We start from the raw sequence: 70,503 nt of genomic DNA, 5'->3' as shown, positions 1-70,503 counted from the left end.
CCCTCAGAAGTATGTGGACCTTGCTGATGTCTTCGAAGAGACAGGAGCTGATCAGCTTCCCCCTCACCGGCCCTACGACTGTGCCATTGATTTGGTACCTGGGGCACCACTCCCGGTGGGGCGTCTGTACCCAATGTCGGAGCCGGAGTTGGCAGCTCTGCGAGACTTCCTGGACAAGAACCTGAAACGCGGATTCATCCGACCCTCAACCTCTCCCCTATCTGCTCCAGTGCTCTTCGTGAAGAAGAAAAGTGGGGAGCTCCGGCTGTGCAATGACTACCGGGCCCTGAACAAGATCACCATCCGCGACCGGTACCCTCTACCACTGATCCCTGAACTCTTGGATCGCCTAAAGGGGGCCCAAATCTACACCAAGCTGGACCTCCGTGGAGCGTACAATTTGGTGCGCATACGGCCCGGAGACGAATGGAAGACCGCGTTTGGGACCCGATACGGGCAGTACGAGCACCTGGTAATGCCCTTCGGACTGACCAATGCCCCCGCTGTCTTCCAGAGGTTCATGAATGACATATTCCGGGACCTGCTCGACCGCTTCGCGATCATATACCTGGATGACATCCTAATTTACTCCCGCAATCCTGCCCAGCACGCCGAGCACGTCCGCCAGGTCCTGCAGCGCCTACGAGCCCATGGTCTCTACGCCAAGCTGGAGAAGTGCGACTTCGACCTGCGCTCCGTTGAGTTCCTTGGGCACATCGTGTCACCGCAGGGGATCCTCATGGACCCGAAAAAAGTAGAAGCGGTCCTGACCTGGCAGGCTCCTCAGAATCGCAAAGACCTGCAGCGGTTCCTCGGTTTTGCCAACTACTATCGGCAATTCATCCCGGCCTACGCATCCCTGACCACACCCCTGACTCAACTACTCCGCCCCAAAGAACCCTTCCACTGGTCCCCAGAGGCCGATAACGCCTTCTCCACCCTGAAGACTCGCTTTGCCACCGGGCCACTCCTGAGATACCCCGACCCCCAGCTTCCCTTTACGGTGGAAGCTGATGCCTCCAACGTGGCCCTGGGAGCAGTGCCGTCCCAGCGCGAGGAGCCGTCCCAGCCACTACAGCCCTGCGCCTATTACTCGCGGCAGCTCACTGCTGCAGAGAGGAACTATACCATCTGGGAGAGGGAGTTGCTCGCGATCAAGGCGGCGTTTGAGGTTTGGCGACATTACCTCGAAGGGGCTCGCCACCCTGTTCAAGTGCTCACCGATCACCGGAACTTGGAACACCTCCAGACCACCCGCCGTCTCAACCAGCGCCAGATCCGGTGGTCCCTATTCTTCTCTCGCTTCGACTTCCGGATCTCCTACATCCCCCATACCCAGAACCGGAAAGCAGACGCGCTCTCCCGGAAACCGGAATACGCCCCTGCCTCAACTGAGACCGCGCCCGCTGCTCCAATCCTGCCGCCCTCAGTATTTGCAGCCACCTCCACTTCACCAGCACTCGTGGAGGACATTCGGGCTAGCCAGGCCAATGATCCCTGGGTCCAGCAACACCTCCAGGCTCTCCAAGATGACCCAACAGGGGAGTTCACGACTCGAGGCGGCCTCTTGCTACACCGCGAACGCCTCTATGTGCCGCCCGGGCCCTTGCGGGCAGAAGTGCTACGCCTGACCCACGACTCGTTACCCGCCGGGCACTTTGGACAGCATAAGACCACCCACTTGCTGACAAAGGAATTCTGGTGGCCACGAGTTCGCGCTGATGTTGCCCGCTATGTCAGCTCCTGTGACGTCTGCCGACGGGCCAAAGACATCCCAGCCAAACCCTCAGGGTTGCTGCAGCCCTTGCCCACATCTTCAGGACCCTGGGATACCATCTCGATGGACTTCATCACGGAACTTCCACGCTCCAAGGGTCAGACTTGTATCTGGGTGGTCGTCGACCTATTTACCAAGATGGCCCACTTTGTTCCGTGCCCGAAACTCCCCACAGCTCAGGAGACGGCCCAGCTTTACCTGCAACACATCTTTCGTCTGCATGGACTCCCAGCCCATCTGATCTCCGATCGGGGCCCTCAGTTCTCCTCTCGGTTCTGGCAAGCCCTCCATTCCAGCCTGGGTACTCGAGTGCACCTGTCCTCGGCCTACCACCCACAGACAGATGGCCAGACAGAGCGCACCAATGCCACGCTAGAGCAATATCTCCGCTGTTACACCTGTTACCAGCAGGATGACTGGACCACTCTATTGCCCCTAGCGGAGTTTGCATACAACAACGCGGTCCATTCATCCACCCAAATGACCCCGTTTGCTGCAACCTATGGGTACCACCCTCGGTTCTTCCCAGCGATCCTACCACCCACGAATGTCCCCGCCGTCGATGCCTACCTGCAAGAACTCCGTGCCAGCCAAGACTTGCTCCGAGAGCAGCTACAGCAAGCCAAGGAGGCATATAAACGGGCTGCGGACCGAAAGAGGCAAGAAGGCCCTCCAGTGCAGCCGGGGGATCAGGTGTGGCTCTCAACTCGCTACCTGCGCCGGCCTGGTCGGTCTCACAAGCTGGATGCACGGTTCATTGGACCCTACCCCGTCGTTGAACAAATAAACCCCGTCGCCTTCAGGCTCCAGTTGCCACCCCACCTCCGCATTCACCCCGTGTTTCATCGCTCCCTCCTTGTTCCGGCTGCACCCCCTGACCCAGCTCGGACTCCTTCCCCACCGCCGCCACCACCAGTGTTGGTGGATGACGAGGAAGAATATGAGGTGCGCCAGATCCTGGACTCCCGGTACCATCGTGGAGGCCTCCAGTACCTGGTGGACTGGGAGGGATACGGCCCAGAAGACCGGTCTTGGGAGCCCGAGGACAATCTTCATGCCCCGGACTTGGTGCACCAGTTCCACAACGACCACCCCGACCTTCCAGGTCCCTCGACGGAGGGGGGCCCTGGGGGGGGGGATAGTGTCATGGGTGCTGGGGACCCTTCAGAGGAAGTTGAGTCTGATGAGGAAACTGTGCCCCTGCCACCTGCACCAGTGCCCCTGCCTCCTGCTGGAGAAGATCCCAGCCCCCCTGCCTCGCCCTCTCGGGTGGCTCGTGTGCGTGACCGCCTCCGGCAGGACCTCAGGGATCGAAGGAGGGCAGCACGCTCACAAGCAAGACGCTCCCTGAGCCCTGAGTTCTGAGAGGATTCTGGCCCTTCTAAGAGCAAGGATGCTTGAGTGGTAACAGGATCCTGGCTGCCTCCCTGAGCCAGCAATTAGCCCAAACGGGCAACAGCCAGCAGAGGGCTATATAGCTGTGGGCTTTGGGAGGAAGCTTTGTGGAAGCAACTAGTCATCTCCCTGACATTCTAGCATCCACTCCGGCTTGACTTTGGTTCCTGACTCCCTGACTTTGGCTTTGGACTTCTGGACTCCCTGACCTCGGCTTCTGGACCTCAGACCTGCGATACTTCTACAGTGATTCGGATTTGGCGCCTCGGACCCTCCTGCTTACTGGCTACAGACCTCGGACTGCCTCTGGACTTTGCCTGACCCGGCCCCAGCCGTGACAAAGAGCAGCTTACCATCACCTATATCTTCTCCCCTCACAACAGACACCCTGTGAGGTAGGTGGGGCTGTGAGAGCTCTCCCAGAAGCTGCCCTTTCAAGGATAGCTCTGTGAGAGCTACGACCAACCCAAGGCCATTCCAGCAGCTGCAAGGGGAGGAGTGGCGAATCAAACCCAGGTCTCCCAGATAAGACTCCACGCATTTAACCACGACACCAAACTGGCTCTCAAGAAGACTCCAGATTTATACCCTCCCTTCTCTCTGAATCAGAGACTCAAGAGCAGCTTACAATCTCCTATATCTTCTCCCCTCACCACAGACACCCTGTGAGGTAGGTGGGGCTGCGAGAGCTCTCCCAAAAGCTGCCCTTACAAGGACAGCTCTGTGAGAGCTACGGCTGACCCAAGGCCATTCCAGCAGCTGCAAGGGGAGGAGTGGGGGAATCGAACCCGGTTCTCCCAGATAAGAGTCCACGCACTTCACCCCGACACCAAACTGGCTCTCCATAATCAAAGAACTCCATAATCAAAGAACTTACCAGCTGCCTTCTTTTTATCCATCCCTTTCCCAACACAGTTCAACGCAGCCGTGACGACTGTGGGCTCTGAGAAGCCCAGGACGCGCTTGACCGTCTTCTCCACCCATGGCTTCAGCTCATCCAGCTCCCGCTTGGAAAGAGCCATCCTCAGAGAAACCTGAAAAGAAAACGCTTGTCGTGAAAACGAAGCCCTCATTGACTGCCTAGATCACAAGCCTAGTTTAAAAAGTAAAATAGCAAGATCCAGCCTCTTAGGTTTTGTTTCCTATAATATATCCCACCCTATACATCCACAATCAAGAGCCCCACGGTGCACAGTGGTAAAGATGCAGTCCTGCAGTCGGAACCCTCCGCTCACGACCTGAGTTCGATCCCGGCGGAAGCTGGGTTCAGGTAGCCGGCTCCAGGTTGACTCAGCCTTCCATCCTTCCGAGGTCGGTCAAATGAGGACACAGCTTGCTGGGGGGGAAGTGTAAAAGACTGGGGAAGGCAATGGCAAACCACCCCGTACAAAAGTCTGCCGTGTAAACGTTGTGAAAGCAACGTCACCCCAGAGTCAAAAACGAGTGGCGCTTGCACAGGGGACTACCTTGACCTTTTTTTATATACATCCACAAAACGGGCACACGGTTCAAGAACGCTCTTTCTCCCAAATCAGACTAAGCAATGCATTCTTCTCTCCCCGGGGCCCAGTTCCACGGCCTATGCCTGCCTCTAGCAAACAGCCAAGACGAGCACCAGAAGGAAATGCTCCCCTGTTGCTCTAGCACTGCAAGCACTACAGGAAAGGATGTAGCCTGCAAACGAGAGGGAGTGTGGCTGTACGCTGGAGCCAGGGATCATTCTGCCGAAAAAAACAGGTGGTGGAGCTCATCCAGGGATTGGTATGCAGCCGCACCGACTATTCAATGGACAAGGAGGTGGAACTCTCAGAAGGAGGAGGAGGAACTCTCGGAAAGGTTCAGGAGCTGCGCCCCTGTGAGCTCCCACTGAATCCGAGGTCTGATCGGAGCACTCATCCAGGGAGCAGGGGGTCCTGGGTTCGAGCTCCGGCAACTCCACTTGAAAGATCAAGTAAACCTTGATGGAGATCTTTTTCGGCTAGGCTCTGCCAACTAGAGTCGACAAGCCTAGAACGGCCGAACATATGACTCTGGGCAGCTTCCTCCAGCTCCCCTGGGAGCCAGAACAGCATCTATCTGACAAAAAATCGGCATCTGAGGGCCTACTCCACGGCAAATAACGGCCAAAGAAATCAGAGCTTTTATTAATTAATTAACTTTTTAAGCCCCAGCTCACCCAGAGAGTCCCACGGCAATTTACAACGTTAAAACCAATGAGGTAAAAACAGCATAAAACCAACCAACAAATATAATATAAATTTAAAAAATGACAGCCATTATAAAGTACTAACGTGCGGCTATCACCATATCGCCACTAAAAAAAGCCCAAGTGTGTCTCAAAGGGTCAACCAAAACAATTTGGCCTTGCATGTCCTGCGGAAAAGAAACAAGTCTGGCAGGACGCGGCTGTCATCCAAGAGAGTATTCCACAGGGTAGGGGCCACAACTGAGAAGACCTGACCCTTAGTGACAGCTCAGCGAGCCATCCTGGCGCCAGGCACCTGCAAGAGGCCTCTAGAGCAAGAGTGGCCAAACTGTGGCTCTTTCACACATATTGCGTGGCTCTCGAGGCCTCCGCCACCGAATCACTTCTCCAAGCCAAGCCAGCTAGAGAGAACGCATTGAAAGTTGCTTTCTTTTCACCCTTCCCTCTCCCATCTTTTTTCAGCTCTCAAACATCTGACATTCATGTTCTGTGGCTCTCAAACGTCCATGTCCCGTGGCTCTCAAACATCTGATGTTTATTCTATGCGGCTCTTACATTAAGCAAGTTTGGCCACCCCTGCTCTAGAGGAGGACTGAAGGGGCTGTAAGGGGAGAAGTGGACCTAGCATTATAGAATCGTAGCATTGGAAGGGGCCTCCAGGGTCATCTAGTCCAACCCCCTGCACAACGCAGGTAACTCACAAATACCTCCCCCTAAATTCACAGGATCCGCATTGCTGTCAGATGGCCCTCTAGCCTCTGTTGAAAAACCTCCAAGGAAGGAGAGCGCACCACCTCCCAAGGAAGCCTGTTCCACTGAGGAACCGCTCTTAACAGTCATAGAATCCTAGAGTTGGAAGGGACCTCCAGGGTCATCTAGTCCAACCCCCTGCATGATGCAGGAAGCTCACAAACCCCTCCCCCTAAATTCACAGGATCTTCATTGCTGTCAGATGGCCATCTAGTCTCTGCTGGAAAACCTCCAAGGAAGGAGAGCCCACCACCTCCCGAGGAGGAAGCCTGTTCCACTGAGAAACCGCTCTTAACAGTCATAGAATCATAGAATTGGAAGAGACCTCCAGGGCCATCTAGTCCAGCCCCCTGCACAATGCAGGAAACCCACAAAGCCCACAAAGCCCCCTGCACAATGCAGGAAACCCCCTAAATTCACAGGATCTTCATTGCTGTCAGATGGCCATCTAGCCTCTGTTTAAAAACCTCCAAGGAAGGAGAGCGCACCACCTCCCAAGGAAGCCTGTTCCACTGAGGAACCGCTCTTAACAGTCATAGAATCCTAGAGTTGGAAAGGACCTCCAGGGTCATCTAGTCCAACCCCCTGCACGATGCAGGAAGCTCACAAACCCCTCCCCCTAAATTCACAGGATCTTCATTGCTGTCAGATGGCCCTCTAGCCTCTGTTGAAAAACCTCCAAGGAAGGAGAGCCCACCACCTCCCGAGGAGGAAGCCTGTTCCACTGAGGAACCGCTCTTAACAGTCATAGAATCATAGAATTGGAAGAGACCTCCAGGGCCATCTAGTCCAGCCCCCTGCACAATGCAGGGAACTCATAAACACCTCCCCCTAAATTCACAGGATCCGCATTGCTGTCAGATAGCCATCTAGCCTCTGTTGAAAAACCTCCAAGGAAGGAGAGCCCACCACCTCCCAAGGAGGAAGCCTGTTCCACTGAGGAACCGCTCTTAACAGTCATAGAATCCTAGAGCTGGAAGGGACCTCCAGGGCCATCTAGTCCAACCCCCTGCACAATGCAGGGAACTCACAAACACCTCCCCCTAAATTCACAGGATCCGCATTGCTGTCAGATAGCCATCTAGCCTCTGTTGAAAAACCTCCAAGGAAGGAGAGCCCACCACCTCCCAAGGAGGAAGCCTGTTCCACTGAGGAACCGCTCTTAACAGTCATAGAATCCTAGAGCTGGAAGGGACCTCCAGGGCCATCTAGTCCAACCCCCTGCACAATGCAGGGAACTCACAAACACCTCCCCCTAAATTCACAGGATCCGCATTGCTGTCAGATAGCCATCTAGCCTCTGTTGAAAAACCTCCAAGGAAGGAGAGCCCACCACCTCCCAAGGAGGAAGCCTGTTCCACTGAGGAACCGTTTTTAACAGTCATAGAATCCTAGAGTTGGAAGGGACCTCCAGGGTCATCTAGTCCAACCCCCTGCACAATGCAGGGAACTCACAAACACCTCCTCCTAAATTCACAGGACCCTCATTGCTGTAAGATGGCCATCTAGCCTCTGTTGAAAAACCTCCAAGGAAGGAGAGCCCACCACCTCCCAAGGAGGAAGCCTGTTCCACTGAGGAACCGCTCTTAACAGTCATAGAATCCTAGAGCTGGAAGGGACCTCCAGGGTCATCTAGTCCAACCCCCGGCATGATGCAGGAAGCTCACAAACCCCTCCCCCTAAATTCACAGGATCCTCACTGCTGTCAGGTGGCCTTCTAGCCTCTGTTGAAAAACCTCCAAGGAAGGAGAGCCCACCACCGAGGAGGAAGCCTGTTCCACTGAGGAACCGCTCTTAACAGTCATAGAATCATAGAATTGGAAGAGACCTCCAGGGCCATCTAGTCCAGCCCCCTGCACAATGCAGGGAACTCATAAACACCTCCCCCTAAATTCACAGGATCCGCATTGCTGTCGGATAGCCATCTAGCCTCTGTTGAAAAACCTCCAAGGAAGGAGAGCCCACCACCTCCCAAGGAGGAAGCCTGTTCCACTGAGGAACCGCTCTTAACAGTCATAGAATCCTAGAGCTGGAAGGGACCTCCAGGGCCATCTAGTCCAACCCCCTGCACAATGCAGGGAACTCACAAACACCTCCCCCTAAATTCACAGGATCCGCATTGCTGTCAGATAGCCATCTAGCCTCTGTTGAAAAACCTCCAAGGAAGGAGAGCCCACCACTTCCCAAGGAGGAAGCCTGTTCCACTGAGGAACCGCTCTTAACAGTCATAGAATCCTAGAGCTGGAAGGGACCTCCAGGGCCATCTAGTCCAACCCCCTGCACGATGCAGGGAACTCACAAACACCTCCCCCTAAATTCACAGGATCCGCATTGCTGTCAGATAGCCATCTAGCCTCTGTTGAAAAACCTCCAAGGAAGGAGAGCCCACCACCTCCCAAGGAGGAAGCCTGTTCCACTGAGGAACCGTTTTTAACAGTCATAGAATCCTAGAGTTGGAAGGGACCTCCAGGGTCATCTAGTCCAACCCCCTGCACAATGCAGGGAACTCACAAACACCTCCTCCTAAATTCACAGGACCCTCATTGCTGTCAGATGGCCATCTAGCCTCTGCTGAAAAACCTCCAAGGAAGGAGAGCCCACCACCTCATGGCTTCTCTTATGTCCTTATGTTCCACTGAGGAACCGCGCTGTCAGGAAGTTCTTTCTAATGTTGAGCCAGAAATTCCTTTGATGTCATTTCAATATGTTGGTTCTGGTCCGACCTTCTGAGGTCACAGAAAACAATTCCATACCCTCCTCTACAGGACAGCCCTTCCAAGTACTTGAAGGTGGTGATCCTATCACCACTAAGCTGCCTCCTCTCCAGGCTAAAGATGCCCAGCTCCTTCAACCTTCCTTCATAGGACTTGGTCTCCAGACCCCTCACCATCACTGTATGCATTACTGTTTATCTAACGCAGAGGTGGCCAAACTGCAGCTCAGAAGCCACGCATGGCTCTTTCACACATATCTTGAGGCCCCCACCACCCCATTGGCCAACTTGGAGAAGGCTTTTGTGCCTTTAAATCACTCCTCCAAGTCAAGCTAGCTGGCAGCTAGGAGAATGCATTTAAAGTTAAAATTGCTTTCTTTCCACCTTCATCCATCTATTTTCCTTCCTTCCTGTCTTGTGGCTCTCAAACATCTGACATTTATTCCAGGTGGTTCTTATGTTAAGCAAGTTTGGCCACCCCTGATCTAATGTATAGCAGAGTTATTCCTATAACACAGGAAACATACAGCAACATAAAATACATAACCAAGTTGATACAATGGGTATGCAGACTAAACTGGGCGATCCCCCTAAATGGTAATATCTAAATTTTCAATCCACTCAATGACAGCTGGGGTATGAGGGTCCCAGGCTGTTAAGGCCTTAAAAAGAACATCAGCCCTACAAGGGAAAGACAGAGAACATAAGAATATAAGAACATAAGAGAAGCCCTGTTGGATCAGGCCAATGGCCCCTCCAGTCCAACACTCTGTGTCACCCAGTGGCTTTCAAGATGAGAATGGGAGGCAGCGTGACAAGCAGGGTTTGCCAGTCCCCAGGTGGGAACAGGAACACAGACACCATGTGAGGTAGGCAGGGCTGAGAGAGCTCTCCCAGCAGCTGCCCTTTCAAGGACAACTCCTGCCAGAGCTATGGCTGACCCAAGGCCATTCAAGTGGAGGAGTGGGGAATCAAACCCAGTTCTTCCAGATAAGAGTCCTCACACTAAACAACTACACCAAACTGGCTCTCGGGAGACACTGGGGGGTGGGGTCAGAAGGAAGGGTGTGACAAGCATAAGTGAACTCCAAAGGGAATTCTGGCCATCACATTTAGAGGGATGGCACACCTTTTAAATGCCTTCCTTCCACTGGAAATAATGAAGGATAGGGGCACCTTCTTTGGGGGCTCACAGAACTGGATCCCCTGGTCCAATCCTTTTGAAACTTGGCAGGTGTATTTGCTAGAGGCATCGGATGCTATGCTCCAAATGTGGTGCCTCTACCTCAAAAAACACCTTCCTCCCCAGAGCCCCAGCAGTTAAATTCTCCATTGTACCCTATGGGAACCGGTCTCCCTAGGGAAGAATGGAGTGCCCAGCAGACATTTCCCTGCCCCTGAAGCGGGAGGTGGGGGGGGCTCCAAACCGGGGTACCCTCTGCCCCCACCTGGGCCGTCTTTGTCTGCAGAACAGCTGGAGTTCAGTTATGCTTGTCACACCCTTGCTTCTGGCGCCACCCCCCCCCAATGTCTCCCAAGAGCCAGTGCGGTGCAGTGGTTTAGTGTGCGGTCTCTTATCTGGGAGAACCGAGTCTGATTCCTCGGTCCTCCACTTGCACCTGCTGGAATGGCCTTGGTTCAGCCATAGCTCTCTTATCTGGGAGAACTGGGTTTGATCCCCCACTCCTCCACTTGCACCTGCTGGAATGGCCTTGGGTCAGCCAGAGCTCTCTTATCTGGGAGAACCGGGTTTGATTCCCCACTCCTCCACTTGCACCTGCTGGAATGGCCTTGGGTCAGCCAGAGCTCTCTTATCTGGGAGAACCGGGCTTGATTCCCCACTCCTCCACTTGCAGCTGCTGGAATGGCCTTGGGTCAGCCAGAGCTCTCTTATCTGGGAGAACCGGGCTTGATTCCCCACTCCTCCACTTGCACCTGCTGGAATGGCCTTGGGTCAGCCAGAGCTCTCTTATCTGGGAGAACCGGGCTTGATTCCCCACTCCTCCACTTGCAGCTGCTGGAATGGCCTTGGGTCAGCCAGAGCTCTCTTATCTGGGAGAACCGGGCTTGATTCCCCACTCCTCCACTTGCAGCTGCTGGAATGGCCTTGGGTCAGCCAGAGCTCTCTTCTCTGGGAGAACCGGGCTTGATTCCCCACTCCTCCACTTGCAGCTGCTGGAATGGCCTAGGGTCAGCCAGAGCTCTCTTGTCTGGGAGAACCAGGTTTGATTCCCCCACTCCTCCTCTTGCACCTGCTGGAATGGCCTTGGGTCAGCCAGAGCTCTCTTATCTGGGAGAACCGGGCTTGATTCCCCACTCCTCCACTTGCAGCTGCTGGAATGGCCTTGGGTCAGCCAGAGCTCTCTTATCTGGGAGAACCGGGCTTGATTCCCCACTCCTCCACTTGCAGCTGCTGGAATGGCCTTGGGTCAGCCAGAGCTCTCTTCTCTGGGAGAACCGGGTTAGATTCCCCACTCCTCCACCTGCAGCTGCTGGAAGGGCCTTGGGTCAGCCAGAGCTCTCTTCTCTGGGAGAACCGGGCTTGATTCCCCACTCCTCCACTTGCAGCTGCTGGAATGGCCTAGGGTCAGCCAGAGCTCTCTTGTCTGGGAGAACCAGGTTTGATTCCCCCACTCCTCCTCTTGCACCTGCTGGAATGGCCTAGGGTCAGCCAGAGCTCTCTTGTCTGGGAGAACCAGGTTTGATTCCCCACTCCTCCACTTGCAGCTGCTGGAATGGCCTTGGGTCAGCCAGAGCTCTCTTATCTGGGAGAACCGGGTTAGATTCCCCACTCCTCCACCTGCAGCTGCTGGAAGGGCCTTGGGTCAGCCAGAGCTCTCTTCTCTGGGAGAACCGGGCTTGATTCCCCACTCCTCCACTTGCAGCTGCTGGAATGGCCTTGGGTCAGCCAGAGCTCTCTTCTCTGGGAGAACCGGGCTTGATTCCCCACTCCTCCACTTGCACCTGCTTGGGTCAGCCATAGCTCTCGCAGGAGTTGTCCTTGAAAGGGCAGCTTCTGTCAGAGCTCTCTCAGCCGCACCCCCCTCGCAGGGCTTCTGCGTCCCTGTTCCCCGCAAGCCACGCCGCCTCCCAGTCCCATCTTGAGAGCCAAGGCGGGCTCCTCCTCCCAGCGTGGGCGCTGAGGCGGCAGGCAGAGCCTCCCCGCCCAGGGGCAGCCTACCGCGGAGCAAGAGGGCCCTGCCCACCCCCCGCCCCCCGCGGCCGCCCGCTTCGCCTCACCTCCGCCCGCCCAGCGAGGAAAGGCCGCGCCACAGACTCTCCCTGACGGAGACGGAACGTCGTCGGAGAGCGGGGCGGAAGCGGAAGTGAGGGGAAGGCAAACCGGAAGTGGAAGCAGACGCCTCAGTTAAGCCGGAAGTGGAAGCAGGCACCACAGAGCCGAACTTCCCTAGAGCGGAGGTCGTGGAGCCCGGATGTTCTGGCCGCCATTTTCGCTTCCTCGGAGGGAGGGGGGAGTGATGGGAGGAACCAGAGGGAGCGGCGTTTCTCTCTCCCCCGCCCCCCGAGTGACGTAAGAGGCCTCGGTGTTTCCGTGTGGAGGCGACACTGGCCTGCCTCGCAGGGGCGTTGTGAAGCGGGAAACGTTGCCAACCTCCAGGTGGGGCCTGGAGATCTTCCGGAGTTAACTGCGGATTTCCAGGCTACAAAGGCAGGGTGGCCAAGGGTGGCTCTCCAGATGTTTTTTGCCTACAGCTCCCATCAGCCCCAGTTAGGGTTGCCAAGTCCAATTCAAGAAATATCTGGGGACTTTGGGGGTGGAGCCAGGAGACTTTGGGGGTGGAGCCAGGAGACATTAGGGGTGGAGCCAAGATCAAGGCTGTGACAAGCATCATTGAACGCCAAAGGGAGTTCTGGCCATCACGTTTAAAGGGACCGCAGACCCTTTCAATGCCTTCCTTCCATAGGAAATAATGAAGGATAGGGGCACCTTCTTTGGGGGCTCATAGAATTGGACCCCCTGGTCCAATCTTTTTGAAACTTGGGGGATATTTTGGGGAAAGGCACTAGATGCTGTATTGAAATTTTGGTGCCTCTACCTCAAAAAACAGCCCCCCCCCAGAGCCCCAAATATCCGTGGATCAATTCTCCATGATTTTCTATGGGAATAAATCTCTATAGGGATAACAGAGTTCCCAGCAGACATTTCCCTCCCCTCCCCCACTTTCTGACGACCCTGAAGCGGGGGAAGGGCCTCCAAACTGGGGGATCCCCTGCCCCCACCTGGGGATTGGCAACCCTAGCCTCAGCCAGCATGGGCAATGGCTGGGGCTGATGGGAGTTGTAGGCAAAAAAAACATCTGGAGAGCTACTGTTGGCCACCCCTTGGTTTTGCCAATCCCCAGGTGGGGCAGGGCAAAGGTACAAAACCTTCCGCGAAAACCAGCCTCAGCAGTAAAGAAATTTAAGTGTGACTGACAAAAAATTCTTGTAACCAAAATGAACATATCAAAGTGAAATGAATTGCGTTTTAAAGCGACAGAACACTGACCACGCCCGTACCCGTAGGACTTAAGTCTCTGAACGTAAAGTTTCTCCAACCGAAGAAACGGGCCGTGGTGAAAAAAAGGTGGATATTCAAACGGAGTCCAACGCTCCAATCTTTATTGGTGAACAGATGAGTGGAATGATGCAGCAAGGCATCAGGACACGTCAGAGTTGCGCCGTTCTCTCTGCTTCGCATAGTGCTTCAAGGAGCTGCATAAACAATTGTTCAGAGACTTAACAATAAACAACTGTTCAGAGACAACATAGAGACTAGAGACTTATCATAGAATCCAAGAGTTGGAAGGGACCTCCAGGGTCTTCTAGTCCAACCCCCTGCACAAGGCAGGAAACTCACCAACACCTCCCCCTAAATTCACAGGATCCACATTGCTGTCAGATGGCCATCTAGCCTCTGCTTAAAAGTCTCCAAGGAAGAAGAGCCGACCACCTCCCAAGGAAGCCTGTTCCACTGAGGAACCGCTCTTAACAGTCATAGAATCCTAGAGTTGGAAGGGACCTCCAGGGTCATCTAGTCCAACCCCCTGCACAAGGCAAGAAACTCACAAAGACTTCCCCCTAAATTCACAGGATCCACATTGCTGTCAGATGGCCATCGAGCCTCTGTTGAAAAACCTCCAAGGAAGGAGAGCCCACCACCTCCTGAGGAAGCCTGTTCCACTGAGGAACTGCTCTTAACAGTCATAGAATCATAGAATTGGAAGAGACCTCCAGGATCATCTAGTCCAACCCCCTGCACAATGCAGGAAACTCACGAACACCTCCCTTTAAATTCACAGGCTCTTCATTGCTGTCAGATGGCCATAGAGCCTTTGCTGAAAACCCTCCAAAGAAGGAGAGCACACCGCCTCCCAAGGAGGAAGCCTGTTCCACTGAGGAACGTATTTTCAGAGACTTAAGTCCTATGGGTATGGGCGTGGTCAGTGTTCTGTCACTTTAAAATGTGATTAATTTCACTTTGATATGTTTATTTTGGTTATAAGAATTTTTGTCAATCACACTTACATTTCTTTTATTGTTGAGGCTGGTTTCCGCGGAGGTTTACCCTGCCCCACCTGGGGATTGACAACACCCTAAAACAGGTTTTTGTACCTTTACCCTGCTCTGTATCTCTGCGTTTCTCTGGTGTGCTGCAAAATCCCCACGTGGGGGCAGGGGATCCCCCAGTTTGGAGGCCCTTCCCCCCCCCTTCAGGGTCATCAGAAAGTGGGAGGGATGGAGAGAAATGTTCGCTGGGCACCCCATTATTCCTTATGGAGACCGATTCCCATAGGATATAATGGAAGATTGATCCGTGGGTATCTAGGGCTCTAGGGCGGCTGTTTTTTTGAGGTAGAGGCACCAGATTATCAGCATAGCATCCGGTGCCTCCCCGCAAAACACTCCCCAAGTTTCAAAAAGATTGGATCAGGGGGTCCAATTCTATGAGCCCCCAAAGAAGGTGCCCTGATCCTTCATTATTTCCAATGGACGGAAGGCATTCGGAGAGCCAGTTTGGTGTAGTGGTGAAGTGTGCGGACTCTTATCTGGGAGAACCAGGCTTGATTCCCCACTTCTCCACTTGCATCTGCTGGAATGGCCTTGGGTCAGCCATCGCTGTTGCAGAGCTGTCCCTGAAAGGGCAGCTGCTGCAAGAGCTCTCTCAGCCCCACCTACCTCACAGGGTGTCTGTTGTGGGGGAGGAAGGGAAAGGAGATTGTGAGCCGCTCTGAGACTCTTCGGAGTGGAGGGCGGGATATAAATCCAATATCTTCATCTACCTCACAGGGTGTCTGTTGTGGGGGAGGAAGGGAAAGGAGATTGTGAGCCGCTCTGAGACTCTTTGGAGTGAAGGGTGGGATATAAATCCAATATCTTCTTCTTCTTCTTATTTGACACAGAGTGTTGGACTGGAGGGGCCATTGGCCTGATCCAACATGGCTTCTCTTATGTGACACAGAGTGTTGGACTGGAGGGGCCATTGGCCTGATCCAACATGGCTTCCCTACTGTTCTTATATGACACAGAGTGTTGGACTGGATGGGCCATTGGCCTGATCCAACATGGCTTCTCTCACGTTCTTAAATAAGTAGACCAATATATTAACTTATTTTTGATTAAAGAAGCTTTACGTTTTATTTGTGTTTTATTTGTGCCTGCAACTGTCCTGATCCAAACAAGAACATCCAGAACCAGGCAGGGCCCAATTCCCCTCAGTCAGTTCTGTTCACAAAACTCTCACTTCGTTCCACGCAGGATCCTCTTCCAGCCTAGCAACCAAGCCAAGGGTCTGGGCGATTCTTCCGCATGAGGAAGTTGATCTTCCGGGCCATTTCGGTGTTATAAATCCTCTTGCACGTTTCGTAGGCTATCCGCTGCCTCCTACGGCACGGCTTCTCGTAAAACCGGCGTCGCTGGGCTTCGGCGATGACCCCATCCATAGTCAAGATTCTGCAGAGAACAAGAAACGTGCTTAAAAAGGCAAGGAGGAGAGAAACGTGTGCTTCCCCCACGAATGCAATCGTTTACTCGGCTGTGTGCTTGAATGCCCACCAAAGCTGGGCACATAAAAAACAGGTATTCTCTGCCGTCCCTGCAGAGAACACTCTGTTTAGCGCTACTGTTCTGGAAGATGCTTGTATACAGTATAGCAGGGGTGGCCAACGGTAGCTCAACTGATGTTTTTTGCCGACAACTCCCATCAGCTCTAGCCATTGGCCATGCTGGCTGGGGCTGATGGGAGTTGTAGGCAAAAAAAAAAAGCATCTGGAGAGCTACCGTTGGCCACCCCTGCAGTATAGCACAGCGGTAGTTAATGTTTTTCCCTGCAGCCGCTGTGGCCGGACCTGCCTGTCCCGCATTGGTCTTGTCAGCCACCAGCGAGCCTGCAGCAGACGTGGACTACTGCACCCTTCTTGAATCTTCGTTCGCGAAGTCGAGCCGAGAGAGAGAGTTAATGTCTATGGGATTTAAGGTAGTGTTCACTGTGGAAATTACGGTGTGTTTCTTTTCCCCTTTTCCTCTAACGTCGTAACCAGGCCTTGAATTCGGCAGGAGCTCACAGGAGCACGGAACCTTTCTAGGGGTTCCCCCTCCTCCTCCCTGTGGAGGAGTGGGGAATCCAACCCAGTTCTCCCAGATAGGAGAGCTATGGCTGACCCAAGGCCATTCCAGCAGGTGCAAGTGGAGGAGTGGGGAATCCAACCCAGTTCTCCCAGATAAGAGAGCTATGGCTGTTGAATAGCAGGAGCACCTGCAGAGCAGTCCCTGGGTGGGGAGAGCGGGCAGCCTGCAACCACCAGAAAGAAACAGAAGCAGAGCCCAAGTAGTCACGTGGCACATGCAGCGGTACAGGAGTTCTGTAAATAGGAGCCTACATACAGCGATAGGGTTGCCAATCCCCAGGTGGGGGCGGGGGATCCCCCGGTTTGGAGGCCCTCCCCCCCCCCGCTTCAGGGTCGTCAGAAAGCGGGGGGAGGGGAGGGAAAGGTCTGCTGGGAACTCATGATTCCCTGTGGAGGCTTATTCCCATAGAAAATAATGGAGAATTGATCCGCGGGTATCTGGGGCTCTGGGGGCCCTGTTTTTTGGGGTAGAGGCTCTCCCCAATAGACAAAGCCCCTCCCCATTTGTTGGGAGGCATTCCGGCTCTCAGCACAGGAAACACGAGAACACGGAGCTGCAAGTGACAAAGCAGAAACGCCACAGTGACCTCTCTGTTCTATGCCCAGAGAAAGGCAGAAAAAACCTTCCAGGATCCCTGGGCAGATACGGCCAGGGGAAAAACCCCTTCCTGATTCCAAACTGAAGAGCCAGTTTGGTGCAGTGGTGAAGTGTGCGGACTCTTATCTGGGAGAACCAGGTTTGATTCCCCACTCCTCCGCTTGCAGCTGCTGGAATGGCCTTGGGTCAGCCAGAGCTCTTATCTGGGAGAACCGGGTTGGATTCCCCACTCCTCCACTTGCAGCTGCTGGAATGGCCTTGGGTCAGCGAGAGCTCTCTTATCTGGGAGAACCAGGTTGGATTCCCCACGCCTCCACTTGCAGCTGCTGGAATGGCCTTGGGTCAGCCAGAGCTCTCTTATCTGGGAGAACCGAGTTGGATTCCCCACTCCTCCACTTGCAGCTGCTGGAATGGCCTTGGGTCAGCCAGAGCTCTCTTATTTGGGAGAACCGGGTTGGATTCCCCACTCCTCCACTTGCAGCTGCTGGAATGGCCTTGGGTCAGCCAGAGCTCTCTTATCTGGGAGAACCGGGTTGGATTCCCCACTCCTCCACTTGCAGCTGCTGGAATGGCCTTGGGTCAGCCAGAGCTCTCTTATTTGGGAGAACCGGGTTGGATTCCCCACTCTTCCACTTGCAGCTGCTGGAATGGCCTTGGGTCAGCCAGAGCTCTCTTATCTGGGAGAACCGGGTTGGATTCCCCACTCCTCCACTTGCAGCTGCTGGAATGGCCTTGGGTCAGCCATAGCTCTGGCAGAGGTTGTCCTTGAAAGGGCAGCTGCTGTGAGAGCCCTCTCCAGCCCCACTCACCTCACAGGGTGTCTGTTGTGGGGGAGGAAGGTAAAGGAGATTGTAAGCCGCTCTGAGACTCTTCGGAGTGGAGGGCGGGATATAAATCCAATATCATCTTCTATCTTCTTCTTCCTCCACTTGCACCTGCTGGAATGGCCTTGGGTCAGCCATAGCTCTCTTATCTGGGAGAACTGGGTTGGATTCCCCACTCCTCCACTTGCACCTGCTGGAATGGCCTTGGGTCAGCCATAGCTCTCTTATCTGGGAGAACTGGGTTGGATTCCCCACTCCTCCACTTGCACCTGCTGGAATGGCCTTGGGTCATCCATAGCTCTCTTATCTGGGAGAACTGGGTTGGATTCCCCCTCCTCCACTTGCAGCTGCTGGAATAGCCTTGGGTCAGCCAGAGCTCTCTTATCTGGGAGAACCGGGTTGGATTCCCCACTCCTCCACTTGCACCTGCTAGCATGACCTTGGGTCAGCCATAGCTCTGGAAGGTTGTCCTTGAAAAGGCAGCTGCTGTGAGAGCCCTCTCCAGCCCCACCCTCCTCACAGGGTGTCTGTTGTGGGGGCGGGGAGGAAGGGAAAGGAGATTGTAAGCCTCTCTGAGTTCAGAGAGAAGGGCGGGGTATAAATCTGCAGTCTTCTTCTATCGGCATTGCCCTGGGCATGTAAGAACGGGCCACAAGAGCTCTGATGTAACCCTTCCTGCCCTCTATCCCATGATCCGCCTAATTCACAGAATCCACATGGCTGTCAGATGGCCATCTAGCCCCTGCTTAAGAACCTCCAAGGAAGGAGAGCCCACCACCTCCCGAGGAGGAAGCCTGTTCCACTGAGGAACCGCTCTGATCGTCAGGAAGTTCTTCCTCACATTTGACTGAAAACTCTTAATTTCAATCTGCTGGTTGTCGTCCGACCTTCTGCGGAGGTCCTGTTTAACAACCAGCACCGTTATAGGGAAACTGACACGACAAGGGAATACTTTGGACTCTCAAAAAAGCATATCAAATGCCAAGATTAGGATCCAGCTGCAACGTAGTTCTGAAGAACTGAGAAGGGATTTCCACATGTGGTTCCTGACCAATGCTCCCCCCTAAGCTGCGGAGTCTTGTGAGCAAAAATCCTACTCCGTGAGCTATTGGCATTAAAATTCTGAGCAAGCGATATGGCTGCTGCATCAATTAGTGTGCTCTGGGGCCGTCCTTCCTGAGCGAAGACAAACATGTGTGAGCCGGAGGCTAAATAACTGTGAGCTAGCTCGCACTAACTAGGCTTAGAGGGAACCGTGTTCCTGACTATAAATGTTAGACCTTGTCCACAATGCTGGGGCGCTGTGTTAGCTCACACTTTTGCTACCTAGAGCCAGTCTGATGTAGTGGTGAAGAGTGCGGACTCTTATCTGGGAGAACCGGGTTTGATTCCCCACTCCTCCACTTGCACCTGCTGGAATGGCCTTGGGTCAGCCAGAGCTCTCTTATCTGGGAGAACCGGGTTTGATTCCCCACTCCTCCACTTGCACCTGCTGGAATGGCCTTGGGTCAGCCATAGCTCTAATAGAGAGCCAGTTTGGTGTAGTGGTTAAGTGCGTGGACTCTTATCTGGGAGAACCGGGTTTGATTCCCCTACTCCTCCACTTGCAGCTGCTGGAATGGCCTTGGGTCAGCCATAGCTCTAGTAGGAGTTGTCCTCAAAAGGGCAGCTTCTGTCAGGGCTCTCTCAGCCCCACCTACCTCACAGGGGGTCTGTTGTGGGGGAGGAAGGGAAAAGAGATTGTGAGCTGCTCTGAGACTCAGAATAGAGGGTGGGATATATATATATAAGACAGCCAGTTTGGTGTCATGGTTAAGCACGCAGACTCTTATCTGGGAGAACCAAGTTTGATTCTCCTCTCCTCCACTTACAGCTGCTAGAATGGACTTGGGTCAGCCACAGCTCTCTTAGGAGTTGTCTTTGAAAGGGCAGCTGCTGTGAGAGCCCTCTCAGCCCTACCCACCTCGCAGGATGTCTGTTATGGGGGGAGAAGATAACAGGAGATTGTAAACCGCTCTGAGTTTCTGATTCAGAGAGACGACGACGACGACTGCGGATTTATACCCTGCCCTCTCTGTATCAGAGACTCAGAGTGGCTTACAGTCTCCTATATCTTCTCCCCCCACAACAGACACCCTGCGAGATGGGTGGGGCTGAGAGAGCTCTCACAGCAGCTACCCTTTCAAGGACAACCTCTGCCAGAGCTATGGCTGACCCAAGGCCATTCCAGCAGCTGCAAGTGGAGGAGTGGGGAATCAAACCCGGTTCCCCCAGATAAGAGTCCGCGCACTTAACCACTACACCAAACTGGCTCTCAGGGCAGGGTCTTCTTCTCTCTGCCCCCTTCCCAAACTGCAATTTGGGCTAACTACAGAAAGGGAGCAAGACTACTGCTGAAAATCCCTCTGATTTAGTGTCCAAAAGGCACCAGAGAACCAATCCTGAATCTCCAACACAGTGTGGGCTTCAGCCCTTCAGGGAGAAAGTCCCTGTGACCAGTCTTGGCAGATCTGTAGGCTCTCACGCATGCATCCAGCTGCCACGTCCAAGAAAAAGATGTTCCCTGCAGGACCCTGGAGCACTAATCCTGATGGGCTCACCAGCATTGTGCCCTCTAAGCTCAGTTAGTGTGAACTAGCTCACTAGAATGATTCAAGGGTTGGAACACTTTCCCTACGAAGAAAGGTTAAAACGCCTGGGGATCTTTAGCTTGGAGAAACGTCGACTGCGGGGTGACATGAGAGAGGTTTACGAGATTAGGCATGGGATGGAAAAGGTAGAGAAAGAAGTCCTTTTCTCCCTTATTTTACACTGCAAGAACTCGTGGGCATTCGATGAAATTGCTGAGCAGTCAGGTTAGAAGGGATAAAAGGAAGTCCTTCTTCACCCAAAGGGTGATTAACATGTGGAATTCACTGCCACAGGAGGTGGGGGCAGCAACAAGCACAGCCAGCTTCAAGAGGGGATTAAATAAAAATATGGAGCAGAGGTCCATCAGCGGCTATTAGCCACAGTGTGTATATATATATATATGTGTGTGTGTGTGTGTGTGTTTGGCCACTGTGTGACACAGTGTTGGACTGGATTGGCCATTGGCCTGATCCAATATGGCTTCTCTTATGTTCTTATTTTTCAGCCTCCAACTCACACATTTTTGCCCCAGCTCAGGAAAAATGGGCGCGGATTGATGCTGCCGCTCACAGTTTTAATGCCAGGAGCTCACGAAGTAGAATTTTTGCTCACAAGACTCCGCAGCTTAGAGGGAACTTTGGGCACAAGTGGCCGTTTCGTTTTGCTACGCAGAGAAGCCCAGCCCAGAAAACCGAGGAACCCGCGGGCGGCTCCAAATGGGAGGGATTTTAGCATTCACATGGCCCAGCAAATGACCCCGTGTGTCAGCGCGGAAGGAGCAGATGAAGAATAGTCTTGAATGGGCTCCGAGACCCGCCCCCGGCACTCCGTGCCCAATGAGAAGGCAGCCCGACGTGGCCTCCACCCACCCGCACGGCCAATCGGAGGGCAAAGCCTCTCTTGGAGGTGAGTTATGTAATCTCATGCGCGTCTGCTCCATCCCCAGGGCGAGGGCTGGGAGCAAAACACATGTTTGGCTCACCGGGGACAGGCAGTCCAAGAGAACACAACAGGGGAGGGAAAACAGAGGCACTGCAGTTGGGAGTTATTTTTAGTCTGGCCACAGTGGCCAGAGAAGTGCCGCAGAGGGCCAGACTCTACAATGCCAGAAGCCAGCAGCTGTTGCTTTGAACAAAGGGGACAATTGGCTCTCTTAGGGACAGAGTGTGCTGACTGGGCCACAAGGACATCCCACGCACCACGGAGCAAGGGAGGGGGAGAAGGCCCTGCGTCAATTGGCCAGAAAGCAAGAGAAGGTTGCTGATGTGACACGGCCGAGTCCTCTCATCTCTGCTGCACTCCCCACCCCACCCCCAGCACCATTTTCCAGGCTGCATGCTTGAGGTGCTCAAGCCTGCACCTTTAGAAGCACCACCGTGTGCTGCCCCTTAAAACAATAAGAGAACATCAAAAGAACCTTGCTGGATCAGACCAGCGAGAGCCCACTGGGGGGGGGAAATCAAATTAAACATAAACAGACGGGGAAGGTCCATCTAGTCCAGCCTCCTGTCTCACACAGTGGCCAACCAGTTCCTCTGGAGGGCCAACAACAGGGCAGAGAGGCCAAGGCCTTCCCCTGAGAAGAGCCCTGCTGGATCAGACCAGGGAGGGTCCATCTACTCCAGCCTCCTGTCTCAAACAATGGCCAACCAGTTCCTCTGGAGGGCCAACAACAGGGCAGAGAGGCCGAGGCCTCCCCCTGAGAAGAGCCGTGCTGGATCAGACCAGGGAGGGTCCATCTAGTCCAGCCTCCTGTCTCACACAGTGGCCAACCAGTTCCTCTGGAGGGTCCACTCCACTCCGAAGAGTCAGAGCGGCTCACAATCTCCTTTCCCTTCCTCCCCCACAACAGACACCCTGTGAGGTAGATGAAGATATTGGATTTATATCCCGCCCTCCACTCCGAAGAGCCTCAGAGCGGCTCACAATCTCCTTCTCCTTCTTCCCTCACAACAGACACCGTGAGGTAGATGAAGATATTGGATTTATATCCCGCCCTCCACTCCGAAGAGTCTCAGAGCGGTTCACAATCTCCTTTCCCTTCCTCCCCCACAACAGACACCCTGTGAGGGGGGTGGTGCTGGAGAGGGCTCTCCCAGAAGCTGCCCTTTCAAGGACACAGTCTCAGAGCAGCCTACAATCTCCTTTCCTTTCCTCCCCCACAACAGACGCCCTGTGAGGCGGGTGGGGCTGGAGAGGGCTCTCACAGCAGCTGCCCTTTCAAGGACAACCTCTGCCAGAGCTATGGCTGACCCAAGGCCATGCTAGAAGGTGTGAGTGGAGGAGTGGGGAATCGAACCCGGCTCTCCCAGATAAGAATCCGCACACTTAATCACTACACCAAACTGGTGTAAAAACTCCCCTCTTGTATTCAGCCAGCAGGGAGCACCGCGAACACAGCCACTAAACAGGTCCCCCAAAACACAGAGAATGTATTTATTTGTTTGTTTAGTAGGCTCATATTTTGCCCTTTCCTGTAAACGGGCTCAAGGCGGATCGCAACGTATAACAACAACAATTTAAAAATCTACGTATCAAAGTTAAAACACCATATTATTAAAATTGGCAGTAAAAACAATAAATGAAACGCACCACCGGTGGACAGGGCGCAGCGTATCAATAGCCGGCTGCAAGCCCACCTTAAACGATGGTCATAACAATAAGATAGCACTGTAATAAAGCACGATGTCACTGCAACGGAGGCCAAATGATGGGATAATAGGACACCCGCTGCCTCAACCATAGGCCCGGCGGAACAGCTCCGTCTTGCAGGCCCTACGAAATGGTAGTAGTTCAGGTAAGAACATAAGAGAAGCCCTGCTGGATCAGGCCAGTGGCCCCTCCAGTCCAACACTCTGTGTCACATAAGAACAGAAGAGAAGCCATGTTGGATCAGGCCAATGGCCCCTCCAGTCCAACACTCTATGTCACATAAGAACCTAAGAGAAGCCATGTTGGATCAGGCCAATGGCCCCTCTAGTCCAACACTCTGTGTCACATAAGAACCTAAGAGAAGCCATGTTGGATCAGGCCAATGGCCCATCCAGTCCAACACTCTGTGTCACACAGTGGCAAAAAATTTTATATATACACACACTGTGGCTAATAGCCACTGATGGACCTCTGCTCCATATTTTTATCTAAACCCCTCTTGAAGGTGGCTATACTTGTGGCCGCCACCACCTCCTGTGGCAGTGAATTCCACATGTTAATCACCCTTTGGGTGAAGAAGGACTTCCTTTTATCCGTTTTAACCTGTCTGCTCAGCAATTTCATCGAATGCCCACGAGTTCTTGTATTGTGAGAAAGGGAGAAAAGTACTTCTTTCTCTACTTTCTCCATTCCATGCATTATCTTGTAAACCTCTATCATGTCACCCCGCAGTCAACGTTTCTCTAAGCTAAAGAGCCCCAAGCGTTTTAACGTTTCTTCCTAGGGAAAGTGTTCCAACCCTTTAATCATTCTAGTTGCCCTTCTCTGGACTTTCTCCAATGCTATAATATCCTTTTTGAGGTGCGGCGACCAGAACTGCACACAGTACTCCAAATGAGACCGCACCATCGATTTATACAGGGGCATTATGATACTGGCTGATTTGTTTTCAATTCCTTTCCTAATAATTCCCAGCATGGCATTGGCGTTTTTCATTGCAAACGCACACTGTCTTGACATTTTCAGTGAGTTCTCTACCACGACCCCAAGATCTCTCTCTTGGTCAGTCTCTGCCAGTTCACACCCCATCAACTTGTATTTGTAGCTGGGATTCTTGGCCCCAATGTGCATTACTTTGCACTTGGCCACACTGAACCGCATCTGCCACGTTGACGCCCACTCACCCAGCCTCAACAGAGGTAGGGCCCGGATCTCCACAGGGCGCTGATTCCACCAGGCAGGGGCCACGACTGAAAAGGCCCTGGCCCTAACTGAGGCAAGTCGGACATCCTTAGGGCCAGGGGTGTTGCGTAGATCAGGTTAGGTATACCTGATCCCCTCATCTGAAGCAGTGTTTTTAGCACATAAAAGCTTCCGTTCTGAACAAAACTTGGTTGGTCTTAAAGGTGCCCCTTGACTCCGGCTTCGTTCAACTGCTTCAGACCAATGCTACAGAAAAGTTAGAATAGCTTCTTTGAACCTGTGGACACCTCTGAAATTCTGACAAAGGGTGGGGGGCACAACCACAAATCGACTTCCGGGGGGGAGGCAGGGCCACACATACGCCCAGAGGAAACTCAAGGGCAAGGAGAAAGGTGTCATCGTTTAAAATATATTGGTAATGAGGAATGAGAGAGAGAGAGAATAAAACCAACACTGGAGCCAAGCGGTAGCCACAGTGGCTTAATGTAAGGGCCACCTAGAATAAACACCAGATGTTTGAGAGCCGCAAGACATGAACGTCCGCTGTTTGGGAGTTGCAAGGAAGGAAACGGGGAGGGGAGAGGTGGAAGGAATACAACTTCGGCTTTAAATGCAGTCTCCAAGATACCAGCTGGCTTGGCCTGGAGAAGTGATTTGAAAAGACAAATGCCTTCTCCAAGCGGGCTGACAGGGCAGCGGGGGCGCCCAGAGCCACGCCGTATGCGTGAAAGAGCCGCGTGGGGGCTCCTGAGCCACAGTTTGGCCGCCCCTGCTGCAGCTGCAAGCAAAGCGGCGTTATTTTGATCTGCAGAGCCAGTCAGGAGCTACGCTACGCACGAGCCCCGCCCACCTTCTGGGAACACTTGGCGGGGGCCAGGAAAGCAGCGGGGCACCATCGCCAGGACTGCGGTTCAGAGCAACATTTATCTTATGTATTTGCTTCGCTTGCAGTCCAGCTTCCTCAATGAGGTTCAAGGCAGACTACAAAATATAAAAACAATGTAACCAGACAGCATAAGGGGGGGGGTCAAACATGCAGTTCAGGGGCCGAATCAGGCTCCCGAGCAATGGGCTCTCATCTGCTTCCTTTTCCCTATATCTTGCTTCCTTCTGCATCACAACTTGCTTTGAAAGCCTTGCTCAATCGCACAGCAGAGCTACAGAGCAAAACATCGATTTTCTCCACTGGCTGAGGCTCCTCCCTTGGGGAGGAAGGGGGGAGGCAGAGCTTGCTTTGCGAGGCGCTCTAGATCGCACAGCAGAGCTACAGAGCAAAACCTCGATTTTCTCCTCTGGCTGAGGCTCCTCCCTTGGGGAGGAAGAGGGGAGGCAGAGCTTGCTTTGCCAGGCGCTCTCAATCGCACAGCAGAGCTACAGAGCAAAACCTCGATTTTCTTCCTTGGCTGAGGCTCCTCCATTGGGGAGGAAGGGGGGAGGCAGAGCTTGCTTTGCGTGGCGCTCTCAATCGCACAGCAGAGCTACTGAGTCAAGCCTCTCTTTCTTCTATTGGCTGAGGCTCCTCTCTCTCCTGGACCCCTGGGGAAGGAAGGAAAGAGCCAGAGCTCCCTTTGCCCAGTTCCTGGGATCCCATGGGAGAAATACAAAGAAAGCATCTTTAAGACCAACTACTGCTAATGTTTTAAGTTTTAAAAATATATTTGCTTGCCTGTGTTCTTTCTAAAATTTATTTCTCTGCTGCCTAATCTTAAATAGATACACACGTGGCCCAACAAGGTTTCATTTATGTCAGATCTGGCCCTCATAACAAATGAGTTAGAAGAAGAAGAAGAAGAAGATATTGGATTTATATCCCGCCCTCCACTCTGAAGAGTCTCAGAGCGGTTCACAAACTCCTTTATCTTCCTCCCCCACAACAGACGCCCTGTGAGGTGGGTGGGGCTGGAGAGGGCTCTCACAGCAGCTGCCCTTTCAAGGACAACCTCTGCCACAGCTATGGCTGACCCAAGGCCATTCCAGCAGCTGCAAGTGGAGGAGTGGGGAATCAAACCCGGTTCTCCCAGATAAGAGTCTGCACATTTAACCACCCTGTGAGGTGGGTGGGGCTGAGAGGGCTCTCACAACAGCTGCCCTTTCAAGGACAACCTCTGCCAGAGCTATGGCTGACCCAAGGCCATTCCAGCAGCTGCAAGTGGAGGAGTGAGGGATCAAACCCGGTTCTCTCAGATAAGAGTCTGCACACTTAACCACTACACCAAACTGGCTCTACACCCCTGGCATAAGGCGACCCATGAACAATGCAGTAAGACTAAGATTGTAGGATTAGAGAAGTTAGATTTGAGTCCAGTAGGCCCTCAAAGACCAACAAGGTGTTCAGAGTATGGTTCTTTCAAGAGTTAACACTCCCTTTATTAGAATCAGGGGCGTCAAACTCATTTGTTATGAGGGCCAGATCTGACATAAATGAGACTTTGTCAGGCTGGGCCACGTGTAATATAAACTTTATAAACGACACAGACAAACACTCAGCCTAATGCACCTCACTGGCTTGTGGAGCCTCAGCCAACAGAAGGAAGAGAGGCTTGGCGCAGTAGCTCTGCTGTGCAACTGAGAGAGCCTGGCAAAGCAAGCTCTCCCTTCCCCTCCCCCCCCCCCAGGGAGGAGCTTTGCTCTGTAGCTCCTGTGCGATCGAGCAAGCCTGGCAAAGCAAGCTGTGATGCGGAAGAAAGCGAGAGAGGGAAGAAGGAAGCAGGCAACAATGAGTTGTTCGCAGGCCTGATAGGAGCCCACTGGGGGGCCTGATTCGGCCCCCCAGACCGCATGTTTGACACCGCTGATCTAACTATTCTACTGCATACCTGAAGGGCTTCCACCTGAAACTATCTTCAGGAAAGCATTAGAGAACAATGTGATGCCACTAACTTACAGGGACTGAAAACGCCCAATTCGTCCCCTTCCTTTGCCTTCACTGTCAGGACGCATAACCCCCGCAGAGGTCCGTTCACGTCCAGCAAGGTGGCCAAAGCCAGACCTCTGCCTGATCCAAGGACGAGCTCCCTCTGGGGCAGAGCAGGAACAAAGGAAATCTTTACCTGTTGAGCACCCGGTAAGCGGCATCCACGTTCCCCTCAGGAACCATCACTGTCCGAGCGATAAATTTGATGTGGTTCGCCATGTTGGCTGCGCTGGTTCGTACGCCACGGAGCTGAGGTCGTCGGTGTCCGGCCCGCGGAGAGCCCGGCAGCTGGAGACCTGGTTTCCAAAGAGAACGTGGGAATCCCCACAATTAAGCGCTAAGTGACAAATCCTTGAGAGCTACACAAGACTGAAGTTGGCTCCTTGTTCCTTATGCACAGTCCAACCACGCCATCTTAGAGAGATAGTTTGGTGGAATGTAGATAGATCCAAGCGATAGATCCATCCCTGTGCTGGATTCCTCGTCTGATGAAGTGTGCTTAAGAGCGCACGAAAGCTTACATTCTGAATAAAACTAAGTTGGTCTTAAAGGTGTCACTTGACTCGTGCTTCGTTCAGTTTGGTGTAATGGTTAAGTGAGCGGACTCTTATCTGGGAGAATCGGGTTTGATTCCCCATTCCTCCACTTGCAGCTCCTGGAATGGCCTTGGGTCAGTCTTAGCTCTCTTATTAGGGAGAACCAGGTTTGATTCCCCATTCCTCCACTTGCAGCTGCTGGAATGGCCTTGGGTCAGCCAGAGCTCTCTTATTAGGGAGAACCAGGTTTGATTCCCCATTCCTTCACTTGCAGCTTCTGGAATGGCCTTGGGTCAGCCAGAGCTCTCTTATCTGGGAGAATCGGGTTTGATTCCCCCCTTCTCCACTTGCAGCTGCTGGAATGGCCTTGGGTCAGCCAGAGCTTTTGCAGGAGTTGTCCTTGAAAGGGCAGCTTCTGGGAGAGCCAGTTTGGTGTAGTGGTGAAGTGTGCAGACTCTTATCTGGGAGAATCGGGTTTGATTCCCCACTCCTCCACTTGCAGCTGCTGGAATGGCCTTGGGTCAGCCACAGCTCTGGCAGGAGTTGTCCTTGAAAGGGCAGCTTCTGGGAGAGCCAGTTTGGTGTAGTGGTGAAGTGTGCGGACTCTTATCTGGGAGAATCGGGTTTGATTCCCCGCTCCTCCACTTGCAGCTGCTGGAATGGCCTTGGGTCGGCCAGAGCTCTTGCAGGAGTTGTCCTTGAAAGGGCAGCTTCTGGGAGAGCCAGTTTGGTGTCGTGGTTAAGTGTGCGGACTCCTATCTGGGAGAATCGGGTTTGATTCCCCGCTCCTCCACTTGCAGCTGCTGGCAGGGCCAGTGCGTGGGAGTAGGCAAAGCAGGCAGTCGTCTAGGGCGCCACCTGGCCTAGGGGGCACCACTGGGCGCCCCCTCCCTGACGCATGACTCTGGCTCCTGACCGCTGACACCTTGTCCTCTCCCATCACCAAGCTGCCCTCAACAAAGCCAAGCCACCCCCCTCTCCCCGATGTGTGACTTGGCCTCTCACCTCATCCTATTCTACCACCCTCCTTCCTGGCATGGCCGGCAAACACTTAGTCTCACAATTTTTTTATGACGTCACATTTTTTTGAAAAAATTAAAATTAAACATCGGTAAATTAAAAATGTGAAAAGTTTCATGTTTGGGACTCTTCAAGACTGAAGTTGGCTCCTGGTTCTTTATGCACAGTCCAACCACAACTCTGTCATCTTAGAGACCTAGTTTGGGTGTACGGTAATAGTTTAGTCTTATCTGGGAGAACCGGGTTTGATTCCCCCCTTCTCCACTTGCAGCTGCTGGAGTGGCCTTGGGTCAGCGAGAGCTCTCTTATCTGGGAGAACCGGGTTTGATTCCCCACTCCTCCACTTGCACCTGCTGGAATGGCCTTGGGTCAGCCAGAGCTCTCTTATCTGGGAGAACCGGGTTTGATTCCCCTCTTCTCCACTTGCAGCTGCTGGAATGGCCTTGGGTCAGCCATAGCTCTCTTATCTGGGAGAACCGGGTTTGATTCCCCTCTTCTCCACTTGTACCTGCTGGAATGGCCTTGGGTCAGCCATAGCTCTCTTATCTGGGAGAACCGGGTTTGATTCCCCCCTTCTCCACTTGCAGCTGCTGGAATGGCCTTGGGTCAGCCACAGCTCTCTTATCTGGGAGAACCGGGCTTGATTCCCCACTCCTCCGCTTGCACTGGCTGGAATGGCCTTGGGTCAGCCAGAGCTCTCTTATCTGGGAGAACCGGGCTTGATTCCCCACTCCTCCACTTGCACCTGCTGGAATGGCCTTGGGTCAGCCATCGCTCTCGCAGAGTTGTCCTTGAAAGGGCAGCTTCTTGGAGAACTCTCTCAGCCCCATCCACCTCACAGGGTGTCACTTGTGGAGAAGGAAGGTAAAGGAGATTGTGAGCCACTCTCTGATTCAGAGAGAAGGGCAGGGTATAAATCCAATATCTTTTTCTTCTATCTTGCAGGGTGCAATCCCCAGAGTCTGGATATGACCTGGGGTCATCTTAGCGGTATAATAACACAGGCTTCTGGAGGGCAACATGAATAGAAGCTTTCAGGGCCAGCATCAGGCTATTAACCAGGAACCAGTCTACGTCACCTCACAAGTCACAACCCCCAGCCTCTGAGTATGAATCAGCGAAGTACAAAGCTCATTTTGGAGAGCAGCTATCCTCTCCATATTCCAAATCTTCACATGGACAACAGTGGGAGGGCTTCTGGAGGTCTAGCCCTGCTGGTGGACCTTCCAATGGCACTTGGGTTTTGGCCACTGTGTGACACAGAGTGCTGGCCTGGATGGGCCATTGGTGTGATCCAAGATGGCTTCTCTTATGTTCTTACGATACCTCGCTTTGGAGCCTTCGATCAAGGACTATTGAAAGTTATCCAGGTCTAAAGATGGTTTTGGTCCCAAACTCCTTTTTTGGGAAGCAGAGGTTTTAAAGTATAGGCACTGTCTGGGGCGCTGGATTCACGATAAGGAACCAGGAATGGCATATCAATAAACCAGAACCAACTGGGGCCATATGGTGGGAAACAGAAGCCCCTAGTGCTCACTTTTGTTCCTGCTATGGTCAGGCAGTCAACCTCTGAATCCCAGAGCCAGGAGATCACAACAGGGGAAGGCCTATATACCCCTTGTTGGCCCTCCAGAGGAACTGGCTGGCCACTGTGTGGGACAGGAGGCTGGACTAGATGGACCCTCCCTGGTCTGACCCAGCAGGGCTCTTCTGATGTTCTTCTCAGGGGAAGGCCTCGGTCTCCCTGCCCTGTTGTTGGCCCTGCAGAGGAACTGACTGGCTCCTGTGTGAGACAGGAAGCTGGACTAGATGGACCCTCCCTGGTATCCAGCAGGGCTCTTCTGAGGTTCTTCTCAGGGGAAGGCCTCGGCCTCTCTGCCCTGTTGTTGGCCCTCCAGAGGAACTGGCTGACCACTGTGTGAGACAGGAGGCTGGACTGGATGGGCCCTCACTGGTGGGCCCAGCAGAGTTCTTCTGATGTTCTTCCCAGGGGAAGTCCTCGGCCTGTTGTTGGCCCTCCAGAGGAACTAGCTGGCCACTGTGTGAGATGGGATGCTGGTCTGGATGGACCATTGGTTTTATCAACTGGGGCAATTCTGGCATTCTTAATTTCAGCCCCTCACCAGTCAACATGGATAATACTGACTGCTGTATTGGAAAGCTAATGTTAAGATTCCTATGAAAATTAAACTGTTTGAACACTGAGGAGGAAGAGGAGGAGAGTCTCAGAGTGGCTCACAATCTCCTTTGCCTTCCTCCCCTGCAACAGACACCCTCTGTGAGTTGTGTGGGGCTGAGAGAGCTGTCCCAGAAGCGGCACTTTCAAGGACAACTCCTACGAAAGCTATGGCTGACCCAAGGCCATTACAGCAGCTGCGAGTGGAGGAGTGGGGAATCCAACCCGGTTCTCCCAGATAAGAGTCTTCACACTTAACCACTGCCCCAAACTGAGTCATGGTCATAAATACATAGATGAGACTGTGGCAGAAATCTGACTGCTGTCCAAACAGGGAAACAAGTACTGGTCTTTTTAAACTGGGAGAATCTACTACTGACATTTCTACAGCCCAGAGTTTCACTGTGCATGGAAAGGCAGCAAATACTGCAGCATCCCCATCACCCCCTGCTATAAAGTTTAGGGGAGGGACGGTGGCTCAGTGGCAGAGCATCTGCTTGGGAAGCAGAAGGTCCCACGTTCAATCCCTGGCATCTCCAAAAAAGGGGTCCAGGCAAATAGGTGTGAAAACCTCAACTTGAGACCCTGGAGAGCCGCTGCCAGTTAGGGGAGGGACGGTGGCTCAGTGGTAGAGCATCTGCTTGGGAAGCAGAAGGTCCCAGGTTCAATCCCTGGCATCTCCAAAAAAGGGTCCAGGCAAATAGGTGTGAAAAGCCTCAGCTTGAGACCCTGCAGAGCTGCTGCCAGTCTGAGTAGACAATACTGACTTTGATGGACCAGGGGTCTGATTCAGTATAAGGCAGCTTCATATGTCCCCCTGCCCACAGGGATTTTTTCTGGAGGGCTGCCCCCGAGTTCTCCTTTTTGGGGGGGGAGAGGGGTGCTTAAAATTGCATGCCCTTATTCTTCCCAAGGTGGAAAGAACAATAAGGAAGCTTCTCACATTGTTGGTTTGGTGTTTTTTTTTTTTTGCAAAATGGCATCGTAAAATTTTGCATAAAAAGATCGCCCTACTTTTCAGAGTGGGTGCATGGTGTGGTATGCAAGGCATCTGCCCGCTCAAAAGAGCCAAATAAAAGGTTGTGAGGTTGTGTTATTGCACCCTTAACCAGAGCCAAGAGAGACAAATCCGCATTCGTCATTTGGAGGGGGACAACTAAGGGGCACCTCCCCCACCCCTTTTAAGGATAAAACTGCAGGGCAATCAGCAACAGAGGAGTGCCTGCTTTAGGGTTGCCAACCTTGCGTTGGGAAATTCCTGGAGATTTGGGGAGGAACATCAGTGGGGTAGAAGACCACAAAAACCACCCTCCAAAACAACCCTTTTCTCCGGGGGGGGGGGGGTGCTGATCCCTGTCGTCTGGGGAATCATCAGCTGGAATTCCGGGAGATCTCCAGGCCCCACCGGGAGATTGGCAACCCTAATAGTGGGGCGGATATACTTTCTACCCCACTGATTGGGGACGCGCGCGCCCGCGCCCTGGAGGAAGGAGAAGCAGAGAAAAGCGCCCTCCCGCTGCTGCTGCAGCACGGCTGCAACCGCCCTCGCCCGCCTCCTCCCCGGCAGCGGCTACTAATCGAGGCCGGGGATGCGCGCGGCCTAGAAGGCCACGATTCGAAATGGGTGTGGGGGGGGAAGCAAATAAGCACGCCCGACTCACCCCCTTCTCCTGAGCAGGTGACGCCGCCGCCGCCGTGACAGCCCCGGAAGCAGAAGCCCTTTCCCGTCCCTCCCCTTCCCGGCGCCAGGCTTGCGGCCTAGTCCCGGTCTCCATGGCAACGGGCCCGGGCCAGTTCTCGCATCGCCCTTGAAGCAGGCCAGCCGCGCTGGGGACGCCTTGCAGAGCCCCGGGCCCTGATCGTTTTGCAAAAGAGTAATTCAGGCGAAAGGCAAACATTCAGTAGCTGAATGGAAATGGCCATGCTCTGACGCTTTAGCGTTGCGACGGTGCATATATGTTGCACGTTGAAAGGCAGATTAGTTGGACGGCAGAAATTCTGAGATAGAAATGCCTTCCTCTTGGCCCAGCCTTAAAACAATGGAATCATTAACAGACATCCTCACATTTTGACATATTACTGTTTTGTTGCTTTTGCATGCTCGTGCTACTCAGAGCAAAGGTTTGCTCAATTTGTTAATTTTGCCATTCTGTCACTGGATCTTAAATTTGTTCCATTTTGCATTCTAAACCACTGCCTACCAGATAATTTTACCATTCTGCCACTGGATCTTAAATTTGTTCCATTTTGCATTCTAAACCACTGCCAACCACATAATTTTACCATTTTGTCATTGGATCTTAAATTTGAGCCATTTTGCATTCTAAACCACTGCCAACCACATAATTTTACCATTTTGTCATTGGATCTTAAATTTGAGCCATTTTGCATTCTAAACCACTGCCTACCAGATAATTTTACCATTCTGTCACTGGATCTTAAATTTGTGCCATTTTGCATTCTAAACCACTGCCTACCGGATAATTTTACCATTCTGTCACTGGATCTTAAATTTGTGCCATTTTGCATTCTAAACCATTGCCTACCAGATAATTTTAGCATTATGTCATTGGATCTTACATTTGTACCATTTTGCATTCTGAGCCACTGCCTACCAGCTATGTGTGGCTCTGCTCACTGTACCGGATTCCTGGATTCCTCATCTGATGGAAGTGTGCTTAGAGAGCACACGAAAGCTGACGTTCTGAATAAAACTAAGTTGGTCGTAAAGGTGCCCTTGGCTCCTATTTTGTTCTGCTAAGTTCAGACCAACACAGCTGCCCGCTTGGATCAGACCAGCTTTGTACTTGAAGACACCACTCTTGAAAATAAGCTGCTTTTTAGGGTTGCCAATCTCCAGCTGGGGGCAGGGGATCCTCCGGTTTGGAGGCCCCTCCCCCTGCTTCAGGGTCATCAGAAAGCGGGGGGGGGAGGGGGGAATGGCTGCTGGGGACTCCATTATTCCCTATAGAGACCGATTCCCATAGGGCAGGGGTGGCCAACGGTAGCTCTCCAGATGTTTTTTGCCTACAACTCCCATCAGCCTGGGGCTGATGGGAGTTGTACACAAAAACATCTGGAGAGCTACTATTGCCCACCCCTGCCATAGGGGATAATGGAGAACTGATTTGTGGGTATCTGGGGAGGCCTGTTTTTTGAGAGAGAGGCACTGAATTTGCAGCATAGGCTCCAATGCCTCTTCCCAAAACGCCCTCTAAGTTTCAAAAGGATTGGACCAGGGGGTCCAATTCTATGAGCCCCAAAAGAAGATGCCCCTATCCATTATTTCCAATGCAGGGAAGACATTTAAAAGGTGTGTGGTCCCTTTAAATGCAATGGCCAACGCTTCCTTTGGAGTTCAATTATGCTTGTCACAACCTTGCTCCTGGCTCCACCCCCACTGTCTCCTGGCTCCACCCCCAAAGTCCCCAGGTATTTCTTGAATTGGCCTTCTAACGCAGCAGCCGGGCTGTTAACGGGACTCCCTAGGGGGGAACATATACAGCCTAGGCTGCGGGAACTGCACTGGTGCCAATTGTGTACCGAGTTCGTCACAAGGTGCTGGTTATTACCTTTAAAGCCCTATATGGCCGAGGACCTGCCTACCTTAGGGACCGTCTCTCCCCATATGTTCCCCAGAGAATACTGAGATCTAGCTCACAAAATCTGCTGACCATCCCTGGGCCAAGGAGGCCAAACTAAAAGCGACAAGGGAGCGGGCCTTCTCGATTACAGCACCCCACTGGTGGAACCAGCTACCAGAGGAGGGGCGGGCCCTGCAGAGTCTTAATCAGTTCCGCCGGGCCTGCAAGACCGTCCTCTTCCAGCTGGCCTTTTAAGGTGGAACCATTGTATCATCGCCATGAAAACTATCTTTATAAGCATATACCAAGACTGTAGCACCATATTATATTGTAGTTTTAAAGTATTAGCTTAAATGATGTTTTAAATGTAATTGTATTTTTAATTGCTATGACTTTTGAAGATGAAGATATGGGATTTATATCCCGCCCTCCACTCTGAAGAGTCTCAGAGCGGCTCACAATCTCCTTCCCCTTCCTCCCCCACAACAGACACCCTGTGAGGTGGGTGGGGCTGGAGAGGGCTCTCACAGCAGCTGCCCTTTCAAGGACAACCTCTGCCAGAGCTAATGGCTGACCCAAGGCCATTCCAGCAGGTGCAAGTGGAGGAGTGGGGAATCAAACCCGGTTCTCCCAGATAAGAGTCCGCACACTTAACCACTACACCAAACTGGCTCTCCTTTTATTGCTGTACTACTGTAATAATGTATTTATGTAATGTAAGCCGCCCTGAGCCTGCTTCGGCGGAGAGTGCAGGATATAAATTAAAAATTATTATTATTATTAACTTCATTTTTTGAAGATTTGCAACAACTGAGCGTTGTTCATCTAAAGGAAATCATTCATTAATAAGCAATGCAGAATAAGAAGATGATATTGGATTTATATCCCGCCCTCCACTCCGAAGAGTCTCAGAGTGGCTCACAATCTCCTTCCCCTTCCTCCCCCACAACAGACACCTTGTGAGGTGGGTGGGGCTGAGAGAGCTCTCACAGCAGCTGCCCTTTCAAGGACAACCTCTGCCAGAGCTAATGGCTGACCCAAGGCCATTCCAGCAGGTGCTAGTGGAGGAGTGGGGAACCAAACCCAGTTCTCCCAGATAAGAGTCCGCACACTTAACCACTACACCAAACTGGCTCTGGAAAAGGTTGAGCCCATAAGGGGAGGGCAAGATACAAATCTAATGAAATAAATAAATAATAAAAAACCTGGACAGCCTCAGATCCCTTTAGAGGATTGTGAGGAACTCCAAAGGGACCTGTTGAGGCTGGGTGAGTGGGCGTCAACGTGGCAGATGCAGTTCAATGTGGCCAAGTGCAAAGTAATGCACATTGGGGCCAAGAATCCCAGCTACAAATACAAGTTGATGGGGTGTGAACTGGCAGAGACTGACCAAGAGAGAGATCTTGGGGTCGTGGTAGATAACTCACTGAAAATGTCAAGACAGTGTGCGTTTGCAACAAAAAAAGGCCAACGCCATGCTGGGAATTATTAGGAAGGGAATTGAAAACAAATCAGCCAGTATCATAATGCCCCTGTATAAATCGATGGTGCGGTCTCATTTGGAGTACTGTGTGCAGTTCTGGTCGATGCACCTCAAAAAGGATATTATAGCACTGGAGAAAGTCCAGAAAAGGGCAACTAGAATGATTAAAGGGCTGGAACACCTTCCTTATGAAGAAAGGTTGAAACGCTTAGGGCTCTTTAGCTTGGAGAAACGTCGACTGAGGGGTGACATGATAGAGGTTTACAAGATAATGCATGGGATGGAGAAAGTAGAGAAAGAGGTACTTTTCTCCCTTTCTCACAATACAAGAACTCGTGGGCACTCGATGAAATTGCTGAGCAGACAGGTTAAAACGGATAAAAGGAAGTACTTCTTCACCTAAAGGGTGATTAACATGTGGAATTCACTGCCACAGGAGGTGGTGGCGGCCACAAGTATAGCCACCTTCAAGAGGGGTTTAGATAAAAATATGGAGCAAAGGTCCATCAGTGGCTATTAGCCACAGTGTGTGTGTATATATAAAAATTTTTGCCACTGTGTGACACAGAGTGTTGGACTGGATGGGCCGTTGGCCTGATCCAACATGGCTTCTCTTATGTTCTTATGCTCTGGAGATTTTGGTGGTGACGCAGGGTTTGAGGCGGCAAGGGACTTCGGTAGCATATAATACTGTACAGTCCACCTCCCCAAAGCAGCCATTTTCTTCAGGGAAACTGATTTTTATCGTTTGGAGACCAATTGCAGTTATGGGGGATCCCTAGGTGCCACCTGGAGGTTGGCAACCCTGTATCCTCTGAAAGCTGGCAGCCCTTCCACTTACGGATGCTCTCAGCCCGGTGGTAGAGCATATAACCATCGTGTTGTAAATATTATAGAGGCTGCATGGCTCCGAATATGGAAGCATTTAAGCATTAAAAACAACTTGTATTTCATGCGTAGCCATGAGTTTCAACATAAAGCTTGAGTTTGTTTACATGCACATCTCTTGATAAAGATACTTATAAAAATAAAGTATAATGCTCGAAATTCTGTTGAGGACTTACCTTTATGCGTATCGGGAGACTTTATATTCATATACATTTGGGTTCAGAACACAGCGCACAATATTTTCCTTGGAAGCTTGGGTTTTTATCGTGCTTTGGTATTTTTGTATATGGATACTAATTGCAAATATTGGAACTAATGTGTATGTTACTGAGAGGTGATCTGATCACCATTTTCAAGTACTTGAAGGGCTGTCATCTCTCTAAAGGATGATGTGGAATTGTTTTCTGTGGCCCCAGAAGGTAGGACCAGAACCAACGGGTTGAAATTAAATCAAAAGAGTTTCCTGCTCAACATTAGAAGATGATATTCTGGATTTATATCCTGCCCTATATTCTGAATCTGAGTCTAAGAGCGGTCACAATCTCCTTTACCTTCTCCCCCACCCCCAACAAACACCCTGTGAGGTAGGTGGGGCTGAAAGTGTTTTTATTGCAGCTGCCCTTTCAAGGACAGCTTCTATGAAAGCTATGGCTAACCCAAGAAGATGATGATATTGGATTTATATCCCGCCCTCCACTCCGAAGAGTCTCAGAGCGGCTCACAATCTCCTTTACCTTCCTCCCCCACAACAGACACCCTGTGAGGTGGGTGGGGCTGGAGAGGGCTCTCACAGCAGCTGCCCTTTCAAGGACAACCTTTGCCAGAGCTATGGCTGACCCAAGGCCATCTCAGCAGGTGCAAGTGGAGGAGTGGGGAATCAAACCCAGTTCTCCCAGATAAGAGAGCTCTGGCTGACCCAAGGCCATCTCAGCAGGTGCAAGTGGAGGAGTGGGGAATCAAACCCAGTTCTCCCAGATAAGAGTTCGCGCACTCATCCACTACACCAAACTGGCTTTCAGAACTTCCTGACCATTAGAGCAGTTCCTCAGTGGAACAGGCTTCCTCCTCGGGAGGTGGTGGGCTTTCCTTCCATGGAGGTTTTTAAACAGAGGCGAGATGGCCATCTGACAGCAATGAAGATCCTGTGAATTTGTGGGGAGGTGTTTCTGAGTTTCCTGAATTGTGCAGGGGCCCGGACTAGATGACCCTAGAAGTCCCTTCCAACTCTATGATTCTATACATTATAAAATTTTGTCTTTTTGTATCATGTTTCTACATTTTTGTGCTCTGCGTATAGTTTCATTGAGTAGGAGAGTTGGTGACTTTTTCTCTCCATCCCTGTTTTTTCTTCCTTTTCCTTTTTACTGGCTGTAACATGGGGCGGGGGGCTCAATGGGAGGGCTTGACCTTCCCTGATACGAGCGGTTGTGTTTGAAAGCCCTTCCAAATTTAGGGCTCGAACGCTTTCTCCAGGAGCTAAGACTGGCTTTGCCACTTCCCGAACTGGGAGAGGACACGGAAGCAACTTCAAACATTTCCTCCCTGTCTGGTTTGGCTGGATTCTCTGCTGCCCTGTCCTTTCAGAAACCTCGCTAAAACATTAAACTGGTGAGAGATGGTGATTCTAAACTTGATTCTTTGCAAAGGATTTCAGTTGTCTGGAGGGTGAACAAGAACGTTCGGAGCGACCTCCCAGTTACAGTGTGCACTGCCACGGCACTGACCTCCCCCACAACAGAAACCTTGTGAGGTAGATGAAGATACTGGATTTATATCCCGCCATCCACTCCGAAGAGTCTCAGATTGGCTCACAATCTCCTTTCCCTTCCTCCCCCACAACAGACACCTTGTGAGGTAGATGAAGATACTGGATTTATATCCCGCCCTCCACTCCGAAGAGTCTCAGAGCGGCTCACAATCTCCTTTCCCTTCCTCCCCCACAACAGACACCCTGTGAGGTAGATGAAGATATTGGATTTATATCCTGCCCTCCACTCCGAAGAGTCTCAGATTGGCTCACAATCTCCTTTCCCTTCCTCCCCCCACAACAGACACCCTGTGAGGTAGATGAAGATATTGGATTTATATCCCGCCCTCCACTCCGAAGAGTCTCAGATTGGCTCACAATCTCCTTTCCCTTCCTCCCCCCACAACAGACACCCTGTGAGGTAGATGAAGATATTGGATTTATATCCCGCCCTCCACTCCGAAGAGTCTCAGATTGGCTCACAATCTCCTTTCCCTTCCTCCCCCACAACAGACACCTTGTGAGGTAGATGAAGATATTGGATTTATATCCCGCCCTCCACTCCGAAGAGTCTCAGATTGGCTCACAATCTCCTTTCCCTTCCTCCCCCACAACAGACACCTTGTGAGGTAGATGAAGATATTGGATTTATATCCCGCCCTCCACTCCGAAGAGTCTCAGATTGGCTCACAATCTCCTTTCCCTTCCTCCCCCACAACAGACACCTTGTGAGGTAGATGAAGATACTGGATTTATATCCCGCCCTCCACTCCGAAGAGTCTCAGATTGGCTCACAATCTCCTTTCCCTTCCTCCCCCACAACAGACACCTTGTGAGGTAGATGAAGATACTGGATTTATATCCCGCCCTCTACTCCGAAGAGTCTCAGAGCGGCTCACAATCTCCTTTCCCTTCCTCCCCCACAACAGACACCCTGTGAGGTAAATGAAAATATTGGATTTATATCCTGTCCTCCACTCCGAATCTCAAGAGTCTCAGACCAGCTCACAATCTCCTTTACCTCCCCCCCCCCAACAGACACCCTGTGAGGTAGATGAAGATATTGGATTTATATCCTGCCCTCCACTCCCAAGAGACTCAGAGCAGCTCACAATCTCCTTTACCTTCGTCCCCCACAAAAGACACCCTGTGAGGTAGATGAAGATGTTGGATTTATATCCCGCCCTCCACTCCGAAGAGTCTCAGAGCGGCTCACAATCTCCTTTCCCTTCCTCCCCCACAACACACACCGTGAGGTGGGTGGGATTGAGAAGACTCTCACAACAGCTGCCCTTTCAAGGACAACCTCTGCGAGAGCTCTTACTGACCCAAGGCCATTCCAGCAGCTGCAAGAAGAGTGGCGAATCAAATCCAGTTCCCCCAGATAAGAGTCTGCACACTTCACCACCACACCAAAATGAAGTGCACAATTGTATCATCCTGAAACCATCCCCCCACCCCATCCCAGTTCGTGGAAAAACTGTCTTCCACAAAACCGGTCCCTGGTGTAAAAAATGTTGGGGATCGCTGCTGTACAGGGCTGACCCTCTAGAAAACAGATCTCTGTCTTCTGGAAACAAATAGATGCCCCCCCTCATTTGGCAGTGCCTTCCACTCAAGGGCATAAGCGTTCCTCCAGTCCAATCTTCCAGGATGGACCCCCTAACAGCAATGCCTTCTGCCCATGCTCTTGCGCCAGCTGCAGAACAGCAGCCTGTGTCGGAGAAAAGCGTAGACCATGAATGGCACAGAGCACTCTCAATTAGATCCAGTGACGGAATGAGGTTTGTACATCCTGCTTTTCTCTGCCTTGATATAAAGAGTAGAAGAGCAACCGGCCATCTAAAGAACAGCTTGCTTTTAGTAAAATATCGTAGAGAGCTATAGGCCAGCAAACTCCTGAAGGCTTGTGCATCTGGTTAAAAGAATAAGTTTGGCTCAAGCACCCAATACAAATATATGCACTTAAGTGTCATTTAATAGTACATTTTGTACAACAATATATAAAAACTTAAGAAATTCCTATTTCCATTCAGCTTTGTGGTATGTGTTGTCATTATCTTGGTTTATTCCAGAAGGAGAGAACCTGAAGCAGGAGATGTAGCAGAACACATGAGGTTGGTACTAGGGGCTGGTAACGATGGAAGAAACATAGGCTTACTCCTGAGGAAGTCCATTGACGAAATAAGCCTACGTCTGGGTGCTCATAGGATCTTTTTTGTAGTATGGGAATGTGGGAATTGGACCTCTGTTACGATATAATGTATAAAAATACGACGGTTTTTAAAATGGTTTTACTAACCATTGTTAGCCAGCGTATCACAGTAGTTGTTTCTTTCGTTACTTGTCTCATTAACTGTGATTCCCTTTTTGGTCTAAATTACTTACTATCAAAGCAGCTTACAACCGCCTTCCCTTCAGCTCCCCAAAACACACACTTCAAGAGAGGCCGAGAGTGTTCAGAGAGAACTGTGACCGACCCAAGTTCGCCCTGCCGGCTGCACGTGGAAAAGAAGTGAGGAAATCAAACCTGGTTCTCCGGATTAGAGTCTGCTGCTCTTATCCACTACACCAGCGGTTCCCATTGCAGGGTCGCAACCCGGTACTGGGCCACGCAAGCCTCAATACCGAGTCACCAGGGGCAGCCCAACAGCCCCTGCCCCCTCCCCTTTTTATCTTCGGCGCTGCACTCCAGCCCCTGCCCCCCACGCCACCGCCAACTGTAGCAGTCTCTGAGCGTCCTCAGGCGGAGGAAGCTCAGGGAGCAATACAGAGACTGCACGCTGGCCAGAAGCGCCCCCTCCATCCCTCTCCGACACACAGTCTCTATATCGCTCCCTGAGCATCCTCCGCCCAGACCACAGGGGAAAAAAGTTTGGGAAACCCTGCACTACACCATCCTGGCTCACAAAATATCCTGGAAGACTGCAGTCTCCCCATCCCACCCCACGTACGTAAGTTATGAACCAGAATAGGAGTGATGCGTGAACAAATGTCCGATTCTGAACATGCTGCACATGACTTGTACGCTTTAGGAAGCAGCATAAACGCTGGTGGCCGGTCAGGACACATATGAGAAAGCCTAGCAATTGTTCCTTCAAAAGAGAGCAAGCCAAGGGATAAGATAGAATTGGGCAGGGGGGAGAACCTGAAACACATCTGCAGTGACATCAGGCCATGCCCCCAACTCTAGCTCTACTGACCTTTTCTGCCCAGTTAGAACAATTTCAGTAAGAAGCAGTGCCTTGGCTGTGGTAGCCCCAAGGGCTCAGGCATGCTCCACCCATTGGAGGGGAGGTCCTCCTCTTAACTGACATTGCAGGAGGCAAATGAAACCCTGCCATTTCCAAATTCTATTTGGCATATATCTCGGGCATGTTTACAGATTGCTTTATGGGCAGTGTTAATTGTCGCTAACTTATTCTATTTGCAGTTTCAAGGAGGTGGGGGGAATCTGTCTCGCGCATTCTAGAAAAAACAGCTTCAAAACAGTTGGAATATTACATCTAATCTGAGCACTTTATATTACGTATTTAATATTAAATATGTAAATATCAAAAACAATTCAGATAAATTATCTGTCTAAAACCTGTGAACCGTTAAATCTTAAAAACCAAATAAGAAAATCAGAGAGGCCATGTTGGATCAAGTCAGTGGCCCATCCAGTCCAACACTCTGTGTCACACAGGGGCCAAACAACCAGGCGCCATCAGGAGGTCCATCAGTGGGGCCAGGGCTCCCCAAACCCTCCACTCTTGCCCCCCAAGCACCAAAAAGACAGAGCATCACTGCTTCAGACATAAAAACATAAGAGAAGCCATGTTGGAACAGGCCAATGGCCCATCCAGTCCAACACTCTATGTCACACAGGTGCCATCAGGAGGTTCGCCAGTGGGGCCAGGACACTAGAAGCCCTCCCACTGTTGCTCCCCCCAAATTACCAAGAATATAGAGCATCACTGCCCCAGAGAGAGAGGTCCAACAATACGCTGTGGCTAAGAGCCACTGATGGACCTCTGCTCCAGATGTTTATCCGATCCCCTCTCAAAGCTGTCTATGCTTCCAGCTGCCACCACCTCCTGTGGCAGCGAATTCCATGCGTTAATCACAGGAAAGCAAAACGCAAATCCAGGAAAGCGAAACAGACAAACGATCCAACACAATTTGTTTCGGGCAATCACAGCAATGCCTTTTTTATTAAAACCGACCCTTTACCTTGGATGGCCAAGCTGCCTCCATCAAATGCACAATAAATGTTTTAAATTTAAAAAAAAAAAAAAGGGAAGAATGGGAAAAACGAAGCAGAAGCTTCCGTAAAAAAAAAAGCAGTGCGGGTGGTGGAGACATTCACACGTTTAGGGACACGGCCTCTCAGAGTGGGCCCCGCTCTCCAGCCTCTCCCCGGTTACCATCAGTTTCTTCCCGGAAGTCGGCAAACATGGCAGAGACTTGGAGTGGAAGGCCAGGGAGCCCCCCGGACAGCCGCTGCCCCCTCGCGTGGCACCCGGAAGGCTCTGGCACCGCGGAAGCTCCCCAGAGCTCGGGAGCAGCCGGCTCAAATGGAGGCAGGCCGGGGGCGGGAGGGCGGGGGTCACAGAAGTGGAGCGGTCGCAGGATCCAGGGGCGGCCAGGCCGTCGTGGAGAAAGAGGACGATGCCGTAGGCGCCCGGGGGACTCGGGCCCAGCAGGGCCTGCCCGAAGCCAGAGTTCACGTGGCCCAAGGGGGGGTTCGAAATGGGCGAGGTGTGAATCCAGGTCAAGTTCATGGCGGGCCAGTCAGCCAGCGCGGGGGCCTGCTCCCCCCACCAGCCTCCGGCTTTGCTTTCGGGAGAGTCCGTGAGATGCGTCTGGTGCAGTTCCTCCGTAGGGGGGCTCTGGGCGGGGCAGGGCCTCGAAGCAGCCTGCCTTGGCGGGGCGGTCTCTGCCGAGAGAGGTTTCTAGAGGGAAGGGAAAGAAGACGGTGTCAGAACAAACAGGGAGCGGACGCTGTCGACTTTGACGCGATCCCGACTGGCAGAATTCTGCACTTCGCGCAACGGGCCAACCTAGAGCAACAGAGGAGCCTTGGAGAAATGGAGAAATTTTGTTTCCAAACAGGACAGTGGAATCCACCCCCCCCACACCCAAAAAAAGGGTCTGCCCACACTGCTAAATTAAAGCAAGCTTCCTTCTCTCACTCTGACAAGCACCTGCAAACAGGCTGCCTTCCAGTATAAAGGTAAAGATAATCCCGGGTGCAAGCACCAGTCGTTTCTGACTCTGGGGTGACATTGCTTTCACAACGATTTCACGGCAGACTTTTTACGGGGTGGTTTGCCATTGCCTTCCCCAGTCTTCTATGCTTTCCCCCCAGCAAGCTGGGTCCTCATTTGACCGACCTCGGAAGGATGGAAGGCTGAGTCAGCCTTGAGCCAGCTACCTGAACCACACGGACTCTTATCTGGGAGAACCAGGTTTGATTCCCCACTCCTCCACTTGCAGCTGTTGGAATGGCCCTGGGTCAGCCACAGCTCTCGTAGAGCTGTCCTTGAAAGGGTAGATTCTGTAAGAGCTCTCTCAGCCCCACCCACCTCACAGGGTGTCTGTTTTTGGCAGGGGGGGGGGGGTGTGGTAAAGGAGATTGTGACTGCTCTGAGACTCAGAGTATGGGGCGGGATATAAATCCAATATCATCTTCTTTCTCCCAAGAGAAACGGGTCGAAGAAATATAGGCTCCACGGGTCTGTGCCCTGGGGGGAGGCAGGAAAAGGAGGGGCCCTGGGTCAGCCACAGCTCTCGTAGAGCTGTCCTTGAAAGGGTAGCTTCTGTAAGAGCTCTCTCAGTCCCACCCACCTCACAGCGTGTCTGTTTTTGCTGGGGGGGGGGAAGGTAAAGGAGATTGTGACTGCTCTGAGACTCAAGAGTATAAGGCGGGATATAAATGCAATATCATCTTCTTCCTCCCAAGAGAAAGGGGTCGAAGAAATATAGGCTCCCCGGCTCTGTGCCCCGGGGAGGGGGGCAGGAAGAGGAGGGGCCACCCTCACCCTGAGCTCTATGGGGAAGGGGCGGAATAGAAATATACTCAAATAAATAAATAAAATCTCTCACCTCTGCTGTTTCAGAGGCCTTGTCCGGTGCAGCGCCGCAGTCAGTATGTGAGCTCTTCAAGGCAACGTGAGGGAACCACATTTTCAGCATCCTTTCCACCTGCAACAACGTGCCCAGGTAGCGCTCCCTGTGAGAAAAAAGACGAGACAAGAGTGAGGGGGGTGGAGCGGGCGACGGTCGATTAGACGGACAGCTTTGAAAGTCGTGGATAGATCTGGTTTAAAATTAAACAAGTGACAACTGGACTACCAACGTACTATACAAAGCTTGATCCAAGGTGGAATGTGACTTTATACGAGAAAAGCTGGATTTCTGGATTTTCAACCTGGCACTCTGAACCTATTCTCTGATTTCTACTATCATACTGATTATAACAGCAAAAGCATGCCTTGCAGTTCCCAGCCTCAGGTCTGAACACCTGACCCGCCAGGGAAAGCAATCGAGGTCACAGCTTCCCTTCTAGAGTCGGGGGAGGGTCCGCTGGGAAGGGCCTTATCCAGCTGCAGTATTCTGGGATGCAGGGGTTGCTACGGTGACTGCAAAGTCTCCACCTCGCCTGCAAGGAGAAGGGGGTGGGGGTCTGAGATGCACACCCCTGATCTAAGCTGAGATAACTCACTGAAAATGTCCAGACAGTGTGCAATTGCAATTAAAAAAAAGGCAGCACTATGCAGGGAATTATGAGGAAAGGAAGTGAAAACAAATCAGCCAGTATCGTAATGCCCCTGCATAAATCGATGGTGCGGCCTCATTCGGAGAACTGTGTGCAATTCTGGTCACCGCACCTCAAAAAGGATATTAAGAGCACTGGGAAAAGTGCAGAAAAGGGCAACTAGAATGATTCAAGGGTTGGAACACTTCCCCTATGAAGAAAGGTTAAAACGCTTGGGGCTCTTTAGCTTGGAGAAATGGCAACTGAGGGGTGACATGATAGAGGTTTACAAGATGATGCATGGGACAGAGAAGGTAGAGAAAAGTACTATTCTCCCTTTCTGACAATACGAGAACTTGTAGGCATTCAATGAAATTGCCGAGCAATCGGGTTAGAACAGATAAAAGGAAGTCCTTCTTCACCCAAAGGGTGATTAACACATGGGATTCATTGCCACAGGAGGTGGTGGCGGCTGCAGGCATAGCCAGTTTCAACAGGGGATTGGATAAGCATATGGAGCAGAGATCCATCAGTGGTTATTAGCCACAGTGTATTGTTGGAACTCTGTCTGGGGCAGTGATCCTCTGTATTCTTGGTGCTTGAGGGGGACCACAGTGGGAGGGCTTCTGGTGTCCTGGCCCCACTGGTGGACCTCTTGATGGCACTTGGGTTTTTTTTGGCCACTGTGTGACACAGAATGTTGGACCGGATGTGCCATTGGCCTGATCCAACAGGGCTTCTCTTATGTTCTTATGAGTGGTTTTAATTCATAGCTCTGGACGGAAGCAACGGCAATTCTGTTCACTGCCTATTAGGCAGGCACGGCTGTCTTCATTGGAGTAACACATTCAGCATTTGTTTGCTCTCCTGTATACGTTTGCAATCCAGGGTGCCGAATTTCTGCCTCCAACCACTACACTTGGCTGCCTTTCTGGCGCCAGCCTAGAGGGGACGGCAAGCTTCCACAGGTTTCTGGAGAGACGGCTGCCAAGCGGCCTGAATAAATCAGGAGATCTCCCCAGGGCTTTCGAATGCTAAATAGCAACTCTGGGGCGCTTTAACGAAGCAAGCCAAGAGATGGGCTGCCGTGTTCATCTGTCTGTAGCAGTCGAAAAGAGCAAGAGTTCAGTAGCGTCTTAAAGACTAACAAAATTTGTGGCGGGGGGAGCTTTCAAGACTCACGAGAACTCAATCCCCTGACAAAGGTTGTGTTAGTCTTTGACGTGCTCCTGGACTCTTGGGTCTTCTTTACAGCAAACAACCAACAGTTCTGGAAGGCTGGATGAGATCAGGAGGAGAAAGACCTGGAATTCCCCTCCTGACTTAATAGGGGAGAACTCTTTGCAATGAAACCAGCAAGACAAGAAGAAAAAGGAGAAGAACACCGTAGATTTATACCCTGCCCTCCTCTCTGAATCCATGTCTCAGAGCAGCTTACAATCTCCTTTACCTTCCCCCCCACCACAAAAGACACCATGTGAGGTGGGTGGGGCTGAGAGAGCTCTGACAGAAGCTGCCCTTTCAAAGACAGCTCTGCGAGAGCTACGGCTGACCCAAGGCCGTTCCACCAGCTGCAAGTGGAGGAGTGGGGAATCAAACCCGGTACTCCCGTGTAAGAATCCTCGCGCACTTAACCACTACACCAAACCCAGTGTAGGTTTGCCAACTCAGCTTGTAAAGTTCCTGGAGATTAAAGGGGGGGGGGGTAGAGAGGGACCTCCGGAAGGTATAATGCCACAGAGTGTCCCCACATGATCTCCACGCACAAACTGGAGGCTGGCAACCCTCAGCCTGGGGAAGAACACCTACTCTACAAGGAAACGGGGGTGCCTAGACATCGTAAGAACATAAGAGAAGTCCAACACTCTGTCACACAATGTCCAAAAACCCCAGGTGCCATCAGGAGCTCCATCAATGGGGCCAGGACACTAGAAGCCCTCCCACTGTGCCCCCTAAGCACCAAGAATACAGAGCATCCCTGCCCCAGACATAGGAACATAAGAGAAGCCATGTTGGATCAGGCCAATGGCCCATCCAGTCCAACACCCTGTGTCACACAATGTCCAAAAAACCCAGGTGCCATCAGGAGGTCCATCAGTGGGGCCAGGACACTAGAAGCCCTCCCACTGTGCCCCCTAAGCACCAAGAATACAGAGCATCCCTGCCCCAGACATAGGAACATAAGAGAAGCCATGTTGGATCAGGCCAGTGGCCCATCCAGTCCAACACTCTGTCACACAATGTCCAAAAAACCCAGGTGCCATCAGGAGGTCCATCAGTGGGGCCAGGACACTAGAAGCCCTCCCACTGTGCCCCCTAAGCACCAAGAATACAGAGCATCCCTGCCCCAGACATAGGAACATAAGAGAAGCCATGTTGGATCAGGCCAGTGGCCCATCCAGTCCAACACTCTGTCACACAATGTCCAAAAAACCCAGGTGCCATCAGGAGGTCCATCAGTGGGGCCAGGACACTAGAAGCCCTCCCACTGTGCCCCCTAAGCACCAAGAATACAGAGCATCCCTGCCCCAGACATAGGAACATAAGAGAAGCCATGTTGGATCAGGCCAGTGGCCCATCCAGTCCAACACTCTGTCACACAATGTCCAAAAAACCCAGGTGCCATCAGGAGGTCCATCAGTGGGGCCAGGACACTAGAAGCCCTCCCACTGCGCCCCCCGCAAACAGCAAGAATACAGAGCATCACTGCCCCAGACAAAGAGTTTTATCTATATCCTGTGGCTAAGAGCCACTGATGGACCTCTTCTCCAGATGTTTATCCTATCCCCCCCCCCCCCCCCGAAGCTGACTATGCTTGTAGCTGCCGGCACCTCCCGTGGCAGTGAATTCCATGCGTTAATCACCCTTTTATCTTTCCTTTTATCCATTCTAACCCGACCGCTTAGCAATTCACCCCATCCCTGCTAATCAGAAAATCAGGCTGAAGGCCTCTCTCGCCGTCCTTAGCAATGAGACTCTTACCCCATTCCTGGCTTCTGCAAGACGCCAATTATCCGCTGGATCCGGTCCATCGCCACGCTCTGCTGGAAGGTGCTGAGCCCTGGAGAGCAGAAAAAAGAGAGGAGCATTAGATCACTGCAGCCCCATAATCCGCTACGAGCACAAGAAAGGAGATAAAACTGGGGGGCCAGGAACACTTCTGTCTCCAGTCCAACACTCTGTGTCACATAAGAACATGAGAAGCCATGTTGGATCAGGCCAATAGCTCCTCCAGTCCAACACTCTGTGTCTCATAAGAACATAAGAGAAGCCCTGTTGGATCAGGCCAACGGCCCATCCAGTCCAACACTCTGTGTCACATAAGAACATAAGAGGAGCCCTGTTGGATCAGGCCAGTGGCCCATCCAGTCCAACACTCTGTGTCTCATAAGAACATAAGAGAAGCCCTGTTGGATCAGGCCAATGGCCCATCCAGTCCAACACTCTGTGTCACATAAGAACATAAGAGAAGCCCTGTTGGATCAGGCCAATGGCCCATCCAGTCCAACACTCTGTGTCTCATAAGAACATAAGAGAAGCCCTGTTGGATCAGGCCAATGGCCCATCCAGTCCAACACTCTGTGTCACATAAGAACATAAGAGAAGCCCTGTTGGATCAGGCCAATGGCCCATCCAGTCCAACACTCTGTGTCACATAAGAACATAAGAGAAGCCATGTTGGATCAGGCCAATGGCCCATCCAGTCCAACACTCTGTGTCACATAAGAACATAAGAGAAGCCATGTTGGATCAGGCCAGCGGCCCATCCAGTCCAACACTCTATGTCACATAAGAACAGAAGAGAAGCCATGTTGGATCAGGCCAATGGCCCCTCCAGTCCAACACTCTGTGTCACACAGGGGCCAAAAAAAATACACCCAAGTGTAATCAGGAGGTTCACAAGTGGGGCTAGAAGCCCTTCCACTTTGCCCCCCCCCCAAGCACCAAGAATACAGAGCATCACTGCTCCAGACAGTTCCAACAATATGCTATGGCTAATAGCCACTGATGGACCTCTGCTCCATATTTTTACCCAATCCCCTGTTGAAGCTGGCTATGCTTTTAGCCGCCACCACCTCCTGTGGCAGTGAATTCCACATGTTAATCACCCTTTGGGTGAAGAAGGACTTCCTTTTATCCATTTTAATCCGACTGCTCAGCAATTTCACTGAATGCCCACGAGTTCTGGTACTGTGAGAAAGGGAGGAAATTACTTCTTTCTCTGCTTTCTCCATCCCATGCATAACCTTGTAAACCTCTCAGATGTCACCCCGCAGTCAACATTTCTCCAAGCTTTTGGGGGGCAGGGAGCATGACGCAGCCCTTCCTCCAGGAGAGCAGCTGGGGCTGAGTCAGCCCCCCCTTGCTGACGGAGGCCTGCGGAAGGCGTGTCGGCTGAGCAGGCAGCTGGCCACGTGCTGGGGAAGGCACATGACTGCACACATGCCCTGGATGAACGAGCACGGCCAAGGCAGAAAGGAAGGGGGGGGGGTGAGCAGATCCGAACGGCTTAGGAGCTTCCCGTGGAAGGGATAAGCGTGCTGTGACCCCACCCCCAGCTGAGCTGACCCCACGCTCAAGACAAAGAAGAGCCTCTGCAAGAGCTACGGGGACCGGGGACTCCTGCACTCTTCTCTTTCTCTCTTCCTCCCGGCCCCCGCTTTCAGCTCCAGTATGAATTCTGCACTCCATAGAAGTCAGTCTTGCCTACTCAGACTGGCTCTCCAGGGTCTCAAGCTGAGTTTTTTCACGCCTACTTGCCTGGACCCTTTTGAGTTGGAGATGCCGGGGATTGAACCTGGGACCTTCTGCTTACCAAGAAGATGCTCTGCCACTGAGCCACCGTCCCTCCAAGGCGAAATTAAACAAAGCCCTGGAGAGGTGACCTTCAGGCAGGGACCAGAGGAAAATTTAGGGGTCCCCTTGAACATGAACATCTGAAGCTGCCTTCTACTGAATCAGACCCTGGGTCCACAAAAGTCAGTCTTGTCTACTCAGACTGGCAGCGGCTCTCCAGGGGTCTCAAGTGGAGGTTTTTCGCACCTATTTTGCCTGGACCCTTTTTAGTTGGAGATGCCGGGGATTGAACCTGGGACAAACTAGAATGGCAAACTAGAATGATGTTTACACGTGCGTTACACGTTTAAATTAAACCTCTTGAGAAACTCATGCCCTCATTTTAAACCCAGGGCTAACATTAAAACAGACTCTTATTTACGGCACTTCACACCTAACGACATAGACACCGGTCTGCTATTCCGATTTATACTGCTCCCGCGTCGATGCAGCCCACTTAACATAAACTGACGATCATCAGACCCCAAACTGCGCTTCTTTCAATCCGCTGACAAACACCTCCATGATTTTGCATACGAATTCTCTCTATACAGGACTGCTTTCCCATTCCACCCTGTTGTCTGATGAAGTGTGCTTCTTCTAGCACGCGAAAGCTTACGTTCTGAATAAAACTTTGTCGGTCTTAAAGGTCATCCTTGACTTTGTTCTACTGCTTCAGACCAACAGGGCTTTATTTATTTATTTATTTATTTATTTATTTATTTAATGGACTTATATCCCGCCCTTCTCACCGAAGTGTCTCAGGGCGGCTCACAACATAATGATTCATACAATCATCTGCCCATCTGGATCTATCCATCAGCTATATGTATTTCTGCTCACCGTACCCTATTATCCCCTCGGCTGAAGAAGTATGCATGTTTTCATCCCGAATAAAACTTTGTTGGTCTTAAAGGCGCCACTTGACTCCTGCTTTGTTCGAGAGCTGGAAGGAAAAGGAAAGGTCCCCTGGTGCAAGCACCAGTCGTTTTCGACTCTGGGGCGACGTCGCATCGTGACGTTTTCACGGCAGACTTTTGACGGGGTGGTTTGCCCTTGCCTTCCCCAGTCCTCTACGCTTCCCCCCCCAGCAAGCTGGGCACTCATTTGACCGACCTCGGAAGGATGGAAGGCTGGGTCAACCTTGAGCCGGCTAACTGAATCCAGCTTCAGCCGGAATCGAACTCAGGTCGTGAGCAGAGAGTTCAGGCCGCAATATTGTAGCTTTACCAGCTCTGCACCACGGGGCTGCTAGAGCTGGAAACGGAACCCCAAAAAGTCCAACCCCCCCATCAATGCAGGAAATTCACAGCTATCTCCCCTCAAGACCTCTGCTTTGTGCCTACTTGGCACTGCTTCGCTTTGACCAGGTTAGTTCATCTTCAAAGACCCAGCGCTCAGGATGCCCCGCCAAGGCAGGGTCTGCTCGGTGGTGGCTCTTATGCTGCCAAAGGTACAGCCTTCCAGACTCCAGGAAAGCAACCCTCTGTCTTCCCAAGTCTCCGTTCCACTGCCCCACCAGGAGACCTGTGCCTGTTTACCCCGTTTGCCTCCTTTCACCTACACTCCAGCCTGTTTGCGTTTGACTAAGGGAGCCTGAACTCTCGAAAGCTTTACACGAAACTCTTCTCTAAGTGCTATAGGATTTGAATCCAGCTGCTCTGGATTTAGCTATACTAGAGCCAGTTTGGTGTTGTGGTTAAGTGTGTGGACTCTTCCCTGGGAGAACCGGGTTTGATTCCCCCCCCGCTCCTCCACTTGCACCTGCTGAAATGGCCTTGGGTCAGCCATAGCTCTCGCAGAGCTGTCCGTGAAAGGGGCAGCTTCTGTCAGAGCTCTCTCAGCCCCACCCCACCTCACAGGGTGCGTGTTGTGGGGGAGGAAGGGAAAGGAGATTGTGAGCCACTGAGATTCGGAATGGAGAACGGGATATAAATTCAATATTATCTTTTTCTACTGCAGAGCAACAGGGCAACCCTCCGCTTTTGTCGCCCTGGAACAGCTGTTGTTCCTGACAGCTGTAGCAATTCTGCCGCTTTTAGAATTTTTACAGATGTTGCTTTCTGTTACTTGATTTTACGTTTTAGGGAGGAAAGGCTGAAGAGTCTGGGACTTTTCAGTTTTAAAAAAGACAACTGAGAGGGGGAACATGAATTCAGCACAGGCGGAGAGTCGAGGAAGAGAATTTTTTCTCCCATTCCCAAAAGAGCAGAATGCAAAGGCATCCGGGGAAGCCGACGGGCAGGAGGTTCAGGACGGACAAAAAGAAATACTTCTTTACACAGGGAGGGATTAAAATGTCGATTTCTCTTTAAAAGGAGATAAAACAGGTTCATGGAGGAGAGAGAAGTCTATAGAATCATAGAGTTGGAAGGGACCTCCAGGGTGATCTAGTCCAATGCACAGTGCAGGAAACTCACAAACACATCCCCCTAAACTCACAGGATCCTCACTGCTGTCAGGTGGCTGCCTAAGCCTCTGTTGAAAAACCTCCAAACCAAGGTGACTAAAGGCAATCCCACAGCCAGCAGACAATCTCGGGGGAAAGACCTTGGTGAACATAAGAACATAAGAGAAGCCATGTTGGATCAGGCCAATGACCCATCCAGCCCAACACTCTTGTCACATAAGAACATAAGAGAAGCCATGTTGGTTCAGACCAGTGGCCCCTCCAGTCCAACACTCTGTGTCACATAAGAACATAAGAGAAGCCCTGTTGGATCAGGCCAGTGGCCCCTCCAGTCCAACACTCTGGGTCACATAAGACCATAAGAGAAGCCATGTTGGATCAAGGCCAGTGGCCGATCCAGTCCAACACTCCGTGTCACATAAGAACATAAGAGAAGCCATGTTGGATCAAGGCCAGTGGCCGATCCAGTCCAACACTCCGTGTCACATAAGAACATAAGAGAAGCCATGTTGGATCAAGGCCAGTGGCCGATCCAGTCCAACACTCCGTGTCAAACAGTGGCCAAATACACACACACACTCACACTGTGGCTAATAACCACTGATGAACCTCTGCTCCATATTTTTATCCAATCCCCTCTTGAAGCTGGCTATGCTTGTAGCCGGCAATGGCCCATCCAGTCCAACATTCTGTGTCACACAGTGGCCAAAAAGACCCCCAAGTGCCATCAGGAGGTCCATCAGTAGGGCTAGAAGCCCTTTCACTTTGCCCCCCCACCCAACACCAAGAATACAGAGCATCACTTGCCCCAAACAGTTCCAATAATATGCTGTGTCTAATAGCCACTGATGGACCTCTGTTCCATATTTTTATCCAATCCCCTCTTGAAGCTGGCTATGCTTGCAGCCACCGCCACCTCCTGTGGCAGTGAATTCCACATGTTAATCACCCTTTGGGTGAAGAAGGACTTCCTTTTATCCGTTCTAACCCGACTGCTCAGCAATTTCATTGAATGCCCACGAGTTCTTGTATTGTGAGAAAGGGAGAAAAGTACTTCTTTCTCTACTTTCTCCATCCCATGCATAATCTTGTAAACGTCTATCATGTCACCCCGCAGTCGACGTTTCTCCAAGCTAAAGAGCCCCAAGCGTTTCAACGTTTCTTCCTAGGGAAGAAACGTTTCTTCCTAAGTGTTCCAACCCTTTAATCATTCTAGTTCCTCTTTTCTGGACTTTTCCCAGTGCTATAATGTCCTTTTTGAGGTGCAGTGACCAGAATTGTACACAGTGTTCCAAATGAGACCGCACCATCGATTTATACAGGGGCATTATGATACTGGCTGATTTGTTTTCAATTCCCTTCCTAATAATTCCCAGTATGGCGTTGGCCTTTTTTATTGCAAACGCACACTGTCTTGACATTTTCAGTGAGTTATCTACCACGACCCCAAGATCTTTCTCTTGGTCAGTTCTCTGCCAGTTCACACCCCATCAACTTGTATTTGTAGCTGGGATTCTTGGCCCCAATGTGCATTACTTTGCACTTGGCCACATTGAACCTCATCTGCCACGTTGACGCCCACTCACCCAGCCTCAACAGATCCCTTTGGAGTGCCTCACAATCCTCTCTGGTTCTCACCACCCTGAACAATTTAGTGTCATTTTTTGAGGTGCAGTGACCAGAATTGTACACAGTATTCCAAATGAGACCTCACCATCGATTTATACAGGGGCATTATGATACCGGGAGTGTTGCCCCCGACCACACCAAGACACTACCATTCCCGGACCAGACTGCCTTTAAAACGTCACTGGGCTATCCTGCGGGTTCACCCAGCTGATGGTGCGGCTGCCCCCCCGGCGCAAGAGATTAGGGAAAGGACAGAAGTGATTCGCAGCCCCCCACCCTGAACTAGCACACGGCCCAGTCCTCACCTCGGTCAAAGCGGCCCATCTTCAGCCTGCCGAGAAGTTCTCGGAGAGGAAGGATGAAGCCTTGAAGTTCCCGACACTGCAGAGAGAGGACAAGAACGAGAGGAATTAAGTCAGGCAAACACACTGGAAGATGCCCACTCCTGACGCCTCAACACACATTAAAGCACACACAGTAACCTCAGTAATGCAGGGACTTAAGAAATTCGTCTTTTGGATTCAGGGCCAACTTTTGAGCCCGGCTGCGAGCCTGCAAGTTGGCATCACAGGAGAAAGGAGCTTGCAGTGCTACTGCCAACCCCTTGGGTGGGCACGGGAAGAGATCCAGGCCTCATTTGGGGCAGGGGCTCACAGGAGAGCTCCAGAACTTCTACATTTTATTGTGCTCATTCTTTCTTACCCCCCACCCCAACCCAATACTTGCTTCTGGGCTCCACTGTTCAACCCCCCCCCCACCCCCCCGGTGATAATTTTGCTGAACTCTTAAGATTTGACAAACCTTCTAATATTCCCCCACAAAAAATGGGAAATTAACCAAAACACACAAAGCAGACAGATGGAAATCTTCATCATGCCACTGTGGCTACACAGAAGTAAATCATGGGAGTAAGTTTTTTTTTTTTTATGACAATTATGACTCAAGCAGCTTTTTAAGGTAGATGCTGAGCTGATAGAATGCAGTCCACCTTCCGGGGATGTCAGAGGTGTGCGGCCTATGCAAATGAGTTATGCAAACGAGTGGTGCTAATGAGTTCCAGCACCTCTTTTTCTACGAAACAACCCATTTCTCTGTCTCAGTTCTTCAGCCGCAACCCTGAAGAGATCCATTTCTAGATGATGCTTACCGCTGGTGAAAAGGTCCCGGTGGGGTGTTTTCTAAATGGATTCTCCATAGTTTTCGGATGTTTTAAATACTTAAGGATTTCTACTTTTTTTTTTCCCCCTCAGGGTATGGTTTGGAGCCAACGAACAACACAAAATCCCAACAAAAATGATCAGCTCTTAGCTACAAGCCAGCGTTTTATGTAAAGTTAAAAACCTACTGCCCGATTTCTAAGGAATAGCCTTTCTCATCACTCAAAATGTCTTTCGTCATTCAAACTGACCGTAGGTTTCGGCTGTGAAATTCGGTATTCGGTACAAGAGAAAGCACCGCTAAACTCCAAGCTCCGCATTACAAAGCCACTTTTGTTTGCTCCTTTTTCCGATTATGCAGAACCATCTAAAAATACTAGCCTTGATTGCATTAAAGCAGAGGCCTCCAACCCCTGGTCTGTGGACCGGTCCGGCCTGTTAGCAACCGGGCTGTGAGTTGTTTAATTATTTCATTATATATTACAATGTAGTAATAACAAGAAAAAGACGACGACATTGGATTTATATCTGCCCTCCACTCCAAATCTCAGAGTGGCTCACAATCTTCTTTATTTTCCTCCCCAACAACAGACACCCTGTGAGGCAGGTAGGGCTGAGAGAGCTCTTACAGCAGCTGCCCTTTCAAGGACAACTCTGTGAGAGCTATGGCTGACCCAAGGCCATTCAAGCAGCTGCAAGGGGAGGAGTGGGGAATCAAACCCAGTTCTCCCAGATAAAGAGTCCACGCACTTCACCACTACCCCAAACTGGCTCTAAAACAGCTAAATTCAGGGCTTTTTTTTTAGTAGAAATGCACAGGAATGCAGTTCTAGCTGGCTTGGTGTCAGGGGTGTGGCCTAATGCAACTGAGCCCCCATTACCTGGGGAGAGGAGGGCTACGATCAGAAATAAATAAATGATACCGCTATGAAAAACGTGCTGGCAAACTAACCTTTTGTGCAAACAGCTGATCTCCTTCAGTCCAACCGAGAGGGCATGGATCCACTCCGGCCGCCAGCTCCTTGCTTCGACACCTTTTGATCCCTGCCAGGGATGACTGCACCTTAAGTTCCAGGGCCTGGCCCCCTCCCACGGCACTGCTGGGCCGTTTGCGCCCTTCATTTGCCCTCCTCCTCTGGTTTACTGCCTTCCCGGGCAACCTGCTGCCCGCGTCCCTCAAGACGGCACAGTGGGACTCTTCCCGCGTCCCGGGGTAACAGCAATAGTGACTGGCAGGCCGCAGCCGAGCTGAAGTCAACAAGCCAAGCGGCTTCCGGGCCTGGCGCTCACGGCCCTGGCAAAGCAAGCCTGGATGAGTCCGTTTGGAGTTCAGGGCGTACCGAAAGCTCTGCCCGTCCGGGTAAGCGTCCCGCCGGCTCCTCAAGGGACCCACCGCCTTCTCCGCGTCGCTGCTGCTGTCCGAAAGGAAGACCTTAAAGTTGGCACAGGGATCGTTCTCGTCTTCTTCACTGGTGGTGCTGTCCACGGAATAGAGAGACTCGCGGGATGAGACGCTGGTGGAGGAATCCATGGTTGCCATAAAGGTGGGCAGGCTGAAAAGACAGAACAAAATCAACTTAACCAACAGCTGCGCTGGGGTCCCTAACCTTTTTCAGCCCATGGGCACCTCTGGAATTCTAACACAGTGAAATGGGCCCACCACAAAACGGCTAGCAGAGGCGGCAGAGCCAGCCACAAAATGGCCGCCATGGTTTACCTTCAGTCACACTGGGAAGATCCTTGTGCTGTGGTGGTGGGTGCTGTTAAGGCGACAACTTTTTTAAAAATCTGCAAAGGCAGTCAAAAACCTTACAATCCTAGAGTGGGAAGGGACCTCTAGGGTCGTCTAGTCCAACCCCTGCACACGGCAGGAAACTCACAAAGACCTCTCCCTAAATCCACAGGATCCTCATTGCCGTCAGATGGCCATCTAGCCTCTGTTTAAAAACCTCCGAGGAAGGAGAGACCACCACCTCCCACGGAGGAAGCCTGTTCCACCGAGGAACCGCTCGAACGGACAGGAAGTTCTTCCCTAATGTTGAGCCGGAAACTCTTCGATTAAATTTCAACACACTGGTTCTGGTCCTGCCTTCCGGGGCCACGGAAAACAATTCCACACCATCCTCTCGATGACAGCCATTCAAGGACTTGAAAATAGCGATCATTTCACCTCACAGCCACCGCCTCTACAACCTTGCTGGGCACCGCCCGTTTTCTCACAGGGTCTGGCAGGTGCCACAACACCCAAGAGCTTCTTCACTCTAAAGCTCCCAAGAAAACCAAACCCTACAACTTGTATTAAGGAGAATGCAAATTAAACCAATTGGCCAATGTTATCTTACACGACAGGCCCTGAAATCCCTGCCCTTGTGGGGGATTCTGGGATTTCACCAGATGTTATGCAGACATTCCTCGGTGCATAGCTCAGTGTGAGAACTAGAAACTCTTTTTTAGCTGAAAAATGTCTTCATTGGCTCAAATCTGACTTTTGGGAATCAAAACACAGCTTTGTGTGCGTGTGTGAGGAAATGTTTCCTTTTTAAATTTAAGAAATGAGACAAATGACCAAGAAATGACGAACTTGGGGTTGTGGTAGATAACTCACTGAAAATGTCAAGACAGTGTGCGACTGCAATCAAAAAGGCCAACGCCATGCTGGGAATTATTAGAAAGGGAAACTAAAAACAAATCAGCCAGCATGGTGGGAGTGGTTAAGTGTGCGGACTCTTATCTGGGAGAACTGGGTTTGATTCCCCACTCCTCCACTTGCACCTGCTAGCATGGCCTTGGGTCAGCATAGCTCTGGCAGAGGTGTCCTTGAAAGGGCAGCTGCTGTGAGAGCTCTCTCAGCCCCACCCATCTCACAGGGTGTCTGTTGTGGGGCGGGGGGGGAGAAGGTAAAGGAGATTGTGAGCCGCTCTGAGACTCTTTGGAGTGGAGGGCGGGATATAAATCCAATATCTTCATCTACCTCACAGGGTGTCTGTTGTGGGGGAGGAAGGTGAAGGAGACTGTGAGCCGCTCTGAGACTCTTCGGAGTGGAGGGCGGGATATAAATCCAATATCTTCTTCTATCATAATGCCCCCCTCCATAAATCGATTGTGCTGCCTCATTTGGAGTACTGTGTACAGTTCTGGTCACCACACCTCAAAAAAGATGTTATAGCGCTGGAAAGGTGCAGAAAAGGGCAACTAGAATGATTAAAGGGTTGGAACACTTTCCCTATGAAGAAAGGTTAAAACGCTTGGGGCTCTTTAGCTTGGAGAAACGTCGACTGAGGGGGAGACATGAGAGAGGTTTACAAGATTATACATGGGATGGATATGGCTGAGAAAGAAGGACTTTTCTCTCTCACATACAATACGAGAACTCGTGGGCATTCAATGAAATTGCTGAGGAGTCAGGTTAGAATGGATAAAAGGAAATCCTCCTTCACCCAAAGGTGATTAACACATGGAACTCACTGCCACAGGAAGTGGTGGCAAGCTGCAAGCATAGACAGCTTCAAGAGGGGATTGGATAAAAATATGGAGCAGTAGTCCATCAGTGGCTATTGGCCACAGCATGTTGGTGGAAGTCTATGTCTGGGGTAGTGATGCTCTGTATTCTTGGTGCTTGCAGGGGAGGAAACAGGGGGAGAGCTTCTAGTATCCCGGCCCCACTGATGGACCTTCTGATGGCATCTGGGTTTTTTGGCCACTGCGGGACACAGAGTGTTGGGCTGGATGGGCCATTGGCTGATCCAACAGGGCTTCTCTTATGTTCTTATGTGACACAGAGTGTTGTACTGGAGGGGCCATTGGCTGATCCAACAGGGCTTCTCTTATGTTCTTATGTGACACAGAGTGTTGGACTGGAGGGGCCATTGGCCTGATCCAACATGGCTTCTCTTATGTTCTTATGTGACACAGTTTGTTGGACTGGAGGGGCCATTGGCCTGATCCAACAGGGCTTCTCTTATGTTCTTATGTGACACAGAGTGTTGTACTGGAGGGGCCATTGGCTGATCCAACAGGGCTTCTCTTATGTTCTTATGTGACACAGAGTGTTGTACTGGAGGGGCCATTGGCCTGATCTAACATGGCTTCTCTTATGTTTCTTATGTGACACAGAGTGTTGGACTGGATGGGGCCATTGGCCTGATCCAACATGGCTACTCTTATGTTCTACCACAATTAGAACCACAAACTTCCACGGAAAGAGATCAAGACGGGTAGTCGTGTTTGTAGCAGTAGACTAGAGCAAGAGTCCAGGAGCACAATTTGTGGCAGTAGAACAAAGGTAGGAGTCAAGTGCCCCCTTTAAGGCAACAAAGCTTTTGTGAGTCACTGCTGGTCTGCCACAAATTGTGATAGTCTTGAAGGTGGTTCCTGGACTCTGGCTCTTTTCTATAACTACAAGCTGCTTATACATAACAGAAGCTTACATAAGCAAATATTCCAACGCAGAACAGCATCCACGCCCTCTATCTAACTCCTATAATCCCATTACCAAACTCCGGCCCTCATCGCATAGTTAAACTATCGTCTCACTTTACCCCTTCCCAATCTCGAAATGCGTAAAGCCATCAAACAAATGCTAATATCAGATGATAACCTTTGCAGTTATCCCAGAACTAGGCACAACATTTCCAAGATTCTGCAAACTTAGCAGCAGATTGGCCTTTTCGGATCCACGTGCAACTTTATCTTTGTCCGGATGTATCAATCAACAAAAGAGTTTCTGGCTCCACATTAGGAAGAACTTCCTGACAGAGCGGTTTCTCAGGGGAACAGGCTTCCTTGGGAGGTGGTGTGCTCTCCTTCTTTGGAGGTTTTTAAACAGAAGACGACGACTGCAGGTTTATACCCCACCCTTCTCTCTGAATCAGAGACTCAGAGCGGCTTACAATCTTCTCCCCCCCACAACAGACACGCTATGAGGTGGGTGGGGCTGAGAGCTCTCTCCCAGAAGCTGCCTTTTTAAAGGCAACTCTTAGGAAAAGATGATATTGGATTTATCAGTGGCTATTGGCCACAGCATGTTGGTGGAAGTCTATGTCTGGGGTAGTGATGCTCTAGTGATCCCGCCCTCCACTCCGAAGAGTCTCAGAGCGGCTCACAATCTCCTTTACCTTCCTCCTCCACAACAGACACTCTGTGAGGTAGATGAAGATATTGGATTTATATCCCACCCTCCACTCCGAAGAGTCTCAGAGCGGCTCACAATCTCCTTTACCTTCCTCCTCCACAACAGACACTCTGTGAGGTAGATGAAGATATTGGATTTATATCCCGCCCTCCACTCCGAAGAGTCTCAGAGCGGCTCACAATCTCCTTTCCCTTCCTCCCCCAGAACAGACACCCTGTGAGGTAGATGAAGATATTGGATTTATATCCCGCCCTCCACTCCGAAGAGTCTCAGAGCGGCTCACAATCTCCTTTACCTTCCTCCTCCACAACAGACACTCTGTGAGATAGATGAAGATATTGGATTTATATCCCGCCCTCCACTCCGAAGAGTCTCAGAGCGGCTCACAATCTCCTTTCCCTTCCTCCCCCAGAACAGACACCCTGTGAGGTAGATGAAGATATTGGATTTATATCCCACCCTCCACTCCGAAGAGTCTCAGAGCGGCTCACAATCTCCTTTATCTCCCTCCCCCACAACAGACACCCTGTGAGGTGGGTGGGGCTGGAGAGGGCTCTCCCAGCAGCTGCCCTTTCAAGGACAACCTCTGCCAAAGCTATGGCTGACCCAAGACCATGCCAGCAGGTGCAAGTGGAGGAGTGGGGAATCAAACCCGGTTCTCCCAGATAAGAGTCCGCAGACCTAACCACTACACCAAACTGGCTCTCTATGCCTGACTCAAGCTGTGTCTGACCCAAGGCCCTTCCAGCAGCTGCAAGTGGAGGAGCGGGGAATCAAACCCGGTTCTCCCAGATAAGATGGCTATCTGAAAGCAATGTGCTTGTGAAGTTCCTGCATTGAGCAGGTTGGGACTAGATGACCCTGGAGGTCCCTTCCAACTCTAGGATCCTTGCTGCAGACTCAAGGGGTGAAAGAAAGGGGGCACGGACCCCCCTGCAGGCAGGGCTCGCCCTAGACTGTCTGGCCCCCTAGCCAAGGCAAACTCCTGGTGCCCCCTCCTGCACTGATATCACCGAGTCAGATGGGGGCGCCCAATTTGCAACCCCCAGAAGGCTGGCGCCCTAGGTGATCACCTAGTTTGCTAAGTGGCATGGGCGACCCCACCTGCAGGGTCTGCGAGGGGACAATCACCGACCCCCAAACAATCCCATCCCAGCTTCCCCAACGAGCCCTCCTCTTGTGAAGACAGAGCTGCCCCCACTCTCCCCGCCACCCCCTTGCAAAAGGGCAACCAAAGCTCAAAGGCCACAGCCAACAGAACAGACTCACAGGCGGGTGTCTCTGTGTGTGTGTGACGCAACTGGTTCACAAGACACTGAGTCACCGCAGGGATCCGGCACCGTCGCTGAGCACGCCTGCTGTTGAAACAGGTCATTAAACACCGCTGCCTCACTTTCATGCCAGAGGGCAAGGGCAAAATCCTGCCTGGCTGGATGCAATCATGGGCTACAAGAAGCAGGTGGTGATGGGCGGGTTTCCCCCGTCGCCTGTCCCTAGCTTGCGGTAAGAGCCTCGTGGCACAGAGCGGTAAAGCTGCAGTACTGCAGGCCTAAGCTCTGCTCACGACCTGAGTTCGATCTCCGGCGGAAGCTGGGTTTTCAGATCGCCGGCTCCAGGTTGACTCAGACTTCCACCCTTCCGAGGTCGGTCACATGAGGACCCAGCTTGCTGGGGGGAAAGCGGAGATGACCGGGGAAGGCAACGGCAAGCCACCCCGTAAAAAGTCGGCCGTGAAAACGTTGCGAAAGCAACGTCACCCCAGAGTCGGAAACGACTGGGGCTTGCACAGGGGACGACCTTTACTTTTTTTTTTTTTAAGCTTGTGATACCTCAAGTGTCTTCCTATTGGACATGGAGCCTCCATTCCGTCTTTTACTATTTACTAAATGACCCATCCAGTTGAATGCATTGCTTCCCTCTGGGGCATCTCCTTTAATTTCACTTTACTTTATTTGATTTATATCCCGCCCTCCTCGCCGAAGCAGGCTCAGGGCAGTTCACAGCAATAAAACCACAACGATCGATTAAAATTTCACAGCATTAATACATCAATTTAAAATTCAATAGTTAAAAACAACCTGGGGCTAACATATCGTACCTAGTTGTTTCATTACATTTTCTCCTACGATAACGGTAACTCTCAATCAGTTAAAGGCCAACCGGAAGAGAGTGGTTTTACAGGCCTTGCAAAACCGGGCAAGGTCCCTGCAAGGCCATCATGTCCTCCAGCAGCTGGTTCCACCAGTAGGGGGCTGCTACCGAGAAGGCCCTCTTCCCTGGTGGATTTTAGTCTTGCCTCCCTCAGCCCAGAGATCACTACAATGCTACAATGAGAAAGGCAGACTACAAATGAGAAAGGCAGACTACAACATAAATAAAGAAAACAAGCTGTGATGCAAAAGGAAGCAAGAGAGAGAGAAGGAAGCAAATGACAGTGAGTTGCTCACGGGCCTGATAGGTGCCCTCCGGGGGCCTGATCTGGCCCTCTGACCACATGCTTCACACCCCTGCTCTAGACAGCCACTGCCAGTAGGGACAGACGATACCGACTTTCATGGACTAAAGGTCTGATTCAGTATCAGGCAATTCGATATGTTCCAGCACTTTCAATATCTTTATCTGCCTTGCAAGGTTGTTGTGAAGATGAAATCAAGTGAGGGAGAAAAAATACCGAGGGGGGGGGGGAATGCGGTGAAAAAGTCCCACACTTATTCATTACAGGGAATTCTACCACACATTACAGAGAGAAGTTTCATAAGTCCCTTTCCAAAAAAGGTAAAGGTAGTCCCCTGTGCAAGCACCAGTCATTTCCGACCTTGGGGTGACGTTGCTTTCACAACTTTTTCACGGCACATTTTTTACGGAGTGGATTGCCACTGCCTTCCCCAGTCCTCTATGCTTTCCCCCCAGCAAGCTGGGGACTCATTTTACTGACCTCGGAAGAATGGAAGGCTGAGTCAACCTCAAGCCGGCTACCTGAACCCAGCTTCCGCCGGGATCGGACTCAGGTTGTGAGCAGAGAGCTCAGACTACAGTACTGCAGCTTTACCACTCTGCACCACAGGGCTCCTTAAGTCACTTTCTACGCTACTATTAAAAGTTTAAGAGCTCATCAGATGGAATTTCGTCACACATTAAAGGGGAAAAGTTACCGTGGTGAAAATGCATAAAATCATAGAGTTTTAATGCTATCGTAGCATTAAAAGCTTAAGAGCTTCTCCTTGCCTTGACTTATCCTTTTGAACGGGGAGGAGAAGAGAGATAAATTCAGGTTGGGCGCACGCTAAACTCATTTTAGAACTCTGCCACAGGACTACCCCGTTGCGCACGCTTCAGCACATGAGAAACACATGACAAACCCACAACTGCAAAGAATTCCTGGCTCAGAGAAACCACTTCTCAGCTCCAAGCCCCGCTTTGAGCACTAATCACAAGCATGAAATGCAAGGGGCCAAGAATCTGAAGCACATGTCCTTGCGCTTCACACCTTACGACAGCCGGCCACGCACTCCAGCTGCACCCAGAGCGAGTCACGCGCTGCCTACACGCCCGTTCACGAGCCTCCCCGGATTCCGCAGTTATCTACAAGCGCGCACACACCCGCTGCATGCAAGGTGCTAGATTTACTAAATATTGCAGACGCTCGTGACTTCCACGAAACCCACACAGCAGACAAGTTTGCTCTTGCCCACACACCCACATGCCAATTTCCACCACTGGAATCCACTTGGCGGACTGTTTTATGCACACACCTGCAGCCCTGCCTGGCGCACCCCTGGATCCGGAGCCACAACGCATCCCCGGCGTCTCCACCTTCTGCTGCAAGAGCAGAAAGGAGGGAACTCCTAAATCTCTCACACAAACACACGCTCCCTTTCATGCTCGACTCATTCATTCATTTCCCAGCAAACCCGCAGCGTGAGATCCATTAATCACCACCGCAAAGGGAAACCAGGGAAGTCCTTTCCTACCTGAGGAAAGCCACACACCAGGCTCAGAAAGGGAGGCCCCCCCCCAAAAAAAACCTAATTTCCTCCCCCCACCGAGAAACAAAGCATTCATCCCAGACACCCTGCTCCAGAATATCTGCATCTCCAACACAACGTGGGAGGAGGCTGAAAACAAATCGTTTCCTTAGAAAGGATTAACTTCTCAATTTGTTATTATAATGAGAGGAAAAATATGTTGTGAAAATAGCAGCTGACTCAGGGACCCCATCCAGGGAGCATTCCAAGCGTCTAGATCACGTGAAGTGATGGTGCCACTTTACTCTGCTCTGGTAAGAACATAAGAGAAGCCATGTTGGATCAGGCCAATGGCCCATCCAGTTCAACACTCTGTGTCACATAAGAACATAAGAGAAGCCATGTTGGATCAGGCCAATGGCCCCTCCAGTCCAACACTCTGTGTCACATAAGAACATAAGGGAAGCCATGTTGGATCAGCCCAGTGGCCCCTCCAGTCCAACACTCTGTCACACATAAGAACATAAGAGAAGCCATGTTGGATCAGGCCAATGGCCCCTCCAGTCCAACACTCTGTGTCACATAAGAACAGAAGAGAAGCCCTGTTGGATCAGCCCAGTGGCCCCTCCAGTCCAACACTCTGTCACACATAAGAACATAAGAGAAGCCATGTTGGATCAGGCCAATGGCCCCTCCAGTCCAACACTCTGTGTCACATAAGAACATAAGAGAAGCCCTGTTGGATCAGCCCAGTGGCCCCTCCAGTCCAACACTCTGTCACACATAAGAACATAAGAGAAGCCATGTTGGATCAGGCCAATGGCCCCTCCAGTCCAACACTCTGTGTCACATAAGAACAGAAGAGAAGCCCTGTTGGATCAGCCCAGTGGCCCCTCCAGTCCAACACTCTGTCACACATAAGAACATAAGAGAAGCCATGTTGGATCAGGCCAATGGCCCCTCCAGTCCAACACTCTGTGTCACATAAGAATATAAGAGAAGCCCTGTTGGATCAGCCCAGTGGCCCCTCCAGTCCAACACTCTGTCACACATAAGAACATAAGAGAAGCCATGTTGGATCAGGCCAATGGCCCCTCCAGTCCAACACTCTGTGTCACATAAGAATATAAGAGAAGCCATGTTGGATCAGCCCAGTGGCCCCTCCAGTCCAACACTCTGTCACACATAAGAACATAAGAGAAGCCATGTTGGGTCAGGCCAATGGCCCATCCAGTCCAACACTCTGTGTCACATAAGAACGTAAGAGGGAGACAGCAGAGTAAGAATTATGAAGGAGTTGCCAAGACAAGTGATAAATGACAGAAGAGCAGAAAATTTGTGGTGGAAGGAAGAGAGGTGGTAGATCAAGAAGGAATAAAAAGAGAATTTAAGTTATTTAAGGGTGTTAAAATAAGGAAAGGAAAGATGGAGGAGTACTTACAAAAGATTAAAATCTTAACAGAAAATATGGGAAAAGTTTTGAATGAGCCAATTGAAAAAATAGAAATTGGAGCAGCAATTAATGCAATGAAAAATGGAAAAGCACCTGGGCCAGATGGATATAGACCAATCTCACTATTAAATAATGACTATAAAATATACACAAGAATCTTGGCAGAATGGCTTTGACAAATTTTATAAAGGAAGATCAAGCGGAGTTTCTCCCCAAAAGGCAAATAAGAGACAATATTAGAACTGTTGTAAATATTGTAGAATATTATGAAAGACATCCAGAAAAGGAAGTAGCATTATTCTTTGCGGATGCAGAGAAAGCATTTGATAATTTAAATTGGGACTTTATGTTTGCAGTAATGGAGAAAATGGAGTTGGGGGGGAAACTTTATAAGGATGATAGAAGCAATATATACTGAACAACGTGCAAGGCTATGTATAAATGCAGGTCTTCCAGAAGACATGATAATTTGCAAAGGTACAAGACAAGGCTGTCCGCTTTCCCCACTGCTGTTTATAATGACTCTTGAAATCTTCCTGATTTCAAATCCAAGAAGATAAAGAAATAGGATTAAAAGTGAAAGGATTTATTTACAAATATAGAGCATTTGCAGATGATATAATGTTTATAAATGAAAATCCCATACAAGTCACACCTTTGTTGTTAGCTAAAATATAAGAATATGGGGAATTGGCGGGACTTTGTTTTAATAAAGAAAAATCAAAACTTCTATGTAAAAATATGCAAGTAAATAAGCAAAAGGAATTGCAGAGGCTAACGGGCTGTGAAGTTACTTCTAAGTTAAAATATTTGGGTGTGGAGATAACAATGAAGAATCTTGATTTGTTCAAAAATAATTATGAGAAGCTGTGGCGTAAAATGGATGAAGAGATGTTAAAATGGAATAAACTTAATTTGTCATTGTTGGGCAGAATAGCTGCAGTTAAAATGAATATTCTACCAAGAATAATGTATTTGTTTCAAACTATCCCGATTGTGAAAGACAGTAAACAATTTAATAGATGGCAAAGAAAAATTTCAAAGCTTGTGTGGGCTGGGAAAAAACCAAGGATTAAAATGAAAATTTTAACAGATGCAAAAGAGAGAGGCGGATTCCAATTACCAGATTTAAAATTATATCACGAAGCAGTTTGTTTAGGGTGGATAAAAGAATGGATGAAGCTGTTAAACAAAAAACTCTTAGTGTTGGAAGGTCATGGAAATAAATTTGGCTAGCACGCTTATATGTATTATGAGGGGAAAAAGATGGATGGTTTTTCTCTCACCATTATATAAGAAATAATTTGCTAAATACATGGATGAAATATAAGAAATATGGAGATAAGAGAAAACCGTTATGGATAGTGCCAGCAGAAGTAATAAAAATAACAGCTGAGACGGGTGAAGAAAAGTGGCTGTCATATAATCAACTATTAAAAATACAAAGTGGCAAAATAGAATTGAAAACTGCTGAAGAGCTGAATAATAAATATGATTGGTTCCAAATGCAACAAATAAAGAGCTTGGTGGATAATGATATTAAAATGGAAGGAATAAGAAAAGAGCAAACAGAAATGGAAAGAGTTCTGCTTGGAGACAATGAAAAATTAATTTCAAAACTATATAAATTACTTTTAAAATGGTCTACAGAAGATGAAGTAGTGAAATCTCAAATGATTGTGGGCAATAAATGTAAATAAAGAAACACAGATGGAAACTTGGGAATATTTGTGGAAGAATTCTATGAAGCTTTCGATGTGTCACAGTACTAAAGAGAACTGTTTTAAAATGATGTATAGATGGTATGACTCCTAAAAAGTTGGCAAAGATGAACAATAAGATGCCAGATAGATGTTGGAAATGTAAAAAACATGAAGGTTCTTTCTACCATATGTGGTGGACTTGTGAAAGAGCAAAAAAGTATTGGCAGATGATTCAACAAGAAATTTCTAGGATCTTGGGATATGAATTTAAGAAAATTGCAGAGACTTTTCTGTTGGGATTACAAACGGAAAAATTTCCAAAAGAAGATAGAACTATAATTTGGTACTTGCTTTCAGCTGCTAGGACATTATATGCACAGTTGTGGAAGCAAGAAAAAATACCAGAAAAATGGGATTGGATTGTAAAAGTTATGACATGGAGTGAAATGGACAAATTAACAAGAATTTTACAAGACTATGACTTATTAGTTTTTAAGATGGAGTGGAAAAAGTTCAGAAGATATGTAGAAAAAGAGGGAAAATAAAAGGACATTGGACAATTTTTGATAATGATTAAGGTCTTAGATGGAAGAAGAATGTAAATTTTTGTTTTTATTAGTAAAGGGTACCTTTTAATATTAGTACTACAAGTAAATAACACCGGCGGGGGTCAAGTAACGGGGGGAGGGGTGGTTAGAAAGTAATATATGGGATAGATGAAAAGAAGTTATTAATGATGCAGGAATAAGATTTTGTTACCATATGTTACTAAATAAAAATTGTTTTAACAAAAAAAAAACCTGAGCAATGATCAGGATCCAGCAGCACAAGTCACTGCTCAGCACATTTTACTCCTGAGTAAAGCCTTCCCAAGGTCAGCGATGGACGTCAGCTTACAGGGGAAGATCTCAAAAAGAATTCCCAGTAGAAGTCTCCTAAAACAGACAGGCAACAAAAGGCAAAAGGGACTGCCGTCCTAGAATCATAGAGTTGGAAGGGACCTCCAGGGTCATCTAGTCCGACCGCCTGCACAATGCAGGAAACTCACAAAGACCTCCCCCTAAATTCACAGGATCCTCATCGCTGTCAGGTGGCCATCTAGCCTCTGTTTAAAAACCTCCAAGGAAGAAGAGCCCACCAGCTACCAAGGAGGAAGCCTGTTCCACTGGGGAACCGCTCTAAGTGTCAGGAATCATAAAGTTGGAAGGGACCTCCGGGGTCATCTAGGCCAAGCCCCTGCACAACGCAGGAAACTCACAAAGACCTTCCTGAACACACCCCAGGATCCTTGGCCAAACTGACCTGGGGGAAGCTTGCACCCTGACCCTTGAAGTGGCAACCAGCATTTCCCAGGGTGTGTCAGAAAGGGCCACGTGAACGAAGCCCTGATGTAATTCTTCCTGCCCTCCTTCTCATGATCTGCCTAAGCTCACAGAATAAGCATTGCTAAGGCTACAGTTGTGAAAATAAATACGGAACAGAAGAACGATATAACATGTTTTGGGTCACTAGTGAAGTGAAAGAAAAGGCATAAAGAAAGGGGTTTTTTTAAACCCCACAAAGACTCCAGGGCAAGGTAGCCGGCAATGCCAAGGGGCTTCTCCCCGCCCCCCACCAAAGAAACAACCCTAGCACTGCAGGGCCAGCTTTCTAACTTTTGCAGAAACCAGAGCGCTTCAGCTTCGAAATGCTTTTTTTTTTGTATTTTATGGTTTTATTATACGTTGTACTCCACCCTGAGCCTTACGGGGAATGGGCGGAATAGAAATTTACCAAAATAAATAATAAATAAAGTAAATCACAGAATCCTAGAGTTGGAAGGGACCTCCAGGGTCATCTAGTCCAGCCCCCTGCACAAGGCAGGAAACTCACAAACACCTCCCCCTAAATTCACAGGATCCTCATTGCTGTCAGATGGCCATCTAGCCTCTGTTGAAAAACCTCCAACGAAGGAGAAACAGAATCATAGAGTTGGAAGGAACCTCTAGGGTCATCTAGTCCAGCCCCCTGCACAATGCAGGAAACTCACAAACACCTCCCCCTAAATTCACAGGATCCTCATTGCTGTCAGATGGCCATCTAGCCTCTGTTTGAAAACCTCCAAGGAAGGAGAGCCCTCCACCTCCCAAGGAAGCCTGTGGAAACTTAGAATCATAGAAGACGGCAAAAAGGGTCCTCCAGGGTAATCTAGTCCAACCCCCTGCACAAGGCAGGAAACTCACAAATACCTCCCCCTAAATTCACAGGATCCTCATTGCTGTCGGATGGCCATCTAGCCTCTGTTTAAAAACCTCCAAGGAAGGAGAGCCCACCACCTCCTGAAGAAGCCTGTGGAAACTTAAGAATCATAGAAGACAGCAAAAAGGGACCTCCAGGGTCATCTAGTCCAACCCCCTGCACAAGGCAGGAAACTCACAAACGCCTCCCCCTAAATTCACAGGGTCTTCATTGCTGTCAGATGGCCATCCAGCCTCTGTTTGAAAACCTCCGAGGAAGGAGAGCCCACCACCTCTCAAGGAAGCCTGTGGAAACTTAGAATCATAGAAGACGGCAAAAAGGGACCTCCAGGGTAATCTAGTCCAACCCCCTGCACAAGGCAGGAAACTCACAAACACCTCCCCCTAAATTCACAGGATCCTCATTGCTGTCAGATGGCCATCTAGCCTCTGTTTGAAAACCGCCAAGGAAGGAGAGCCCACCACCTCCCAAGGAAGCCTGTGGAAACTTAGAATCAGAGAAGATGGCAAAAAGG

General features: G+C 50.7%; 3 protein-coding genes across 4 annotated transcripts in view; all 3 read right to left on the bottom strand.

The window, feature by feature from the left end:
- PRPF3 (pre-mRNA processing factor 3) overlaps nucleotides 1-12,139 on the bottom strand; it is a 53,412-nt gene extending 41,273 nt beyond the window's left edge. Inside the window, exons 1-2 of the mRNA XM_060256244.1 lie at nucleotides 12,119-12,139; nucleotides 4,050-4,206 (exon numbers count right to left, since the gene is read on the bottom strand). Of these exons, the coding sequence (XP_060112227.1) occupies nucleotides 4,050-4,194 (145 nt within the window). The 5' untranslated portion in view covers nucleotides 4,195-4,206; nucleotides 12,119-12,139. The remainder of the gene's footprint in view (nucleotides 1-4,049; nucleotides 4,207-12,118) is intronic.
- Nucleotides 12,140-15,454: 3,315 nt separating this feature from the next.
- On the bottom strand, nucleotides 15,455-32,855 carry MRPS21 (mitochondrial ribosomal protein S21). 2 transcript variants are annotated; one of them, XM_060256203.1, is made up of 3 exons: nucleotides 32,685-32,855; nucleotides 27,428-27,587; nucleotides 15,455-15,795 (listed from the first exon to the last, which is right to left on the bottom strand). In XM_060256203.1, the coding sequence occupies exons 2-3, from the start codon at nucleotides 27,508-27,510 to the stop codon at nucleotides 15,615-15,617; spliced, it is 264 nt and encodes an 87-aa protein (XP_060112186.1). In that variant the 5' UTR covers nucleotides 27,511-27,587; nucleotides 32,685-32,855; the 3' UTR covers nucleotides 15,455-15,614. The 2 variants fall into 2 exon arrangements, with proteins under 2 accessions (XP_060112186.1, XP_060112178.1); XM_060256195.1 differs by having other exon boundaries at nucleotides 27,428-27,596; nucleotides 32,687-32,711.
- A 10,033-nt stretch (nucleotides 32,856-42,888) lies between these two features.
- On the bottom strand, nucleotides 42,889-57,059 carry CIART (circadian associated repressor of transcription). The gene is made up of 5 exons (XM_060261225.1): nucleotides 56,452-57,059; nucleotides 54,648-54,723; nucleotides 48,450-48,528; nucleotides 44,816-44,942; nucleotides 42,889-43,662 (listed from the first exon to the last, which is right to left on the bottom strand). The coding sequence occupies exons 1-5, from the start codon at nucleotides 57,037-57,039 to the stop codon at nucleotides 43,081-43,083; spliced, it is 1,452 nt and encodes a 483-aa protein (XP_060117208.1). The 5' UTR covers nucleotides 57,040-57,059; the 3' UTR covers nucleotides 42,889-43,080.
- Nucleotides 57,060-70,503: the final 13,444 nt, after the last annotated feature.

This window comes from Heteronotia binoei, chromosome 1 (assembly GCF_032191835.1).
Source record: "Heteronotia binoei isolate CCM8104 ecotype False Entrance Well chromosome 1, APGP_CSIRO_Hbin_v1, whole genome shotgun sequence".
Classification (NCBI taxonomy): Eukaryota; Metazoa; Chordata; class Lepidosauria; order Squamata; family Gekkonidae; genus Heteronotia; species Heteronotia binoei.
This window is presented reverse-complemented; position numbering and strand designations above follow the sequence as displayed.

Coding starts and splice junctions, on each gene's coding strand:
- MRPS21 (XM_060256203.1), bottom strand. CDS start 27,510: ATGGCGAACCACATCAAATTTATCGCTCGGACAGTGATGGTTCCTGAG. Junction 15,796..27,427: donor GCTTACCGGGTGCTCAACAG/GTAAAGATTTCC, acceptor TGTTCTCTGCAG/AATCTTGACTATGGATGGGG.
- CIART (XM_060261225.1), bottom strand. CDS start 57,039: ATGGCAACCATGGATTCCTCCACCAGCGTCTCATCCCGCGAGTCTCTC. Junction 44,943..48,449: donor TTGCAGAAGCCAGGAATGGG/GTAAGAGTCTCA, acceptor TTTTTCTCACAG/GGAGCGCTACCTGGGCACGT. Junction 43,663..44,815: donor AGGCCTCTGAAACAGCAGAG/GTGAGAGATTTT, acceptor CCTTCCCTCTAG/AAACCTCTCTCGGCAGAGAC.